This window comes from Pinus tabuliformis, chromosome 7 (genome assembly GCF_031772625.1).
Source record: "Pinus tabuliformis cultivar Carrire ecotype Pingquan chromosome 7, CPIR1, whole genome shotgun sequence".
NCBI classification, from domain to species: Eukaryota; Viridiplantae; Streptophyta; class Pinopsida; order Pinales; family Pinaceae; genus Pinus; species Pinus tabuliformis.
The window spans coordinates 1,995,596,876-1,995,668,964 of record NC_142293.1 but is presented as its reverse complement, the minus strand read 5'-3'; the positions used below and the strand labels follow the sequence as shown (position 1 = coordinate 1,995,668,964).

The following is a 72,089-nucleotide window of genomic DNA, read 5'->3' as shown; positions in this document are numbered from 1 at the left end:
ATGACTTTACTCCTTATGGGTCCAACTTCCAAGAAGCATTGACTAACCTGGGAAAAGTTTTAACCAAGTGTGTTGAAATGAACCTGTCCCTCAGTCCTGAAAAATGTGAGTTCCTGATGACTGAAGGGACCGTGCTAGGTCATACAATTTCTCAGCAAGGCTTACAGGTGGATCCCAACAAGATTGCTATCATCCAAAGGGTTCCACCTCCTCAAAAGGTAAGGGATGTTCGGAGTTTTTTAGGCTTAGCAGGATATTATAGAAGGTTCATTAAAGATTTCAGTAAGCTAGCCTCTCCATTGTTTGGTCTTTTGGGGAAAGATGTTGAGTTTATGTGGACTGACAATTGTCAAGAGGCTCTGGATGTGTTGAAGGATAAGCTGGTAACTGCCCCAATCTTGAGAGGTCCAAACTAGACCCTACCTTTCCACATTCACACAGATGCCTCGAAAAAAGCCATAGGAGCAACCTTAGGACAAGTTGAAGAGAAGCTACCATATGCCATATATTTCGTCAGTAAAAACCTGTCCAAGGCAGAATTAAACTATACTGTAACTGAGAAAGAGCTCCTAGCTATAGTCCATTCCCTAAACAAGTTCAGACACTACATCACTGGTTATCAGACATTCATACACACTGATCATGCTACAATTAGGTATTTGATGAGTAAACCTGATGTAAATGCTCGTATCATTAGATGGTTACTTTTATTGCAGCAAGTTGATTTGACCATTGTTGACAAGCCAGGTAAGGAAAATGTTGTTGCTGATTTTTTGTCTAGACTAGATTTGCCTACAGGAGAAGAAATGGTGGTGGATGATCAACTGCTAGATGAACACCTGTTTGCTATTTCAGTACTCTCGCCATGGTTTGCTGATATAGCAAATTACTTGGTTTCAACATAATTCCCGCCACACCTATCCTCAAAATAGAAGAGTAAGATCATGAGGAAAAGCGCCCCATTCAATTAGATTGGGCGCAACCTGTTCAAACTTGGCCCAGATCAGATTTTGAGGCGTTGTGTCAGGGAGGAGGAAGTTTTTCACATCCTACTGACCTTTCATGATGGACCCTGTGGAGGCCACTTTGCAGCAAAAAGAACCGCTTTCAAAATTCTACAGGCAGGCTACTATTGGCCCACTCTTCATCAAGATGTCAGAAGATACATTAGCTAATGTGACCGATGTCAAAGGATGGGGAAACCGACTCCAAGGGATGAAATGCCCCTCCAACCTCAGGTGAATTTCAAGCGATTTGAGAATCGGGGCATGGAATTTGTGGGTCCTATCAACCCTCCTTCAAGACAAAAGTCTTACATCATTGTGTGCACAGACTACCTGACAAAGTGGGAAGAAACGAAGGCAATCAAGGCAGCAACAGAAGAAAAAGTGTTTGAGTTTTTGAGGGAAAATATCTTCTATAAATTTGGCTACCCAAGAGAATTGGTCACAGATCAAGGAAACGAGTTTACCTCTAACCTGATTGAAGACCTGCTTTCTCATCAAAAGATTAAGCACAGAACTTCCACCCCTTATCATCCGCAAGAAAATGAGCAGGTGAAAGTCACTAACATGGCTTTAGAAGAGATCTTGACTAAAGTGGTGAGCAGCAGTAGAAAGGATTGGGCAGATCACTTGGTTGAGACCGCCTGGGCCTACAACATTACTTGGAAAACTACAACAAGTTTCACACCTTATGAGCTCATCTACGGGAAGAAGGCTTTGCTATCCATAGAATTTGAATATAACACATTGAGGTTGGTAGCTCAGCTAGACCTAGATCTCAGCCATGCACAATAGGAAAGATTGCTTCAGCTGAATGGACTAGATGAACAAAGAATGCAGGCCCTCCTCCAATCAGAGGTGGTCCAACTTCAAAGAAAAAATTGGCATGACCGGCACCTTAAAAATAAGCAATTTCAGCCAGGAGATTTGGCACTGTTATATGATTCAAGATACAAGGATTTCAAAGGGAAGCTGAGGACAAGATGGATGGGACCATATATAGTGGAGAAATGTAATGACAATGGTTCAGTCCTTATCAGGACCATTCATGAAGAATCCATCCCCATGCTCAACAATGGGCATCGTTTGAAGATCTATAGGAAGCCCCTTTCTAAGGAGGAGTTCGTTGAAACTCTGGATAAATCAGTGCTGGTTGTGGAGCAAGTCCCTGTCTCCACCCCATCCACATCCTGAGCACAAAAACAAACAACAAAAAAAAAGAAAAAAGGAGGAAAAAATAGAAAAAGAATAAAAATATCCTTGGGTGAAAACCTCTTAGAGGCACCCGGGGCAAACAGTGAGGGTGAAAACCTCCTTGAGGCACCCCAACTGTCTCTCAAAAGAAGAAGAAGAAGGAGAAGAAGAAGAAGAAGAAGAAGAAACACAGAAAAATAAACCTGAATTCTGTTGAACAATTTGCAGGTTGCAGGAAGGACATTGTAGGTTAGGAGGATTGCACAAAACAAGGACAGAGGTCGGCACCAGGCTACAAGCATATTCCTCCATGACCACTCCCCATTCCTAGGATTTGATCTCATTCGGGCCAAGATTTCACCTTCTACAGGAAGTTCTGTGTCTTCTATAAGAAGACCCTGTAGAACCCACAGAAAAGCAAAATTGATCTTAGAAGAGAATTCGAAGGTTGGGAATCTGCCTATGAGACCTTCCAACACCCCTGTTTCCGTCCATCACCATATGTCACCTTTTTTTCATCTCTTTACACCTCTGTTGCACTCATCATGTTATTTGTTCCTGCACAGTCACAAAAAAAAGCCCTGTTTTCTTCATACTGCCAGCAAGAACTTCTAGTGACAAATCAAGCAGTAGTGTCTTGCTCACCATACCTGTCAATCTCCATCTGGATGCCTCATCAGCCGAACCCCTCCTCAACAGTATAGCCCTGCTCATTCTAGCATTGCATTCCAGGAGGAGAAGCAGCTACAGGACATCCTACAGGAATCCTGTAGCAGCTGATCCCTCTGGAAGACATACTCTGGAGACAGGGACAGCCAAAAACGACAAAGGAGACATGCAAAGGGCTCTCCTTGAATGTGAAAATATCAGCAACAGCCGAAGCTAAGCGGAACCCGTGCATGCAGCATCAACGAATGAAAGAATGGGTTCCAAAACCCGTGCATGAAGTAGCAGCAAATGAAGGAGTGGTTCCAAAACCCAAAGTCTGCATAACGCGGCCGTGACCACACAGGTAAGTGCCTAAACTCATTCGTCAATTGCATAAATTATATTTTAAAAGTTGCATGCCTATGGGAATGGTTCAGATTGAGTGGAATCGGTGGCCAGTCAACTGGCCACCCTCGGCCAGTTACATATCCTCGCAGGATCCAAACGAGCCCCGTTACATTCAAAATTTCCAACGAAATGTGCAGCCAGCACGTGTGGAGTGTCCATTCCAGGAGAAATCGTCGGGACTGGTAGTGGTGGTGGCGGATAACGGCAGAAAGGAGGTGATGGTGGTCAGAAACACGCAGAGAAATTATGGCTGTGACATCGGATCAACGGTCCGGTCCAGCCACCTCATCCCCTCACCACGAATCACACCACAGTTAAAAGATGCCTGGCTGAAACTTACACCACCTTCTGTTCATCTTGCACTTGCAACGTCCTCGATTGGAGTACGCATCCTCCGCTTCCAAAAACTATTAACCAATCGTCCTCCACCGGTTTTCCTGCTTGTTTTTGAAAATCTCCCACGTATCAGGCTCACTCAGCAGCACAGTGACATTCTATAGGAACCGGGGGCCTTCTACAGGAAAACCTGCACAACTTTCCAGAGCAGGAGAACCTGGGATCTTTCGTCAAATTTGGAGCTCCAAATGAGGTAGGCTCGAAAAAATCCTCTATGCATGATGTGTTTTTGCAAGTTGGTGAATTGAGCAACATCAGATTGGAAAATCAGAGAAAAAAATCTGCCTGTGTATTGGAAGTAAAATGTTTGCCTATGTATTGCACTGAGTTTCCTAGTTTTCTGCATCAAAATTCTCCTCCACATTTCCTTTTTGAATTCTCTTGTAGGGAAGATATATGTAGCCATGCGGGCTAGCTTGTGTGTGTAAAAATTTTTGAATTTGCATATCTGTCTATGTGCTGAGAAGAAAACTTGATCCTTGTGCTCTATCTGTAAAAACCAAATTCGTCTTTTCATAAGCAAACAATCGAGTTCTGGATGAAAACAGTCTTAAAACCAAACAATTGTTGCTAGTTGATATTGGACACTCGAGAAATTCCTTCTTGGGTTCAGGGGAAACCATAAAAGGCATTTCCTTTTCTGATTAAAGCATAAAAAGAGCACTCTCACCATGCCAGGAGGATTCATAAGGAAAGAACCATCAGACTCTAGCAAACTGCACGAGCATCCTGAGGTGGTGGACCTTTTCACCCGAGCAAATTGGATATCCTTCTTTGACAAAATTCAGGGTCATGATGAGGAGATAACTGAGGAGTTTTTAATGTCCCTGAGACCACAATCAAAAACACATGCCACAGTTAGTTTTAGGGGTTTGACCCTAGAACTCACCCCTGAGCTCATCAGTGCAGTTACTGGTCTACCATTGGGGCTCCCTTGGAGCAAAGAAGAGAGATCATTGGGCCAAGTTGCCAAGAAGTCATTCTTTCTACCCACGGAGCATCCTGTAGAAGACAAAAATGGGGTTAGAAGAACCAGCTTGCCTCCTCTCTGGAGTGAAGTCAGTTTCCAAATTATGAAGTACATCACATGTGAAGGAAGGTTTAGCATCATCTATGGATATCATTTTAGGTTGCTGTGTGAACTAAGGCATGGGATTGATTTGCCTCCAGCCAACAAACTAAGAATTCCCTATTTTATTCTTCAGTCACTAATTGAATGTGGTACAAAATTAAATGAAGGGATCCCAGATCAGTTGGCCCATCATGGGCTCATCAAACTATTGGTGGAAGATGCTTTGCACACCTACACTGTCCCCATATCTTGGGAGACCTTCCGAAACATGTCCAGGGATGACAATATCAAAATTCTGGCCGAAGACATCACCTCATCCAGTAGTGAGGGGGGAGAACACACTGAGGAAGGTGACAAAACCAATGGTGAAGGAACACAGGACATTCAAGCACAAAAAGAACAGAAAGAAAAAGGGGAAATGGGCCAGATTTCTGAGCCTAAAACAGGGGAAGAAACAACAGCAAAAACACCATGGGAAAAGAGGATGCAGAGTAGAACAGAGAAGGCCGAAAAAGCCCAAATGAAGGCTGCCACAGCCAAAGCAGGCACACAGAAACAAAAGGAAAAGACACACCCTGAAATCTCAGCAACACAAACAGAAACAGTTGACACAAGGATTTCTATAGGAAGCAGGGAAAAAGAACAGCAAGAGGAGAAATCACCTGAGATATTGGCAAGGGAGGCAGCAGCTGTGCTTGCTGCCTTAAGCACACCTCCAAAAAAAAAGGGAAGAGAAAGAGCCAAGCCTCCATGTACTTTAAGGCAAGGAGGAGCACACGGATAAAAGTGGGCAAACCCCAGCCACAGTTAAAAGAGCCAATTGTCATTCAGGACACAATAGCCTAACCAAAAGAAGAGTCTCCTTCAAAGATGTCTATCACCTATGAACGAGGAAGCCCAAAAACCTCCACCTATAGAGAGAGAATTAAGATGATGGACTCAAAGATAGCTCTACAGGAAGCCGAGACATCTCTACAGGAAACTTTGGCTAAGTTAAAAGGACTGAGAAATTGGAGGAAAAGACAGCCAAATCATCGCAGGGAGAGGGAAAGACCAAGGAGATACTGGAACCAAGCCCTCAGCCTAGCTTGGTCTGATACTACAACCTGTTAGAGGGTGGGAAAATCATCCCACAAAAATTTGCTGTGCCACTCTTCCTTACATTAGAACAAGAGAGGATCAGAACACACACATAGATGAAAATTACAAAATCTAAGGGAATTGAGGACATAGGCCACATGGAGGAGAAGTTAAAAGAGTTAAGAGGAGAACTAGCCATGGTCAGGCATGTAGAAAGTTGCAAAAGAGCCCAGCTGCAGGAGGAGAATGAGCTGCTAAGAAAATAGTTGCAGCTACAGGGAAGTCCTAAGGAAGATAGGCCCTCCATTTTGGGAGAACAGTAGCAGCAAGAAGGGCCTCCGATAGAAAAGGAAGCATATGATGAACATCAGAAAGTGGAAAAGCTACAGGCTGAGGTTGAGGCACTAACAAAATTGCTACAGGAAATGAGTCACAGGAAGCAAAGGAAATACAATCCCTAAAGCAACAGATGCAAGAGAAAGAGGCCCAACTGGCCTGCATGGCCAGCTGGGCAGTAGAAGCCTTACAATGTAGGCAACCTGCTAAGTCATATGCCTTATATCTTAAAGATTAATGGTTGCAATTCCAAATTAACACCTTGGCCCAAAGGGGCACCATTCCATTCAGAATTACCATCAATTCATGGCTTTGTGTGACAACAACTTAGCAAAAGAAAAGCCCAAGTTATCATAATTCTATTTACACAACTTGGCCCTTCCAAACATGAATTTGTGGGACCCCAATGCTGCATTGGGAGATGTGCAACTCATGGAAATGGCCTCTTGGTTAAACCATGAGGAAAAGAGGGCAGCAAAAATTTGGAATGTTATGGACAGGGAGCTATAGGAGCCACTCATGATTAGAGTAGAACCAGACGATCCCTTAGCTTTAGTGTATGCCCATCAACAACTTGCCAACAACCCCCAGGTTCACCTAGATTACATTGAAAGACAAGCTCAGGCCATTGCTCACTTTGAGGACATGGAAAGACTATTGGGGGATAATTGCATTCATGCTTGCACAAGAAAATGGAACACACTGTCCCACAGTCTGAAAATCAGAGAATACCACTCCCCAACAAGGATGAGGGAGGCCTTGGCAAGAGTACCACTCTATAAATAGTCAATGAAAAATCTGTAGGCCAACTGGATCGGCCTAAAGTTTAGTCCTCCATTGCTTTTAGGACTGTTGGAAGGGGTCAAAGAAGAAAAAGAGTACAGGAAATGGGAGGAAGTAGGGAGAAAAGCAGGGTTTCATGACCAAAAAGAGGACATCACCTCAGAGGCCTGGGATGTTAGAGAGGTAGTCAAAGCAATCAAAGATGATGAGTTGGATTAGTTGCTCAGAGGATGAGCAACACATTTAGCAGGGGGGTGATGATGAGCCCCAAAAATTGGTAACTTGTTGGGCTCATTTTGCCTATTATTCTCCATTAATCCACCATTCTTCATAGTTTATGCATGCTTTTGTGTATAATTATGTTAATTGAATGAATGAGAATAGTCACTTGACCATGAAGTCTAATACATGCTTATTGCATATTTTTGGACATCTTTTGGACCAAGGTCAAGAGTTTATGAGCCAGTTGATAGCCAAATACGAGGGAACAAGGCCGAGGATTTGTAGGAAGGATGTCTCCACTAAATGGACCCTTCCTCGAGTTCTCCACCATCAGCTTAGAGTTCAGCAACCCACCGAAGATGATTCCAAAGGGCAGCTAAGCAACTTTTGTGAAGTGGCTGATTACTTGTAGTTTTGAGCAGCCAAGCCCCTTGAGTTAAGGAGGGATGTTGGAGGTCCTCGTGGTGATAAGTAGGAAGGCTTCCATCCTTCGTGGTTTAGCTCTTTAATAGTTGTATTTTTGCACTTTAGTGCTGCTCTGCCTTTCAGCTCATTTTCGAGCTTTTGTTGTAAATGGTTTTGTGACATGGTTATTTTTTGAGTAATGGAGATCAGTTTCACTTTGCATCAGCTCTGAGCTTCTTTTAGGAGGCTGTATCTCTTAGGGTTGGGCCCAACCCAAGTGCCAATACCTCCTTTTGCGTACTTTTATATGTTTTTGCTACATTCCTAGAATAATTTCTGCTACTTAGATTAACATATTGTTTTGTTATTTAGGTTGCTTTTTGATGATTGAAATAGCTTTTCATGCTTTAGGTTGTTTTGATAGTTTGGTGAAGGAAAAGACCTGCAAAAAGGCCACCAAGCAATCCTTGATCTCATCTCTCCCTCCTTGGGACCATGAGTTGAGACCAAGGCATACTTGCTGCCACAAAAAACTGTTTTGCCTTTCCATGCAATCGGAAGTGTTAGATTTTTAGTTAGGGAAGTTGATACCAGTTTTGATGAAATGCCTAGATATGTTCTTGCTTGGTTTTCATAGTTGTCTTACATGATTTTCTGCCAATAAACTTCTGTCCACCATGATTTCTGGTTTTTAGGTCAGAATAGGTCAAAGTAGATCGATCTCTGATGTTTTTAGTCTTTCTTTGATTAGTTTGGAGAAATAGTGTGCAGAGCACCTGTAATCCATCCCTTCCTATCCTTCCTTCCTCACACCACTTGCTCGAACCCCAGATTCCGGATTCCTTCCGTTCATCACCACACTATGCCAGTTTGACCTAAGTTCTTCATTTTTTGTACAACATTGCTCCCTCCATCCTTGAACAAATAAAACCATATTCATCGCTCCCTAGCCTCATTTACCAGGTCCTAGACCTCTTCACAGCCTCATCCAACCTCCATTTCCACTTTCCCACCGGTTTTCCTCCATCAACCCTCAAAAATCCTCTCTTGGCTCTTCCTGTAGAACATCCTGTAGAACCCCTGCAGACTTCCTGTAGAAGATCACATGGGCAGTTTATCGAGATCTGATCACTGTGAAACTCTCTGGAAGGGTGCTAGGGACCCCTTAGGCCCTTTTCTCACCTTCCCAACTTCCTGCAAGTGACCGCTCCATTTCCTTTCGCCAATCAACCTCTGCATAGTAAAAAATAGTTAAAGCACATGCATAATAATTCTGCAAAATTACTCAAAAATACAAAAAGATGTTTTTTCCAAATTTTACTTCAAAAGTAGCTTAGAAACATGCATTTTACCTTTCCAAGAGTCAATGGCATCCATTTCAACAGCTTTCATCTCTTTTCTTGCACCAGTAGGGTTAGTCGGTAAAACTAGGGTTTGCTAGGGTTTGCATTTCCTTTCAGCTTTTAGTTTCTTTCTGCAAATAGATTAGCCTCCTTAGAGTTAGCTTTCATCCATCACAGTTAAAAGCTTCTTCTGAGAGCTCATAGAAGTTGGCTTAAGCTCCTAGCGGACTTGTGCCAGCTGATCAAGTGACAGCCTGCGGCAAGAGCTAGTACTTGTGCATATAGCACCATCGCTTCCAAGTTTGTTATGAACTACCAGGTTGATAAAAGTAAAGAAGGGAGTCCCAGGAGTTGCAGCATTATTGCTGCAATACTAGAACCCACTAGTTATCCTGCAAGAATTTGATTTAGAATTCATAGAATCTAAGTCTAAGAAATCATTGGTGTTTGTTGAATTGTTATGTGACTTTCCCAATACTGAGATGGAAACCATGGTAGAGGAATCTCTTCTAGATGAATATGTATTTCTTATTAGTACTTTAGACCCATGGTATGGAGATATTATTGTGTATCTTCAAACCCATAATTTTCAGCCATAATTGACTCGAATCGACCATTGTCGTATTTGGTACCAATCCCAACAATACACTATTGTTGGCGATACACTTTATCGTCGTGGTGATGTTTCCATATTTAGATGATGTTTGAATCATGAGGAAGCCAAAAAAGAATTGAATGAATGTCATTCTAGAGCCTGTGGTGGTCATATGTCAGGGTTTGCCACTGCCCAAAATATTTTGTGCACTGGGTATTTATGGCCTTCGATGTTCAAATATTGTATAAATGTGGTCCAAAAATGCCACAATTGCCAAATCTACGATCGTAAAATATGTGCACCTCCATCTCCTCTTCACCCAATCATTGTTTTCAGTCCTTTTGCAAAATGGGGCATCGATTTCCTTACATGTAACCCTCACTCAGCTGGGGGGCATGGGTACATTATCCTAACAGTGTATTATTTTATGAAATGGGCCTAGGCAATGCCTACATATAATGATGATAGCAAAATTGTAGTTATTTTCATATCCAAACATGTGATTGCTAGGTTTGGTGTTCCACAAGCCATCGCCACAGACCATGGTAGCCATTTTCAAAATTTTATGATGTATGAACTTACTATGAAGCTAGGCTTGCGTCATGACAATTCTACTCCATATTACCCATAGAAAAATGGCCAACTAGAAGTTGTAAATAAGGTTTTGACTACCATGATTAAACAGATTGTCGGAATTCATGAATGAAATTGGCATATGATGCTTTTTCTATCCTTGCAGGTATATCATATGTTGAACCTCAGAATTACCCTCTCCTTGACAACTTTTCTCACTTCTTTCCCTTGTTTTCCATAAAAAGATAGATCCCCATCACTGATAAATGATAGATTTTGTCTCAAGGAGGACATTAAATGATTAACATGTTATACTTTTATGTTTCTTCTATTTGAATAATTTTTTGCAAATTAGCTACTGAACATAGCATATTCTGCAGCTAATTGTGTGTTCCGTATCTACTTCGATGGTTTAGCAGGTTACAGGTGTCAAATGAAGAAACCAGCCACATGGGCATCTTTGGAATCATCTCAACATGGATCCTATCTTAGTCACCCAGCCCAGATCAATAAAAAAACCAACTCAAGACCACAGTCAAAGGTGGAGCCAAATATATGAAAACCTGGAAGCAATAAGACTCTTTGTCCACCCTTTCGTAGTTAATTTATAAATCCAACAATTTTGTTGAAGCATTAACTCGGATCAGCCACCTGTGTCAATGGTTCTGTGCAACCACCTTGTTCGAATTCAAGTCACCTGTAGCTGATCAAACATTTACGCAGACCGGTTGTGATACGTGTAGACCACCTGTAGCTAATTTTCCTCAAAAGACAGTTATGAATATTTTCTTTTAAATACCAGTTGTACAGAACTGGAAAGGGTTTGAAGTTTTTGATGTATTAAGTTTAGACTTATCAGCTCTATAATTTTGGACTTTTGTTCCTGTTTTATAATACAAAGCCGTGTGTTGACTGATGATCATTTGAAGGAGAATTTTGAATTAAGTTAGAAGCTCAACCCAGTCAGTTGCAGAGGGCCCCTGCGCTGAAGGAGGTTTTCTTTTCATTTGTTTTGTTTGTTCAGTTTTAATTTCATCATTTTCTTTTAGCAGTGTTTGTAACTTAGGTTAATTTCTTGTAGTTTAATTTCTTTTAGTTCTGATCAGTAGCATAATGTTAGAATTCAATTGTGTAGTCTTGTTTCTCCGATCCATTTCATAAAGGAAACAACTTTGTTTCTAAATAGAGTAAGATTGAAAGTAATGAGGATGCATTGTTGATTAGTTTACTCACTTTTTTTGTTATTTATTTCCTAGTTTAGATTGTCAATGCACTGTATTAGTGAATGTTTTTGATCACCATTTCAAGTTGATATCCATCCTAAACTAAACGGTCAAAAATTCACTTTACATAAGGGTTGAAACCAATTAGTTACTTTCTGCATGTTTTTATTTAGTTTTTCTAGATCATGAAGTACAGAAGTTGCTTGAATTCCATCTCAAGGAGGTTAATTTTCAAAATTGAAGGTTAGAGTAACTAGAAGTACTTTAGTTAATTTCATTCCTTGTATTTATTTCAACATGACTTACAACTTTACCTTTTGGTTTTAAGAATTAGATTCATGAATTAGGATTAGATGACAAGATAGGACAGATGCTCTGTTTTTTTCTTCTTTTAACGTAGATTTTGACTAGTTTTAAGCTCTTGGGTTCACCTTTAGGAAGTTTAGATTCATTTTTTCATAGTTTAAATTGTACATCATTAGGAATCAAAGAACAAAAACCCTCAAAACAATATAAAATACAAAACAATGAAGTAAGAATGGGTAAATAAGCACATACAATACACTACACTTCATCAGCTTACGAACCTCAGTTGATAATTTATGCAAAGCAATTTAGGACACTAAATTGATTAAACATCATACCTCAGCAAAAACATCGACTAGTTTTACTCCCTTGTTGCTGGTTTACAGTGTGGAAGCAATCTTGCCTATTGAATGTGAAACACTGTCATTAAAACTAGAAAACAAATTATTACTAGCCTTTTATGGAGAAGGAACATTTTTTGTTCTTAGCACAAATAAATGAGACTTGTCATGATGTTGCATTAGCTAATGAGACTCATAAGAAACAAGTTAAGGTACATTTTGATCAAAATGTAAATCCTCACTCATATTCAGAAGGTGACCTAGTCTTTGTTTATGATTAAGAGCACGATAAATTAGGTGCTGGTAAATTCAAGTCCATGTGGCATGGTCCTTATATTGTAAAACGTGTACTAGAAAAAGGGGCTTATGAGATAGTTTATTATGATGAAATTTATTTAAGAAAGCCTAGAAATGGTCTTTACCTGAAGAAATAATATGCTTAATTCACTCCATGAAGAATTTGTACATTGTTGTATCATATTTTGTGTGTGGAAATGTTAGCATAATTTTATGATTTTCTGCTACTTCTCTTGCTTATCTTGTATTACACTTGATTTTCACATGTCGACACTCCCCCAAACTTAAATTGGCTTTGCCGATGGCGCTAATCATAGTGTTATACTCCTATACCAATAGGTGTCATATTTCATGATTGACTTGATGAGCTCTGTAATATGTTCATTCCTTTCCATGTTGCAAAGGTTTTCCATATTATCAAAAATTTCAAAAAATGTAAAAAATGTAAAGAGGGTATACCCTAAAAGAAAAATCAAAGGGTAAAAAGAATAAAATGGTCAAAAAGGTGAAAGAAATGAACCCCAAACAAAAATAGACCAGGAAAGTGTGCAAGTCCAAAATGCCACTACTTTTTCATTTTCTGTAATAAGCATTGTGTGTAGCTTATTAATTTATGCCACAATTGATGAATGGCCAAACAACTTAATCTTGGCTAGTTCATATTTAAATTTCCTGTTTTAGAGAATAAAATCTCACCAAACTGTTTAATCTTGGCAGATAAGTAGATAGGTAGAGAAGCAAAGGAGCTCATCAGTTTAATCTGAGCCCTTGAATGTAATAAGTGCAGACTTAGGTAGGCTTGCTATGAAAAGAAAAAGAAGATTGATAAGGGTTTTCCAGTCTAAGTGCACCCAAATAAAGAAGAAAAAATGCTAGGCCAAAGTAGGCAGGGTAGGTAGATGGTGTTGCAAAATGATACTTGTGATAGATTATGTCTCTAAATGTATTAATATTTATCTCTATCACAAGTGCCCGATAAACATTATACCTGATGCAGCTCAAGCAAGACGAGGTTAAATAACTAACTCCCCTTCATACTTTTCCCTAATCATTCACTAATTTCCCCTAAGTATTCAACTCTATGAAAAGACTAAGTGCTTAATATCACTCATAAACCCACTCATTCCATTTCATAAAGATTACCTATGTGAATTCTTATTTTACTTAGGAAAATGGAAAATGTTCTCATATAAACCCTTTTCCCCCTTCAAAGCCTAAGTTTAAATGTAAGTTTAGCTTAGCGCTTTCGTTTTGAAGTCATATAAATTTTAACTCTTATTATATAAATCCCGCCTTACTACCCATCCCGTATTATATAGATATATTAAAAAACCTGATATAATACATTTCCTGCCCCTGGTCATAATCATACATTTAAACAGGGATTAATAAACTAATCCGTAGTTTATTAATAACCTCCCCGCTGCATGACAAAGGAATTAATTAACCATCTGGGTTAATTAATAACCAAGCCCCGACTAATAAAATCGGCCCCAAAATGATTAAAACATTATTTATTTGTTTCGGGCACGCAAATTAACTCCCCGCCATCTCCGACACCTGTCAGTCGTCCGATCTCCACCTTCAAATCCAACAACCAAAAACAATATTGCGACCCCCCTTTTTATCGGACGATAACTCACGATCGCCCTGCGGTTTTCTACCGTACCTCTGCCACGCGTCGCCCATTCAACATGCTCACTCACCCTCCGCCCAAAACCATCCATCCCCAAAAGCGGTGCGATCAAACCGCTTACCGCCTTCTGCTAACATTAGGTCTGGTCCATTGACGTCATCCGCTGATGTCATCCACATCTGTTGATGTCATCCGCCTCCGATGACATCATCCGTCCTCCACTGACGTCATCCGCCCGATAAACACCAAAAACTCCCGCCAACCGTTGTTTTGCTGAATAAAATAAATAAAACGCCATTTTTGTTGCTGTTCGCTGCGTCTAGTATTTCCAGGTAGAAACGACGACCGAGGCCAGCAGTCCAGTTTCAAACCAGTGCCCGACTAGAAGAGCTACACTAGGAGCTCCGAGCTTCCATTTCAACCTATCAGTGTACTGTTTCCTTCTTCAACGCGGAAGGCCTGAATTTCGGTTTGAAAATACAAAGAAACTAAAGAAAACCCCTTGTAACCCTGAAAGGTTTCACCCCTCAACATTCCTCACAGAAAATATGTTGGAAATATTGTTAAAATTTCACCCCTTGGTAAAAGTTAAATGTTGAGCTATTTATCAGACAGAGTTGTCTACCAGAAAAATATGAACAGGGTAAACAGTCAAAGTGTATCAGATCAGTGTCGAAGAGTATCAAAGCAGTTAAAGAGTATCAGTAAAGACAGGGCAACTAGCACAGAGTAACTGAAGAAGTCAGCTGCAAGCCGAATCCTAGGGCCTGCCTCCAACACATTCACCAAAAACAAAAATGGTAAAATTGTCCCAATCTTTGCCCCCTGATCAAAAACTTAAGTATGTTGAACTAATCAAAGAATTCCAGGATGTTTTTGCCTGGAGCTATGAAGACTTGAAGTCTTCTGACACCTATGTAATTCAACATACAATACCCCTCAAGGAAAATAAAAAATCGTTCAAACAAAAGTTCAGAAGAATTAATCCTGTACTAATTCCTTCAATTGAAAAAGAAATCAAACGAATGCATGATCCACAGATAATTGCTCCAATTAGATTTTCAGAGTGGGTGTGTAATTTAATGCCTACCAGGAAGAAAACAGGAGAAATCAGATTATGTGTTGATTTAAGAAATGTAAACAAGGTTTCTTTGAAAGACAATTACCCTTTACCTAAGATGGATCATATTTTACAAAGGGTAATAGGTGCTTCTAGGATCTCACTTTTGGATGGGTTTTGAGGTTACAATCAGATCCTGGTTCATCCTGATGACCAGGAAAAGACCGCATTTACAACACCATGGGGTACATTAAAATATGTTAAAATGCCATTCGGACTTAAGAATTCAGGGGCAACCTTTCAAAGAGCAATGGACATAGCTTTTGCAAAAGAAATTCATGATTTTCTGGTTATATATCTAGATGACCTGACTGTATTTTCCAAATCAGATCAGCAACATTTAGATCATCTCAAACAAGTGTTTTTAAAATGCAGAAAGTATGGTATTTCATTAAATCCTAAAAAGTATTTGTTTGGTCTAGAAGAAGGCAAACTGTTAGGCCATATTATCTCCAAAGATGGCATCAGAATTGATCCTGCTAGAATAGAAGCTATTATGCAAAGACCCCACCCTAGAAATGTCAAAGAACTTCAAGCTTTCCTAGGAAAGATTAACTTTTTAAGTCATTCATATCTATTTTGGCTGAATTAAGTAGATTGTTGAACAATATGTTAAAAAAGGATTCAAAGGTTAAATGGACAGTAGAAGCCAAACAAGCATTTGAAGAAATTAAAATGGCTTTTACCAGAACACCAATCCTTACAAGTCCAAAGTTCGATAGAGACTTCATAATTTTCTCATTTGCATCAGAACACACTATAGCAGCTGTTTTACTGCAAAAAGATGATCAAGGATGTGAAAAACCCATAGCCTTTTTCAGTAAAGCACTTAGAGATGCACCTCTAAATTACAAAATCATGGAAAAACAAGCTTTTGCACTTGTGAAAGCTATTAAAGACTTCAGAGTCTATATATTGTACTCCCATGTAATAGATTATGTACCAAATGCTGTTGTCAAAGACATCCTGACTCAGGATGGAATTGAAGGCAAACGAGGTAAATGGATAGCTAATATACTAGAGTATGATATTGAAATAAAACCTACAAAGCTTATAAAAGGACAGGGATTGGATAAACTCATGACTGAAACAAACTTTCAAGCCCTGGATATTAATGAATTGGATAATGAACAGGAGATGGCAACTCCACAAATTAGCCAGGCCTTCTTAGAATCACCTTGGCATGCTGATATAACTCATGTATTATTAAACCTGTAGGCTCCTCCAGGGTTATCCAGAACAAAAAAAAGGTTTTTAAAGATGAAAGCTTCAAAATTCTATATTTTAGATAATGCTCTCTTTTGGAAAAATCATGAAGGTATTCTATTGAATTGTTTAATAAAAGAAGAAGCTAACAAGGTTCTCAAAGAATTTCATGCAGGGGATTGCGGTGGACACCTTTACTGGAAATCAACTGCAGACAAAATCCTAAGGGCTAGATTTTACTGGCCAACCTTGCTCGCTGATGTAAAGAAGTTTGTCACTGTTTGCCACAAATGCCAAATTTTTGAAGGCAAAAGGAAACTGTTACCCTTACCCTTGAGACCAATTTCCACTGAAAATCCATTTCAACAATGGGGCTTGGACTTCATTGGAGAAATCCTTCCTCGCTCTTCTGGCCAACATAAATGGATCCTCACTGCCACAGACTATTTCACTAAATGGATAGTAGCCATTCCTTCTAGACAAGCCAATGATACAGTGATTATAGGATTCTTAGAAACCAACATATTGTCTAGATTTGTCTGTCCTGAAAAGATCATAACCGATAATGCTGCTGCCTTCAAGTCCAAGAAAATGATAAATTTATGTAACAAATACCATATCACTTTAGGCCTTTCCATAGCCTATTACCCTCAAGGTAATGGTCTAGCTGAATCGTCCAATAAAAGATTGATTAATATTATTAAGAAATTGTTGGAAGAGAACAAAAAAAATTGGCACAAGAAACTTACAAATGCACTATGGGTAGACAGACTTACTACAAAGAGATCTATTGGAACTAGCCCTTATGAGTTAGTTTATGGCATGGAGGTTGTATTTCCTTCATCTTTAGGAGTTCCTGTAATGAAATTACTGCAATAATCTCAGGTAGAACCCAATGACATTCAAAGAAGAATAAATCAGACCATCCATTTGCAGCAGACCAGAGAAGAAGTGCACCAAAGATCCCAGGTGTTACAAGAAAAACTCAAGAAAATATTTGATAAAAGGACCAAAGCAGAAGACTTCTACCTTGGAGACAAAGTTATAAGATGGGATTCTAGGAGAGAAGACAAAGGAAAACATGGGAAGTTTGACTTCCTGTGGAAAGGGCCATTTATAGTCTAGGCATTGCAAGGGAAAAATACTTACTTTCTGAAATGCCTGGATGGTACAGAAACAGAAGAAGGACGAATGCTGAAACATTACTTTGATCCATTTTTTTAATGTAGTTTGACTCTAACATGTACATACTATATCCTTAATAATGTCACAGTTTGGATTGGATAGTAACTTGCTGTAGTTGAAGCTCGAAGAGAAGGTCCTAAGCTTCGCAAGTGTGTTGTCATATATACAATAAAGCAACCAGCAAAAGGAGGTTTCAGAGCATAGTCTAAGTTATTCAGAAGGCCATCTGACCTGCTGTTCTTGACTTTCCACCAGGAAAAGCCATCCCCAAGTGGAGCCACTGTTATACTCCTATACCAATAGGTGTCATATTTCATGATTGACTTGATGAGCTCTGTAATATGTTCATTCCTTTCCGTGTTGCAAAGGTTTTCCATATTATCAAAAATTTTAAAAAATGTAAAAAATGTAAAGAGGGTATACCCTAAAAGAAAAATCAAAGGGTAAAAAGAATAAAATGGTCAAAAAAGTGAAAGAAATGAACCCCAAACAAAAATAGACCAGGAAAGTGTGCAAGTCCAAAATGCCACTACTTTTTCATTTTCTGTAATAAGCATTGTGTGCAGCTTGTTAATTTATGCCACAATTGATGAATGGCCAAACAACTTAATCTTGGCTAGTTCATATTTAAATTTCCCGTTTTAGAGATAAAGAATAAAATCTGACCAAAATGTTTAATCTTGGCAGATAAGTAGATAGGTAGAGAAGCAAAGGAGCTCATCAGTTTAATCTGAGCCCTTGAATGTAATAAGTGCAGACTTAGGTAGGCTTGCTATGAAAAGAAAAAGAAGATTGATAAGGGTTTGCCAGTCTAAGTGCACCGAAATAAAGAAGAAAAAATGCTAGGCCAAAGTAGGCAGGGTAGGTAGATGGTGTTGCAAAATGATATTTGTGATAGATTATGTATTTAAACGTGTTAATCTTTATCTCTATCACAAGTGCCCGAAAAACATTATACTTGATGCAGCTCAAGCAAGACGAGGTTAAATAACTAATTCCCCTTCATACTTTTCCCTAATCATTCACTAATTTCCCCTAAGTATTCGGGTCTATGAAAAGACTAAGTGCTTAATATCACTCATAAAACCACTCATTGCATTTCATAAATATTGCCTAAGTGAATTCCTCTTTTACTTAGGAAAATGGCAAATGTTCTCATTTAAACCCTTTTTTCCCTTCAAAACCTATGTTTAAATGTAAGTTTAGCTTAGCTCTTTCGTTTTGAAGTCATATTAATTTTAACTCTTATTATATAAATCCTGCCTTACTACCCATCCTGTATTACATAGATATATTAAAAACCCCGATATAATACATTTCCCTCCCCTGGTCATAATCATACATTTAAACAGGGATTAATAAACTAATCCGCAGTTTATTAATAACCTCTTCGCTGCATGACAAAGGAATTAATTAACCATCCGGGTTAATTAATAACCAAGCCCCGACCAATAAAATCGGCCCCAAAATGATTAAAACATTATTTATTTGTTTCGGGCCCACAAATTAACTCCCCGCCATCTTCGACACCCGTCAGCTGTCCGATCTCCATCTTCACATCCAACGGTTGAAAACGATATCACGACCCCCTTTTTGACTGCGTGATAGCTCGCGATTGCCCGACGGTTTTTTGCCGTACCTCTGCCACGCGTTGCCCATTCAACATGCTCGCTCACCCTCCACCCAAAACCACCCAACCCTAGAAGCGGTGTGATCAAACTTCTTACTGCCTTCCGCTGATGTCATCTGCTGATGTCATGCACCTCCGCTGACATCATCCATCGTCGACTGACGTCATCCACCTCCGTTGATGTCATCTGCCTGATAAATGCCAAAAACTCCCACCAACTGTTGTTTTGCTGAATAAAATGAATAAAATGCCATTTTTGTTGCTGTTTGCTACGTCCAGTATTTCTAGGCAGAAACAACGACTGAGGCCAGCAGTCCAGTTTCAAACCGGCACCCGACTAGAAGAGCTACACCACGAGCTCTGAGTTGCCATTTCAACCTGTCAGTGTACTATTTCCTTCTTCAATGCAGAAGGCCCGAATTCCGGTTTGAAAATACAAAGAAACTAAAGAAAACCCCTTGTAACCCTGAAAGGTTTCACCCCTCAACGTTCCTCATGGAAAATATGTTGGAAATATTGTTAAAATTTCACCCTTGGGTAAAAGTTAAATGTTGAGCTATTTATCAGATAGAGTTATCTACCAGACAGAGATGAACAGGGTAAACAGTCAAAGTGTATCAAATTAGTGTCGAAGAGTATCAGTAAAGACAGGGCAGCCAGCACAAAGTAACTGAAGAAGTCAGCTGCAAGCCGAATCCTAGGGCCTGCCTCCAGCACATTCACCAAAAAGAAGACCAGCACAACATCAGTTCATCTTTTCCCTATTTTCAAGGCTAGCTGTTTCTATTTCTTGTAAGCTATTATTAGTCATCCTAGATATTATCTCACTGAGATATTTGTTGTATAATTTTCTGCATAAATACCCCCTCAATTGGAGTATTGTGGGTGGATTCCTAGACTTTGCTGTAATATTGAATTTTTGGAATAAAGAGCTATTGGAATCAATTGTTGCATGCCTTACTAGATGAAGAATTGAAGCAGAGGACTTCTCACAGACTTCTTGAATCAACGACTGGATCAATAAGTCCTCTATATCTTTGTGTTTTAAAGTTTTCTTAATTTATTATATCATCTGTGTTTCACAATCTGAATGATAAAGAAAAGATTTAATTTTAGAATATGCTAGATTGCACTCTGTTTTCAAGTCATTATTGTTCTCTGTGTTTTCTTCAGAATTAGGATAAACAGTGAAATCTTAATTGCTATTGTTTCCTAATTCTTTCATGTTGATTATTTGCTAAAGAATACTTAACTGCTCCTTATCAGTAATCATCAAATTTCCCTCTTTAAATAGGTTGAAGGATTCTCAATAGCCCTTCACCCCATTTGAGCCCATTCCATCTGTTTCATGTCTTTATTTGTTCCCTGTTTGACTACCCTGCTCTATGGAACCATCCTTTGTTAAGAAACCAAATCTAGAAAGCCATCTTCTTTGACGCCATTAGCCCAATGGACTGAACTACTCTGTTTTACCTCTCTGCTCTATTGAATCTCACCACCCAAACTCAAACAAAACCCTTTAACTTCATAACTAGCCTAATACCTTTAAAAAACAAAGCTAAATCATAAAGAGAGAGCCCTCTTTGGATACAGATTGGCTAGATTCTGTATCTAAAAGATCGGTTTATGGTTACCTCGGCCTCCTTTCCCTTTCTTACAACTTTTGGTAAAACATGAGTGATAACGTCAATGGCAACTCCACTGGGGAACTGAATAATTTGTTTGTTACTACTGTTTTCTATATAAGCTACAGATGGAGCCTGAAGTTAGCCAGGTAGCCTTTGAAATGCTTTTGCTTTGCAATTGTAGAAGTAAATGAATGCTACTTCAGTCTATCTCCAGTCTAGCTTATAGATTGGACAATTGGTTTCAAATACTTGATGAGTTCCTTTTTTCAAATGATTCTTTAAGAAAGTTCAAAACTTCCACATCTAAAACCTCTTAAAGATACTGTTGTATTGTCAAATCTATTTCAAGAAAAAACCAAAAACACACCTAGAAACCTGGCTTCAGAAGGGATTCATTACACCAGATCGAATCCGGATCCAAATCCCCCACCTGTGTTTGAAAATCCTAATCTGATTCCTAGGATTCTTAGAAGACAAGAGAGCTAAGAAAATTCTGCTAGTTCTCGGCCTCTATATAGATCAAGATCCTGTCCTGTGAAGTGGATCTACCTTGAGGACAAGCCTTTTGATGAGTATTTTGAAAACTCTTTATTTGTGACCTTTTCAGAATCTGGGTTAACCCACATAGTTCAAGATCCAATATTCATTGAAAATTTGCAGCTTGAAGTTGTTACTTCACACCTTGACATAAATTTGCAGAACTCCATTCAATCTGAGCTTACCTCTGAAAGAACACCAAACCTTTCTGTGATTACTACAGGTTCTCCAAGTTCACCATCAACACCTCAAACTACCCTTTCCACTCCCCCATCTACAACACACATTCCCATTGTTATCCCTACTCCCCCAGTTGTCACATCTATTTCTACAACCATGGCAAACCGATATACTCCCCTGCACTTACCTGCCAATCCAGGGGTCATTCCCCAAGACTATCAAAGTAAAATCACTTCTTTTGAAGGTATTGGAACTTACAAAGCTCAACAACATACCAAGAAAATGACTGACTATTTTGAAATATATGAGGTTTATGCTGATGATATTAGAATGAAAGTATTTGTGCAAAGTTTAACTGGAGATGTTAGAACCTGGTTTAGAGCCCTCCCTACAAACAGTATCAATGAACCACAAGCTCTTTATCAGACTTTCTTGAATAGATGGGAAAAGAAGAAATATCCTCTCCACATTTTATCAGAATATGAAAACCTAAGAAGAGGCACACAAGAAACTGTCTAAGATTACTGTACCAGATTCAATAATGTCTACAATGCTATTCCTCAAAATCTCAGATCTCCTCCAGATTTGGCCTTGATCAAATTCCCTAATGCATTTGATTCTCATATGGCATACCGACTTAGGGAAAGAGCTCCTCGAAACTTAGAAGAGATGCAGAGTATAGTTGTCAGCGTTGAGGCCAACCTGATTTCTAAACGATCTAGAGCTAGAGCTGAAAGGAGGACACCTTTCAAAGAATAACCTTCTACCTTTGAATAGAAATTAGATGCTATTATTAAAGGAATGGATAGACTTGGAGATAGAGTAGAAACAATCGAGAGAAAATCCCCTTGGGATGGTCAACCAAGCAATACTGGGAGAAATCCAAATTTCAGGAAGAACCAAAACCCTAACACTGGAAAGACAGGGCTTGACCAAAATATTAGGCCCCCATTTCAAGAAAATTATGTTGAAGCCTCAAATTCTGATGAACCAACATAAGACACTCAAATTAATTTGATGGGACTCAACAATGAACGACAAGTTTTCTTGACCCAAGAGGATCAGGAAGCTCACATTCTTAAACAATTCCAAACTCAGTCAGGTGAATCATTTGACTTTAGGGAGGGATATGATACAACCATTTATGAAGTCCAAAAACAATACAATCTGAGGAGCAGAAGAATATATGTCTCTGAAAACAATAAATAGAAAGGTACCAAGCAGCCTAACAAAGGTAAGATTAGTACCCCCCCTGTACATATACTTTCTAGAACATATCCTAACCCTAATAACCCAATTGTTGAAGATGTATCAGATAATCAACCAAAGAACAAACAACCTTCCACTTATATTCCTTCTAAAGGAAAAGTATGAGAGCCTCTAGAACTTGATTTGGAAACAACTTCAACCCATAATCCCACTCCTGAAGATGAGAGAAACGCAGAAAATCTAGCTGTCCGAAATACAAGAACTCAGACTGAAAAACCTTTTAATCTTGAGACAAAAGTAGGTAAACTAAAGATAGTTGTTCCATTATCAAAATTAGCTAAACATGATGTCTACAGAAGTCAAATCAGCAGATCAATCAAAATTTCTGTGAACGAAGATTCAGTGAATGTTTTTGATGACCAGTCTGAATTGATATTTGGCCCTGGAGTAAATGGAAAAACAATAGAGGGAGAAGTTCCTCCTTTCTATGTAAGTTTAAACATACATGATAAAGTACTTCATAATGCCATGTTTAATTCTGGTGCTTCTCATAACTTAATGCCTAAATCGGTAATGGAGAGACTAGACCTTGACATCACCAGGCCATATAAAGACCTTTTCTCATTTGATTCAAGTCAGGTCAAATGTTTAGGTTTAATCAAAGACTTATGTGTATCACTAGTCCAATATCCTGCCAAAACCATCTTAATGGACATAGTAGTAGCTGATATGCCACCAAAGTATGGCGTGTTATTGTCTAGATCTTGGGGTGCAAAGCTTCAAGGATCTCTATAGTTAGACATGTCTTACGCTACTATTTCAATGTTTGGTCAACCCAAGAAACTATACAGATAAACCTTAATGAAGTATGTAGTAAGTAGTCAAGAGAAACCCCAAAATTTCTCTATCTACTCAGTACATTTAGATATGGATTCTTTTATCCTTTACAATGTTGAAATTGATCCCCCACATGAAATAAAAGTTTTAGCAGATGAAACAGAAAAAATTGCAAATGAAAAGTCTAGTGTCCGAATCCAAGAAATTTCTGAAAATCATGAAACATCAGATAAACCATAAGAAACTAAAAATCCAGATCTCCCTATTAAACAGATCCCTGAAACTCTAGATACTAATTATGAACATGAAATACTTTGGTACTTAGAATTTGATGGTTCTGTGAACAAATTAGGAGCAGGAGCAGGAGTCTGGGTGCACAATCTTGAAAACAATCATGCTGAAGGCCGTGCCTACAGATTAAACTTTAGGTGCATTAATAATATGGCTGAATATGAAGCTCTATTTCTAGGTCTTAAACTGGTCAAGAAATTGGGAGCAACTAGAGTGTTAGTCCTATGAGATTTTGATTTCATCATTCAACAGATAAAAGGGAAGTTCGTAACAAATGATCCCAGATTAAGAGAGTATAGAGGAATAGCTATAGAGATCCTCAATACATTTCTGGAAACTCAGCTTGCCAAAATCCCGAGAAAACATAACTTGCAAGCTCATAGCCTGGCAATGTTTGCTAGCACTTGTAAATTACCATTTGAACCAAATCATCAATTCACAGCTGAGATTAGACACAGGCCAACCATACCTGATAATGTAAAGAACTGGCAAGTGTTTGACAGTGATAATCAGATCAACAATTTTTTAACCCTAGAAGAAGAATTTTCTAGCACTAACATAGATGTAGATACAGTTAGTGAGTTTGATCCAACAAATAAGATAGAAATAGACATTTCAGCATAAAATGCAACTGAAATGCTTCATCCAACGAAATTTACCAAAAAGGAAATACAGGATCTTAAAGAAATAGACATTGATGAGATTATTGAAGGAGAATATGAAGTTATCAATTTGAAAGACAATCATTTGCCCAAAGGATTAACTCCTTTGGAAGATCTCTTTAATTTCAATGATATTCCAAAGAAACCCCAGATGGAACCTCTAAAAGCAGACATTGAAGACTATAACATAGGAACGGAAGAAAATCCAAAAATGGTAAAATTATCCCAATCTTTGCCCCCTGATAAAAAACTTAAGTATGTTGAACTAATCAAAGAATTCCAGGATGTTTTTGCCTGGAGCTATGAAGACTTGAAGTCTTATGACACCTCTGTAATTAAACATACAATAGCCCTCAAGGAAAATAAAAAATCGTTCAAACAAAAGCTCAGAAGAATTAACCCTGTACTGCTTCCTTCAATTGAAAAAGAAAACAAACGAATGCATGATGCAGGGATAATTGCTCCAATTAGATTTTCAGAGTGGGTGTCTAATTTAGTGTCTACCAGGAAGAAAACAGGAGAAATCAAATTATGTGTTGATTTAAGAAATGTAAACAAGGTTTCTTTGAAAGACAATTATCCTTTACCTAAGATGGATCATATTTTACAAAGGGTAGTAGGTGCTTCTAGGATCTCACTTTTGGATGGGTTTTGAGGTTACAATCAGATCCTGGTTCATCCTGATGACCAGGAAAAGACTGTGTTTACAACACCATGGGGTACATTCAAATATGTTAAAATGCCATTCGGATTTAAGAATGCAGGGGCAACCTTTCAACGAGCAATGAACATAGCTTTTGCAAAAGAAATTCATGATTTTCTGGTTATATATCTAGATGACCTGACTGTATTTTCCAAATCAGATCAACAACATTTAGATCATCTCAAACAAGTGTTTTTAAAATGCAGAAAGTATGGTATTTCATTAAATCCTAAAAAGTCTTTGTTTGGTCTAGAAGAAGGAAAACTGTTAGGCCATATTATCTCCAAAGATGGCATCAGAATTGATCATGCTAAAATAGAAGCTATTCTGTAAATACCCCACCCCAAAAATGTCAAAGAACTTCAAGCTTTCCTAGGAAAGATTAACTTTTTAAGAATATTCATATCTAATTTGGCTGAATAAAGTAGATTGTTGAACAATATGTTAAAAAAAGATTCAAAGGTTAAATGGACAGTAGAAGCCAAACAAGCATTTGAAGAAATTAAAATGGCTTTGACTAGAACACCAGTCCTTACAAGTCCAAAGTTCGATAGAGACTTCATAATTTTCTCATTTGCATCAGAACATATTATAGCTGCTGTTTTACTACAAAAAGATGATCAAGGATGTGAAAAACCCATAGCCTTTTCAGTAAAGCACTTAGAGATGCACCTCTAAATTACAAAATCATGGAAAAACACACTTTTTCACTTGTGAAAGCTATTAAAGACTTCAGAGTCTATATATTGTTCTGCCATGTAATAGATTATGTACCAAATGCTGTTGTCAAAGACATCCTAACTCAGGATGGAATTGAAGGCAAACGAGGTAAATGGATAGCTAATATATTGGAGTATGATATTGAAATAAAACCTACAAAGCTTATAAAAGGACAGGGATTGGCTAAACTCATGACTGAAAAAAACTTTCAAGCCCTGGATATTAATGAACTGGATAATGAACAGGAGATGGCGACTCCACAAATCAACTAGGCCTTCTTAGAATCACCTTGGTATGCTGATATAACTCTTGTATTATTAAACCTGTAGGCTCTTACAGGGTTATCCAGAACAAAGAAAAGGTTTTTAAAGATGAAAGCTTCAAAATTCTGTATTTTAGATAATGCTCTCTTTTGGAAAAATCATGAAGGTATTCTATTGAATTGTTTAATAAAAGAAGAAGCTGACAAGGCTCTCAAAGAATTTCATGCAGGGGACTACGGTGGACACCTTGTTATAGAAATTTTTGGGCACTGCAACCCCAAGCATGGAATGTCCATAAACCAAGGGCTCCTAAGTCCCTAAAAGTGTTGTTCTAACTCCTAAAGTAACAAGGTCAACTAATTACAACTTCTCCCAGAAGTTCTCCATGAAAAACTGCTCAGAATTGGTCAAAACAGGATCATTTCAGCTGCTCCACAGGCCAAGTGTGTTGCATCTCACCTAAGTACACTGTGTGGGTGCGTTGCATTTCTAAAAGCCCTTCTATGGGGTGTGATGGGCGAGAAATGACAAATGGCAGTGTCATTCCGCGAGGTGGAGAGGTAATGGAAGCTTCCAGAAACTTCTCCTGTGACACTTGCCTCTCTGAATTCGACCAAGGATGAGTAAGAGATCATCAATCTCCAAGTGGAAGCAAGAACTATCAGAGGGAAGACACTACTCAAATCACAAGCTGACTCATCTCCCTTACAGATATCTATATATGGATCCCTCATCCCAGAGATCCAGAGGCTGGAATTTTGCATATTGTAAGGAATTTCTGTTGGTTTCTTGAGACAAACATCAGATTGTTGGGTGATCTAAGCTTTGTATGAGGTGAAGAGGGGCTTCCTTGCTGAAAGGTTGATGCTGGGTCAGAACAACTGGTTGTAACTCCTCTTGGCTTTTTTCTTGTTTATCAATAAAAGCTATTCAAGTTTTCCTCCATACTTTTGTGTCATTCATGTTTGTTGCATTTGTATGGTCAATTTATATCTGATACTAGATTGTTTATGATTATAGATCCATGTCTTTGTATAGTGCTATGCTACTGTGATCTTACAGGTACTCCGTGAAGCTGGGTGTGCAAGAGGACAAGTAGCGAAAGACTATCAAGGAAGAGAGGAATCAAACCAGGAGATTAGCGCAAGACAGAGGTTGGTCTTCTTTGTTCCTCTCTATCTATACTTTATAAAGGAAAAACGAAAGTAGCTTTACTCTATTTGTTTCTAAGGTAGCTATCACACCTTAGTGGGATAAGCAGTTCTGAGTAGACACTTTTCCCTGTAACAAAATGGCGACTCCGTTGGGGACGAATTAGTTTGTTTGCTTATCTTCCTTGTTGTCTATTTCATAAACTTACAGACGGAGTCTGAAGACGTGCCAGGTAGCATTCGAATTGCACTTGCCATAGCAAATGAAAAGTAGATAAATGCCACTTCAGTCCATCTCCGGGATCTGTTTATGATTTAAATAACTGATTCACAAACTCTCTGATTGCCCTTGTGATAGCTCTTATATCGTCTTTAGATCTACCCTTAATTGTTGAATTACTGATTACCTTTTGCTCGGCCAAAACCCATGAACTGAACTACAAACTGTGACCCGGAACCCAAGCAAAGTCTCGTTTCTGGCCCAGCGCAGGTACTGTTCTGAGAATCTGAAATTCAGCGCACTTCCCGAGTGTGGAAGGTGCACTGCATTTCAAATTCCCTGTGTTACAGGTGCACTAATTAGGCTAGGCTTTGTGCAGTTTTGGTTTCTTTGATTCATTCTTTCCAGTTCTATTCATGAATTTTGTTGCCAGTGATCAATATATCTCTGTTTGAAACCCCTTTTCCTTGCTGTTATTCCGCCTCCTTTGTACAAAAGAACTGTAAATGTTTTTGTGTGTTTGTTGAGTCATTTTTAGTTCTCCTTTGCGAAAGTAGCATAATCATACTGTCGTCCTTTGATTTGAAAGTGTCGCAAGTGTCGATTTCAATCATAGGAAGGAGTTTGATTACTGTTGATAGTCTATTACCCTGTTACTATTGTTTTTGGTCTGAATTTGTAATTTTTCTAGTGTCAAAAACAAGTATTCATTTCAAAATCGTAAGGTGTTGTGATTGTCTTCATTTTTGATTTCAAAAAGAAACTTGTTGATATTTGTCGCTTGAAAAGAAATTCAGATTTGTGCATCAACATTCTTCTTATCATTCATATACTAAGAAAGTCGAAAACAAATACATGCATGTGCATTTGCATTTAGACAGTCTGATTGGTTTGATTTAGGAAACTGCATTTAGAGTGTGCTCTTTGCTCTTTGTGAAAGGATTCTGTCTTTCTTTCCTTAGTAGCTAGGATTTTCATTGCACAAAGAAGATAAAAAGATTATTTATCATCTTAGATTGCATTTTAGGAATTACATCTACATCCCGCGGTGAACTTGAAAGGCAAACTTCATAAACAAGATCAACTATAAAATAAATTCAATGAATCTAACAACGCTTTGGAACCTAACGCACAACATTTAGAAGTCTAGGCTAGAGACGTATTCCGGTGTCGTAAAGCCTGGTAACTGTTGTTCTCACTGATGGTTGGGTGATTCCTCCACTTTGAGACGATAAGTGCCAATACGGACTTGTGCTCCCACGTACCATCGAGTATATTTTGGGAGACCACAATAGGCTTAATCCTTTATCCATAGGAAGCCGTGTCTGCCACCCTATTGATCACAATGCACTGAACACAGCATTCGGGAAGATTGACTGCCGTACCGTAAGAAGTATTCTGCAGTTTTGCGATTGGTTTGGTAATCCCTCTACCTAGGTTTCCAGAGCAGTCCCTTTCGTTCCTTTTCAGACTCTTTAATAGAAAAGGTCCATCTGAGCACTTGTCAATTTAGGCTCATTAAAAATCGAAATCCTAGTCCCTTCTCCTCTTGGGAGATGTTGGTGCACCCCATATGGCCACATTGTCGCTTCTAGAACTGACAATCGGCTTGCCTGTATTGCTCTTCTCAACCTCTGTCGTTTAGAACACCGCAATTCCTGAACAATCGAGTCATCAACTAGACGATTCTAGAGTTACCCACCAACCTTCAACTTCCTCTAATTCTTCCTCTCCTCCTTCCTCTTCACTTGATGGGGCTGGTAAAGCCAAAAGTCAAGTACCTGAGAAGAAGAAGGAAAAGAAGAAGAAAGAGAAGAAGAAGAAGGAGCCAAAAGCGAATGGGGGCAAACGAGCGTCGTCTAGCGAAAATCCACACACTGCACCGATCAGGCCTAAATCGCCATGTGTCATTTGCAAAGGAGACCACTATCATAGAGATTGTCCTTGCATCCCTCAGATCTTAAGGGACTGGTCTCCTCGTTTGCACAACCCGGTGTCGTCAACCTCTGATGATCATGTTGAAAACACATCGTCGACTAGTGAAAGTGAAGCCCCAGGACAAAAAGGAAAATATAGATTTCCTTGTAAACTGTGCGAAGGCAATCATGCCGTCCACCATTGTCCCTTCTTAGACGAGGCTAAAAGAGTTTTGGATGATCGTCCGGTTTCACCGTTACGACTTCCTCCTGGATATAAAAAACTCTTGCCGAGTCCGTCACTAGTTGAAAATCTGGCTGGCCCGCTCAGGTGGTCGGCTGAAGCATCTATCATTGAAGACAAACCATCTGAACCCATACTAGACGAAAGTCAAAAGGTCAAGGCAGCAGTTGAGCTGGTCTTGCCTTCAGAGGTTCCATCTTCAGATGATACAGTCACCGAAGAGAACAAGGATGACACCGTCCAAATTCTTTTCATAAGCACAGACTTTAATGAACATGGGAGCAATTTACCTGTTCCTTTACTGCAGGAAGGAAGTTCGTCAAATTCATACCCGACCATCTATTCGGTCCCACCTCCAAGCAACCTAGTTGTCTCCTTTGATTGGAATCAACTAGGCAGACCCCGTTTACCAGCTAGTGTACCATTCCGAATCATTGTTCAAATATATAGAATGGTTATGGCTAGTACCATCATAGATGAAGGGGCTTCTGTGAGTATTCTTTCCTCGACTGCTTGGAAAGCGCTTGGTTCGCCATCGCTTTTTCCTGAGATGAGAAATCTAACAGGCTTTGATAAAGGAACCAGTCGACCGTTAGGGATCCTTCCCAATGTACCTATTATCACTGAAAATTCTGTTACCAAAAATTGCTCAGATTAGCTTAAGGACAAAGTGTTTTCGCAGTGCATGAATCCTTTTAGTAGTTTCGCAGCGCTACCTGTTTAGGTGATTTCGTAGCGTGCTACGAAATTGGGGATTTGTTCAAACAATAAATCAGGTCATCACTCTGGATCATTTGTGAGGTATTTTCCAATTTACTTTCACCTGATGATAAGGTTCTTGCCCGAATGGTGCTTACTACTATTGATACTGTAGTGTTTAGAGCCATACAAGAGCCTTTTGGTCCATCACATTCAGTTGTTCAGTTGCAGCCCATTAAGATTAATCTTCAAGAGGAATCATGTTTAAGAATTACTTCTTTTGTGGCTGATGGCATTGTGGTAAATCTTGGTGAGGCTTTACCTGATACTTCGGTGAACGCCCTCTACTTCAGTCTCAAGGAGATTGACCTTACAATTCCGGTAGATGCAGCAAAGCTAGAACGAGACATTTGCAAAATTGTTGATAACTGTTCACAGGCGCAAGACTTCATGTTGAAAGATTGATTTTTATACAGTCACCATATTTGTCATTTGAACTTCTCAATCTTGGAAAAAGATCCAGCTTGTTTTTTCTTTATGGAGGGGCCAGTCCAGAGTTATACTTGCAAAAACAGCTCTAAGGGATCTTCTTCAAAGTAACTTGTATCTTTTTCCAGTATGTATAGACCAGTGCTACTCATCGGATTCATCAATTGCAGATGGGTACTTTACTGTCCTGGCAGAGGTGTACATGCAGCTGGAACTTTCAAAATGTGAAACACAGAGGTTGTTAAGCCTTATACTTTACAAAGTAGTTGATCCCTCAAGACAAATAAGAGATGATGCATTGCAAATGTTTGAGACCCTGTCTATTAGAGAGTGGGCAGAAGAAGTTGAAAGCGCAGGTCGATATCGGGCAGCAGTTGTTGGCAGTCTTCCAGATTTTTATCAACAGTTCCAATATCAACTCTCTGCAAAGCTAGCAAAGGGGTATAAAAATTGCGAGGGATCTTGGATCTAAAGAAGGATCATGTCATGCTTGCTGGAGCACTTGCTAGTCATATTGAATTTGGAACGCAGATTGAAATCATTAGCGGTGCTAATGCAAGTTCTGCACAGCCTCGTTTTTATTTCTTACTTTGCATCTAGTATTTATCCGATTTCCTAAAAGAAAATAAAGTGTTTCCTAGTGATCAAACTCCAATACAAGAGGGTGGAAAGTCAAGTTTCTGCATTGAGGATTGAACGACAGCAACGTGCACACATGGCACGCATCAGAGCAGGGTAATGAACACATGGCAGCATACATCCTAATACATCTAGCAGATCACACTCTTTTCTATATGAGAAATTAGGCTTTCAATAAAACTTGTTTTGTTGTGATTCTAATTGTCTTCACCGTCCAAATGTCATCGACGAAGACAATCCCAATTGAAATCCAGTAAGAATCATTTTGAATGGATGGAATTTGCATATATCAGATGTTAACATTGCACAGTCCAGTTGTAGTAGGAGCGTTCAAGGCCGCTCAATCCATTTCATGCGTATCACTCCCACTCTACAGTTGATGGAGGTTTTGAGGATATGTCATAAACTATTCTATTTACTCCACGAACACTGTTGCAAATCTACGCAGAAACCTCTGCAAGGAACTTAGGATCAAACTGATACCAATCTGCGGTCATTCCATCCTCGCAATGTTGCGACAATCCAACTGGAATTGAAAATAGACTTCACGGAAGAGATCAAGAAACTAGGGCTCAACCGAGACTCTAGAGCGTTCACGGGCTTGAATCACTGTTTTGTGCATCAGTTGAAATTCTTTCCGGCACTTCGTTTGGAAGTTTTCTTCACTGCATTCGATTTCTTTGTTCGTTGTGATCGCAGCAGAAGAGGAATGGGGGAAGCGGAAACTGGTGATCCATCAAAGTTACATCGAGAAAGCGGAGAAGCGGAAGAAGGGGAAATTGTGGAGTCAGTAGAGGCTATTGAAAGGCCTATAGAACCTGCAAATACACACCCACTTGAGCATTCATGGACCTTCTGGTTTGATAATCCAAATGGGAAGTCTAAACGGGCCACCTGGGGTAGTTCCTTGCGACCTGTTTACACCTTCAATACAGTCGAGGACTTCTGGTGTGTTTTTAACAATATAATTCAGCCGAGTAAGTTGATGGCTGGTTCAGATTTTCATTGCTTCAAAGATGGAATTGAGCCAAAATGGGAAGACCCTAAATGTGCAAATGGAGGGAAGTGGACTGTTACCACCTTGAAAGGAAAGCCTGTTGTCGGTACTTTCTGGCTGCACACTTGGTCAATGTGCGTGCTCGACAAGATAAGATTGCCATGTGGACCAAGAATGCTGCAAATAAAGCTGCACAGATGAACATTGGAAATGCAAGGGTTTTCTCTGAAATACTCTGTTTACTGAAATACAGGGATTGGATATACATTCGAAATTGAAGGCCTTTTACCTCTTCCTGGGCGATTATTCTTACATGCAATGGGCACTAAACCCTGAACTGGAGAAAGACTTAATACCTAGGCTGTTGTGAGCTATATTTATATGGATCTCTTACTCCTAATGAGTTTTTACACACTTAGGTTGGATCTGCAGATAAATATAATATCAGTGATTTGAAGGATGCCATGTTGGTAATCAAAGACCTTTTATCTGTTGCATTATTTTATGCAACTAAATCCAGCTTCACAACTTCTACTGCCTTGTCTATAACATGCTTCAGCAGGTCCTTTCCTGAAGTTTATAGCAAAGATGGTACAAATGTACACATCAAACATCTAAAGACTTTTGATGAAGGACTCTTGAAAATGGACAGAGACACACATGCTATGGATTAGTTTTTCATGGAGCAGGCCTAGAGGTAGATGAGTATGTCCAGAGGTTTTATAAGGTTGCTTATGTGGATGGTATTGAAGTTGGTATTGAAGCATGATTATTTGGCTTTGAGCTTCTCAAAAGTCGAATTGTTGTCTTGTTTGTGGCTGAAATATACAGAGTTTTCTTAATATGTTTTAGAGTACATTATTGGTATCTTGATCATGGCATTAGCTGTACAGTGGTGACTTCAGTGTTGTTAGGAGCAGCTGTTATTCGTCATTTATCTGTTGTAAGTTTATCAACTGCAAGGAGAAGATAGCAAGAATGTAGAGAAGTGATGAAACTGTGTATGATGAAATTACACAGCAGTTTCGTAGCGCGCTACGAAACTGCTGTAGCTGCATGTTTCAGTTGAGCCAATCAATTATGATTGACAAATCAGCGAATCTTCCTGAAAGGTGTTGTCTTCACACGTGGAAAAATGGCCAGCACATCGAAGATGTGGCAGCCTGTTCTGTTTCGTGTAATCAAAGATAAAAGGCATGCTTCGTTGGATTCGAATATGGAGCAGCACATCAAAGACCGACAAACAGGGGCCTATGTTTTAGGGTAACAGAAAGATATGTCATTAAAGACAAACATGGAGCTATAAACATCCATCACAGCCACCGCCAGAAAGAGAGTAGATGTCAAAGAATGAAGTTCATTGTAATTAAAGCCATCCAAGCTACCGCTGTAGTAATCCACTTGGCAGAGGATGAATCTTAATTGTAATAAATGCTATGTCCAGCATGATGTAGAATTAGGATCTTATTTGCTTTAGGATTCCAGCGCTGTCAATTAGTGGTCAGCTGTAATTATTAGTTAGTTAAAAGTTAGTAGGTGTCATCATAGGTAATTATTGAGCTCCCCTCACGCTGGAGGAGGGAGCTCGAATCAGGTAGAGTAAGCATTCTATTTAGAGCTGAAAGATGAAAGAGAGGGGGGTTGGATACTTTGATAGAGAAGAAGTCTATTTTGGTTTATGTAAAGCATGTTTCAGGAATACAAATGACTGTTGTTTTTGCCTCAGGATTCTCAATAGATCTTATTGTTCAAATGTATGGTGGCTTGTTATTTTAGTGTTCTTTTACAGTTCTGTTATTGCATAATCACTCAGAACTCATGCCCACATGCTCTGACTTCCTGTATGTTATGGCAGACTGTGTTTTATGTTAGTTATGTTTGAGCATAGATGTAAAGAGCCCTGACTTCCATGAAAAATAGTATTTTGGTTTGCTGAGATGTGTGAGACTCCATAAGCCCAATGGGAATCAATCTGATATTTGTCCAGCCAGCTTATTTACATGTGTTTGTTAAAGAGTTAGCCATCTTTCCTTGTTAGTGATCAACATTCATAATCTGTGAGAGAGCCCTCTCAGACTAAGGAGGCTAAGCCTTAGTCCAAAGCTTGGTTTGAAACAGTTACACATAATCTAGCTGATTGGCAGCCTTCAGTGTGTGATTTTGTGATAACATTTTGGTGCGTCTGCCGGGAGTCTGAAGATTACTCATTCCCGAAATTATGAATCTGAACTTCTGAAGGTAGCAGGAGTTCAGAAGGTTTTCAAGGCTGCAAATCTACCTTGGTGACTCCATTGTTGAAGAATTCGAAATTCATAGGTTCATGGTGATTCCACTGGAGTTATGAAGGACCCAGAAGCTACCATTCTTAGTTCAAGGTATGCATGCATAGATTTTTCAGGAATTCATGGTTTCCCAAATCATTTTCCCAAGGATGCATATTTTCTAAGGAATGGTCCCAAATTTAATGGAGAAGATTTGAGTTTAGCTCTGAAGCATATCTCAGATTTCTGTCATTTTGCTGAGCTTCTTAGAGTTAAACATGAGGATGTTTGCATTATGTTATTTTATGATTCACTTCAAGGGAAATGCAAACAATGGATTGAAAGTTTTCCTATCAAATCCGTTAAGTCATTTCAAGACTTATGGCTTATGTTTTTGGAGGAGTGGATAGACAGGTCAGAGGTGGTGGCAAACTCTCCTTCAGTTGAGGGTTTCAAACAATGGAATGATGATCATATTAATGAAGAAATAGGTGAAAATTTTTCTTTGTCCTTGTCCTCGTATCTAAAGTCATTTGACTGTAAAGCAGAGGATAAGATGAGATTTTTGGATGAAGTAGCTGAGGACATTGAGAAAGAAATTGAAGGTTTAGAAGGTCAAATTCAGGCATATAATTTTTATAATCATGATCATTATTTTCAAAATCTTTCTATGACAGAACACAAGGAGAGAGTGTTGCTTCCTTTTTCTTTTACAGTTGAGGAAATGTATACTGCTGTTGAAGATCAGTTTGCACAACCTGAAAGTTACAAGAATCATCAAGATGATCATGTATTTTGGGATCCTGTAGTTGATTACATGGAAGAGTTTTACTCTCAAATTTTTCAGTTTTCCTATAAAGATCAGAGACAATTTCAGTGGCAGCGGTCATCATAATATCATATTGGCTCTGGAGTCCGATGCAGTCAAAGAAAACAAATATCAGATAAAACAGAGGATTGGCTACATTGGAAATTTCATATTGATTGAGCAGAAAGAAGTTGAAATTGTTAGGGTAGGTAGGTAGAGGTAAATGCAAAATAAGCTCAAGGTCAACTGAGCATTTTTCAGTAGAAGTAGCTTTCTTTTTCCTACAGTCATGCTGATCAAGCAAATTTCTGTTTGTCAAATAAATTTTATAAGACACTGGAACTGCAGGTTCTTAGTGCACCACAAGGGCACACTATCCCAAGTGGAGCCACTGTTATCACTGAAAATTCTGTTACCAAAAAATGCTCAGATTAGCTTAAGGACAAAGTGTTTTCGCAGCGCATGAATCCTTTTAGCAGTTTCGCAGCGCTACCTGTTTAGGTGATTTCGTAGCGTGCTACGAAATTGGGGATTTGTTCAAACAATAAATCAGGTCATCACTCTGGATCATTTGTGAGGTATTTTCCAATTTACTTTCACCTGATGATAAGGTTCTTGCCCGAATGGTGCTTACTACTATTGATACTGCAGTGTTTAGAGCCATACAAGAGCCTTTTGGTCCATCACATTCAGTTGTTCAGTTGCAGCCCATTAAGATTAATCTTCAAGAGGAATCATGTTTAAGAATTACTTCTTTTGTGGCTGATGGCATTGTGGTAAATCCTGGTGAGGCTTTACCTGATACTTCGGTGAACGCCCTCTACTTCAGTCTCAAGGAGATTGACCTTACAATTCCGGTAGATGCAGCAAAGCTAGAACGAGACATTTGCAAAATTGTTGATAACTGTTCACAGGCGCAAGACTTCATGTTGAAAGATTGATTTTTATACAGTCACCATATTTTTCATTTGAACTTCTCAATCTTGGAAAAAGATCCAGCTTGTTTTTTCTTTATGGAGGGGCCAGTCCAGAGTTATACTTGCAAAAACAGCTCTAATGGATCTTCTTCAAAGTAACTTGTATCTTTTTCCAGTATGTATAGACCAGTGCTACTCATCGGATTCATCAATTGCAGATGGGTACTTTACTGTCCTGACAGAGGTGTACATGCAGCAAGAACTTTCAAAATGTGAAACACAGAGGTTGCTAAGCCTTATACTTTACAAAGTAGTTGATCCCTCAAGACAAATAAGAGATGATGCATTGCAAATGTTTGAGACCCTGTCTATTAGAGAGTGGGCAGAAGAAGTTGAAAGCGCAGGTCGATATCGGGCAGCAGTTGTTGGCAGTCTTCTAGATTCTTATCAACAGTTCCAATATCAACTCTCTGCAAAGCTAGCAAAGGGGTATAAAAGTTGCGAGGGATCTTGGATCTAAAGAAGGATCATGTCATGATTGCTGGAGCACTTGCTAGTCATATTGACTTTGGAACGCAGATTGAAATCATTAGCGGTGCTAATGCAAGTTCTGCACAGCCTCGTTTTTATTTCTTACTTTGCATCTAGTATTTATCCGATTTCATAAAAGAAAATAAAGGGTTTCCTAGTGATCAAACTCCAATACAAGAGGGTGGAAAGTCAAGTTTCTCCATTGAGGATTGAACGACAGCAACGTGCACACATGGCACGCATCAGAGCAGGGTAATGAACACATGGCAGCATACATCCTAATACATCTAGCAGATCACACTCTTTTCTATATGAGAAATTAGGCTTTCAATAAAACTTGTTTTGTTGTGATTCTAATTGTCTTCACCGTCCAAATGTCATCGACGAAGACAATCCCAATTGAAATCCAGTAAGAATCATTTTGAATGGATGGAATTTGCATATATGAGATGTTAACATTGCACAGTCCTGTTGTAGTAGGAGCGTTCAAGGCCGCTCAATCCATTTCATGCGTATCACTCCCACTCTACAGTTGATGGAGGTTTTGAGGTTATGTCATAAACTATTCTATTTACTCCACGAACACTGTTGCAAATCTACGCAGAAACCTCTGCAAGGAACTTAGGATCAAACTGATACCAATCTGCGGTCATTCCATCCTCGCAATGTTGCGACAATCCAACTGGAATTGAAAATAGACTTCACGGAAGAGATCAAGAAACTAGGGCTCAACCGAGACTCTAGAGCGTTCACGGGCTTGAATCACTGTTTTGTGCATCAGTTGAAATTCTTTCTGGCACTTCGTTTGGAAGTTTTCTTCACTGCATTCGATTTCTTTGTTCGTTGTGATCGCAGCAGAAGAGGAATGGGGGAAGTGGAAACTGGTGATTCATCAAAGTTACATCGAGAAAGCGAAGAAGCGAAAGAAGGGGAAATTGTGGAGTCAGTAGAGGCTATTGAAAGGCCTATAGAACCTGCAAATACACACCCACTCGAGCATTCATGGACCTTCTGGTTTGATAATCCAAATGGGAAGTCTAAACGGGCCACCTGGGGTAGTTCCTTGCGACCTGTTTACACCTTCAATACAGTCGAGGACTTCTGGTGTGTTTTTAACAATATAATTCAGCCGAGTAAGTTGATGGCTGGTTCAGATTTTCATTGCTTCAAAGCTGGAATTGAGCCAAAATGGGAAGACCCTAAATGTGCAAATGGAGGGAAGTGGACTGTTACCACCTTGAAAGGAAAGCCTGTTGTCGGTACTTTCTGGCTGCACACTTGGTCAATGTGCGTGCTCGACAAGATAAGATTGCCATGTGGACCAAGAATGCTGCAAATAAAGCTGCACAGATGAACATTGGAAATGCAAGGGTTTTCTCTGAAATACTCTGTTTACTGAAATACAGGGATTGGATATACATTCGAAATTGAAGGCCTTTTACCTCTTCCTGGGCGATTATTCTTACATGCAATGGGCACTAAACCCTGAACTGGAGAAAGACTTAATACCTAGGCTGTTGTGAGCTATATTTATATGGATCTCTTACTCCTAATGAGTTTTTACACACTTAGGTTGGCTCTGCAGATAAATATAATATCAGTGATTTGAAGGATGCCATGTTGGTAATCAAAGACCTTTTATCTGTTGCATTATTTTATGCAACTAAATCCAGCTTCACAGCTTCTACTACCTTGTCTATAACATGCTTCAGCAGGTCCTTTCCTGAAGTTTATAGCAAAGATGGTACAAATGTACACATCAAACATCTAAAGACTTTTGATGAAGAACTCTTGAAAATGGACAGAGACACACATGCTATGGATTAGTTTTTCATGGAGCAGGCCTAGAGGTAGATGAGTATGTCCGGAGGTTTTATAAGGTTGCTTATGTGGATGGTATTGAAGTTGGTATTGAAGCATGATTATTTGGCTTTGAGCTTCTCAAAAGTCGAATTGCTGTCTTGTTTGTGGCTGAAATATACAGAGTTTTCTTAATATGCTTTAGAGTACATTATTGGTATCTTGATCATGGCATTAGCTGTACAGTGGTGACTTCAGTGTTGTTAGGAGCAGCTGTTATTCGTCATTTATCTGTTGTAAGTTCATCAACTGCAAGGAGAAGATAGCAAGAATGCAGAGAAGTGATGAAACTGTGTATGATGAAATTACACAGCAGTTTCGTAGCGTGCTACGAAACTGCTGTAGCTGCATGTTTCAGTTGAGCCAATCAATTATGATTGACAAATCAACGAATCTTCCTGAAAGGTGTTGTCTTCACACGTGGAAAAATGGCCAGCACATCGAAGACGTGGCAGCCTGTTCTGTTTTGTGTAATCAAAGATAAAAGGCATGCTTCGTTGGATTCGAATATGGAGCAGCACATCAAAGACCGAAAAACAGGGGCCTATGTTTTAGGGTAACAGAAAGATATGTCATTAAAGACAAACATGGAGCTATAAACATCCATCACAGCCACCGCCAGAAAGGGAGTAGATGTCAAAGAATGAAGTTCATTGTAATTAAAGCCATCCAAGCTACCGCTGTAGTAATCCACTTGGCAGAGGATGAATCTTAATTATAATAAATGTTATGTCCAGCATGATGTAGAATTAGGATCTTATTTGCTTTAGGATTCCAGCGCTGTCAATTAGTGGTCAGCTGTAATTATTAGTTAGTTAAAAGTTAGTAGGTGTCATCATAGGTAATTATTGAGCTCCCCTCACGCTGGAGGAGGGAGCTCGAATCAGGTAGAATAAGCATTCTATATAGAGCTGAAAGATGAAAGAGAGGGGGGTTGGATACTTTGATAGAGAAGAAGTCTATTTTGGTTTATGTAAAGCATGTTTCAGGAATACAAATGACTGTTGTTTTTGCCTCAGGATTCTCAATAGATCTTATTGTTCAAATGTATGGTGGCTTGTTATTTTAGTGTTCTTTTACAGTTCTGTTATTGCATAATCACTCAGAACTCATGCCCACATGCTCTGACTTCCTGTATGTTATGGCAGACTGTGTTTTATGTTAGTTATGTTTGAGCATAGATGTAAAGAGCCCTGACTTCCATGAAAAATAGTATTTTGGTTTGCTGAGATGTGTGAGACTCCATAAGCCCAATGGGAATCAATCTGATATTTGTCCAGCCAGCTTATTTACATGTGTTTGTTAAAGAGTTAGCCATCTTTCCTTGTTAGTGATCAACATTCATAATCTGTGAGAGAGCCCTCTCAGACTAAGGAGGCTAAGCCTTAGTCCAAAGCTTGGTTTGAAACAGTTACACATAATCTAGCTGATTGGCAGCCTTCAGTGTGTGATTTTGTAATAACAGTACCCATAACATTGAGATGAAAAACCGTTCAAATGAACGTAATGGTAGTTCAAGGACCCCTGGATTATAATCTACTCCTTGGACGAGACTATATTTATTGCATGGGAGGATTGTCTCCTCACTCTTTAGAGTAATGTGTTTTCCGCACGAAGGAAGAGTGGTCAAGCTCGTAGACCAGCTTTCATTTCCCGGATCACACAGAGAAAATAGTCATATACCATCCCTGAATGGTCTTTTCACGAAAGAAATGTATCAACCTCCAGTCCATCCACCTGATGAGCGCAAGTGATTCGGGGTACATGACCGAAACCCAGGGGGCATGCACCCTGGCCTGCTTCGGCAGGAAAACTTCGGGTATAGGGTAGGTTTCCGCGAGAAAATATGACTAGTCTGTACTCCCGTCCGTGATTGGAAGAGGGGGTTATTCTGGAATAAGGTTCTCTTGTCAAATTTATGTGGGTTGGCAAGCATTGCCACTCACCTTTGTTTATTTCGATAAACATCGCCGAAGAAGTGTTTTGTTTACGTCGTAAATAGAACAATCTTTGGTAACCTGTAAGAGGTAGACCTCTCCCAGTAAAACAAATGTTTTAACGAAAGGAAGAAGGGGTAACCTTGAAACTCTGTTTTATACCTGGGGGCATGCAAACCTTTTGGCATGCAAGCGAAGAGCAACTATTTATTTTTCAAATTTGTAGGTCCTCTAACCCTTTAAACTCGTAGGATTGGTCGTTTCCTAACTTACATAAAGAAAGGATGTGGGGAAAAATTCTAAAAGTTGTCGGTTTTATATATGAGACATTCTTATCACACGACTAGATTAATCGAGCAGTTTTAGCGCGGGCATTCAACCTTGCCCGATGCGGACAAGCGACTACGTGACTCTCCCCTTGGTCGAGCGACTACGTGGCTCTCCCCTTGGTCGAGCAGAACCTACTCGCTTCTCAATTGCTGCTTTCCCGTTTAGATATTACTTACGCTAACAAGAAAGAAGACCTAGGGATGGGAAAACCGATAGGACACAGGAGAACCTACCTGCTCTTTCTCAATTGCTGCTTTCCATGCTCGTTAAAAAATAAACATAAGCAATGAGCACATGTTCCCCCAGAGTTTAATCTCATTAAAAAATGAACCAATTTCCGGTAAATAACCATCGTGAATGTAATACTTCAGCCTTTAAAGCGTTGGTCGTGTTTGCACCGTCACCTCCACTTTTACATTGGCCGATCATTCACCTCCATTTGATTGTTTACCCATTTTGAGGAACAGCTGGGAAGAGTGATCTCACTAGCCATCCTTGTAACACTGCCGTGATTGGAAAATTCCAAACCTTACCTGGAATCAGTTGCTACCCATTTTATCACTCGTTCCTCAAAAGACGAGTTTCCTTTAAGCTCTTTTCAATTGACTCGTAAAATATGAAAAGATTGCCGAGCCATTGGCCTCTCCAGCTCGTTAAAGGGATCAGAAGTGCTATCCCTCCTCTAAATTTTAATCTTTTCAGACCTGAGGGATTATTACACAAAAAGATCGAGCGCTTGTTTTGTTCGGCTCGTTAAAAGTATCGAAAATTCGTCCCTTCTGTATTGTTTTATAATTTTTGGGACTTAAGGGATTAGATGACGAAAAAGGAATTTTGGAGTTTCCTTTAAGTTCCTTTTCAGACTCTCTAAAATTGAAAAGGACCGAGTTGTCTTTGTCGTTAAACTCGTTAAAATTTTAATAGCGACAAACTTGTCTATAGACGAGAACGAGTTTCACTATCGCTAGACTCGTTAAAACATAGCGATGGGTTTGCCCGAAGGGAAAATTATAGAACAAGCATATGTTATCCTCCTCAAGCTTGATAAAAATAAAGAGGTACTGGTCAGCAATGACTGGGGAAAAATTGGGAAGAAAACTTGAAGAAACTTTGTTGGTAGCAAGTCGCTCTTGAACATGACACTTTCACTCCGCATCCAAGTCGGGTTGGGTTGTTTCATTCACCCGTCACATCACCATGGTCCCATCATACCATCCACATTCGGGGTTAATGTTACCAATCCATCACGTCAGTGTCGCTGATATGTTCAAGAGAAATCATTCAGAGAATTCACCTGTGTCTCACCCACTACAATGCATTTATACTCCATTCTTTCATGACCGCCACCCTGAACCTTATATCACTAGATCATTTTCACCTCCATTAAAATCATTTGCTCCGTTTCGTATCATTGATGTGGGATTCATTAAGGCCCTCCTGTGACAGATCACTTCTTGTCGACATCAGCTCATTATCCAAGAAGTTGATCTAGGAACACCCCATTCAGTACTTTGAAGCTTGCATGCCTCAATGGCAAGTTTCTCACTTCCGGCGACAGGTTTACATCAATGACCTTCGACCGAAAGATTTTGCGTGGTGTTCGACGCCAAGTCCTATTTCACACCACGTGAATTGTATTGCAGTACCTTGAGGGTCATTATCATTATCGGTGATTCCTCTCGCGCTTGTTAACAACTTATATCATTGGCTGGTAATCAAGCGATGTCTTTCCATGTTCAACTCCAGAACATCTCTCACATGGATAGACTTGTACTTCGAGTGAAGATCGAACGAGATTGAAGACCCCGGATCTAGTTTCATCCATCTGGGCTGCGATATATATTCAGGGAAATAAAGACATCAAATGTACATCATTGCTGCACAGATAATCATCCAATCAAAGGGATGATGGCTCTATCAGAATCATCAGTCTACACTCAGACGATTGTCTGTCTTATGTACATGAAAATGAATTTATAAAGCTGAGCATGGGAATGCTCGCCTCAGCTAGATCATGAAAATATTATGAAGAGAATGTATTGTATTGTATCTTATTACAGGTCTCCTCCCAGCTTGAAAGAACTTTAGATCCTCATAATAAAGCATTTCACCCGACATCAGAAGATTAACAACCTCATGCTTTATGGGGCAACTGTTATAGACATTTTTGGGCACTGCAACCCCAAGCATGGAATGTCCATAAACCAAGGGCTCCTAAGTCCCTAAAAGTGTTGTTCTAACTCCTAAAGGAACAAGGTCAACTGATTACAACTTCTCCCAGAAGTTCTCCATGAAAAACTGCTTAGAATTGGTCAAAACAGGATCATTTCAGCTGCTCCACAGGCCAAGTGCATTGCATCTCACCTAAGTACACTATGTGGGTGCGTTGCATTTGAAAAATCCCTTCTATGGGGTGCGATGGGCGAGAAATGACAAATGGCAGTGTCATTCCGCGAGGTGGAGAGGCAATGGAAGCTTCCAGAAACTTCTCCTGTGACACTTGCCTCTCTGAATTCGACCAAGGATGAGTAAGAGATCATCAATCTCCAAGTGGAAGCAAGAACTATCAGAGGGAAGACACTAATCAAATCACAAGCTGACTCATCTCCCTTACAGATATCTATATATGGATCCCTCATCCCAGAGATCTAGAGCCTGGAATTTTGCATATTGTAAGGAATTGCTGTTGGTTTCTTGAGACAAACATCAGATTGTTGGGTGATCTAAGCTTTGTATGAGGTGAAGAGGGGCTTCCTTGCTGAGAGGTTGATGCTAGGTCAGAACAACTGGTTGTAACTCCTCTTGGCTTTTTTCTTGTTTATCAATAAAAGCTATTCAAGTTTTCCTCAATACTTTTGTGTCATTCATGTTTGCTGCATTTGTATGGTCAATTTACATCTGATCCTAGATTGTTTATGATTATAGATCCATGTCTTTATATAGTGCTATGCTACTGTGATCTTACAGGTACTCTGTGAAGCTGGGTGTGCAAGAGGACAACTAGCGAAAGACTATTAAGGAAGAGAGGAATCAAACCAGGAGATTAGCGCAAGACAGAGGTTGGTCTTCTTTGTTCCTCTCAATCTATACTTTATAAAGGAAAAACGAAAGTAGCTTTACTCTGTTTGTTTCTGAGGTAGCTATCACACCTTAGTGGGATAAGCAGTTCTGAGTAGATCCAGATTTCTAATGTAGTTTGACTAGTGAATGGTCGAATTCTAAAACATTACTTCGATCCAGATTTTTAATGTAGTTTGACTCTAACATGTACATATTATATCCTTAATAATGTCACAGTTTGGATTGGATAGTAACTTGCTGCAGTTGAAGCCCGAAGAGAAGGCCCTTCGCAAGTGTGCTGTCATATATACAATAAAGCAACCAGCAAAAAGAGATTTCAGAGCATAGTCTAAGTTATTAAGAAGGCCATCTGACCTGCTGTTCTTGACTTTCCACCAGGAAAAGCCATCCCCAAGTGGAGCCACTGTTATACTCCTATAACAATAGGTGGCATATTTCATGATTGACTTGATGAGCTTTGTAATATGTTCATTCCTTTTCGTGTTGCAAAGGTTTTCCATATTATCCAAAATTTCAAAAAATGTAAAAAATGTAAAGAGGGCATACCCTAAAAGAAAAATCAAAGGGTAAAGAGAATAAAATGGCTAAAAAAGTGAAAGAAATGAACCCCAAACAAAAATAGACCAGGAAAGTGTGCAAGTACAAAATGCCACTACTTTTTCATTTTCTGTAATAAGCATTGTGTGCAGCTTGTTAATTTATGCCACAATTGATGAATGGCCAAATAGCTTAATCTTTGCTAATTCATATTTAAATTTCTTGTTTTAGAGATAGAGAATAAAATCTGACCAAACTGTTTAATCTTGGCAGATAAGTAGATAGGTAGAGAAGAAAAAGAGTTCATCAGTTTAATCTGAGCCCTTGAATGTAATAAGTGCAGACTTAGGTAGGCTTTCTATGAAAAGAAAAAGAAGATTGATAAGGGTTTGCCAGTCTAAGTGCACCGAAATAAAGAAGAAAAAATGCTAGGCCAAAGTAGGCAGGGTAGGTAGATGGTGTTGCAAAATGATACTTGTGATAGATTATGTCTCTAAATGTGTTAATCTTTATCTCTATCACAAGTGCCCGGAAAACATTATACTTGATGCAGCTCAAGCAAGACGAGGTTAAATAACTAACTCCCCTTCATACTTTTCCCTAATCATTCACTAATTTCCCCTAAGTATTCAGGTCTGTGAAAAGACTAAGTGATTAATATCACTCATAAAACCACTCATTCCATTTCATAAAGATTGCCTAAGTGAATTCCTATTTTACTTAGGAAAATGGCAAATGTTCTCATTTAAATCCTTTTTCCTCTTCAAAGCCTAAGTTTAAATGTAAGTTTAGCTTAGCTCTTTCGTTTTGAAGTCATATTAATTTTAACTCTTATTATATAAATCCCGCCTTACTACCCATCCTGTATTATATAGATATATTAAAAACCCCAATATAATACATTTCCCGCCTCCGGTCGATTACGAGCATAATCATACATTTAAACAGGGATTAATAAACTAATCTGCAGTTTATTAATAACCTCCCCGCTGCATGACAAAGGAATTAATTAACCATTCGGGTTAATTAATAACCAAGCCCCGACCAATAAAATCGGCCCCGAATTGATTAAAACATTATTTATTTGTTTCGGGCCCACAAATTAACTCCCCGCCATCTCCGACACCCATCAGTCATCCGATCTCCACCTTCACATCCAACGGCCAAAAACGATATCGAGACCCCCCTTTTGACCACGTGATAACTTGCGATCGCCCGATAGTTTTCCGCCATACCTCTGCCATGCGTCACCCATTCAGCATGCTCGCTCACCCTCTACCCAAAACCACCCAGCCCCAGAAGCGATGCGATCAAACCGCTTACTGCCTTGCGCTGACGTCAGGTCTGGTCCGCTGACGTCATCTGCTGACATCATGCGCCTCCGCTGATGTCATGCGCCTCCGCTGACATCATTCGTCCTCCGCTGACATCATCCGCCTGATAAACGCCAAAAACTCTCGCCAATCGTTGTTTTGCTGAATAAAATGAATAAAACGCCATTTTTGTTGCTATTCGCTGTGTCTAGTATTTCCAGGCAGAAATAACGACCGAGGCCAGCAGTCCAGTTTCAAACCGGCGCCCGACTAGAAGAGCTACACCACGAGCTCCGAGTTGCCATTTCAACCTATCAGTGTACTGTTTCCTTCTTCAACGCAGAAGGCCTGAATTTCGGTTTGAAAATACAAAGAAACTAAAGAAAACCCCTTGTAACCCTGAAAGGTTGCACCCCTCAACGTTCCTCACGGAAAATATGTTGGAAATATTGTTAAAATTTCACCCCTGGGTAAAATTTAAATGTTGAGTTATTTATCAGACAGAGTTATCTACCAGACAGAGATGAACAGGGTAAATAGTCAAAGTGTATTAGATCAGTTTCAAAGAGTATCAGAGTGGTTAAAGAGTATCAGTAAAGATAGGGCAACCAGCACAGAGTAACTGAAGAAGTGAGCTACAAGCCGAATCCTAGGGCCTGCCTCCAGCACATTCACCAAAAACAAGACCAGCACAAAATCAGTTCATCTTTTCCCTATTTTCAAGGCTAGCTATTTCTATTTCTTGTAAGCTATTATTAGTCATCCTAGATATTATCTCACTGAGATATTTGTTGTATAATTTTCTGCATAAATACCCCCTCAATTGGAGTATTGTGGGTGGATTCCTAGACTTTGCTGTAATATTGAATTTTTGGAATAAAGAGCTATTGGAATCAACTGTTGCATGGCTTACTGGATGAAGAATTGAAGCAGAGGACTTGTCACAGACTTCTTGAATCAACCACTGGATCAATAAGTCCTCTATATATTTGTGTTTTAAAGTTTTCTTAGTTTATTATATCATCTGTGTTTCACAATCTGAATGATAAAGAAAAGATTTAATTTTAGAATATGCTGGATTGCACTCTATTTCAAGTCATTATTGTTCTCTGTGTTTTCTTCAGAATTAGGATAAACAGTGAAATCTTAATTGCTCCTATTTCCTAATTCTTTCATGTTGATTATTTGCTAAAGAATATTTAACTGCCCTTTTCAGTAATCATCCAAATTCCCTCTTTAAATAGGTTGAAGGATTCTCAACTGCCCTTCACCCCATTTGAGCCCATTCCATCTGTTTCAAGTTTTTATTTGTTCCCTGTTTGACTACCTTGCTCTGTGAAACCATCCTCTGTTAAGAAACCAAATCCAAAAAGCCATCTTCTTTGACTCCATTAGCCTAATGGACTGAACTACTCTATTTTACCTCTCTGCTCTATTGAATCTCACCACCCAAACTCAAACAAAACCCTTGAACTTCATAACTAGTCTAATACCTTTAAAAAACAAAGCTGAATCATAAAGAGAGAGCCCTCTCTGGATACAGATTGGCTAGATTCTGTATCTAAAAGATTGGTCTGTAGTTACCTCGGCCTCCTTTCCCTTTCTTACAACTTTTGGGAAAACCTGAGTGATAACACATAGTACTCGGAATTTTTCCTCCGCAACTTGGGATATTTCTTCATCCACTTATGAGTTAGTATCTATTCATGGAATATGCCTTGGTCGAACAAGGAATAACATCGCAAAATATAATGTAGTTATTGAGTTATTATCTAACACGATTTTGTTTGGTATTCGTTAGTTGACCATTAGGTTAGATTCTCAACTCATAGTATTACATTTAAATGGTGTTTATTCAGTAATAAGTTTTGCAATGTTAAGAATGTTTTTGCGGGTTCGTCTCTTGGAGAGAGAGTTTGATTACATCAAATATAAACACATTCCAAGACATTTAAATAGATTAATTGTTGCAATGGCTAATTATGTGTTAAATCGAAATTTGTAACATTTGTAAGAAAGCAAAAACAATATTCATCCACATATTGTACAAAATAAACTGAGATAATAAGTAGTAGTTTTCATTAGTTAAAATGTATGTAAAAAGTGTGCCTTTACAAAATGTCATCCAAGACATGAGGCCCCGTGGCCTTTATTATCCGAACATGCTGATACATCAAAAAAACAAAATCTAGCCTGTTACTGGGAAATCTAGTGTCTATTCAGAGCTGCTAGTCCCACTAAGACAAGTAGCTATCTTAGAAACAAACATATTAAAGTCACTTGTTTTTTCCTTTATGAGAGAGAGATGAGAAAAAAGCAGAGAGTACCAACCTCAGTCTTCCGCTTGGCTCCTTGCTTGTTTCCTTTCTCCTTTGACAAAATCTCGCCACTGCTTCCTTACTTGTCCAGCTTCAAAGAGCACCTGTAGATTCACAGCAGCATAATACCATCAAAGCATAGAGATCTTTCACTGTAAACAATATAGGATCAGATATATATTGACCATACAAATGCATATAACAAACAAAGTATCCAGAGATACACAAGAATATGGCGGAAAACTCAAATAGCTTTATTAGTAAAAGTCATAGAAGAGAGGATTACAACCACTTGGTCTGACCCAGTGCCATCCTCCTAGCTTGAAAGCCCTCTTCACCTCACACAAATCATGATCACCCAACAATGTCTTCAAAGAGAAACCAACAACACCTCTTTGCAAATTACCAAATTCCAACCCCTGGATCTCTTGGATGAGGGATCCATTTATAAATATTTGCAGGGGGGTGGGATTTTGATTAGTGTCATCTCATTGATAGTTCTTAGTTCCACATGGAGATTTTAGATCTCTTACTCATCCCTAGGTGAACTCAGAGAGGCAAGTGTGAAATGAGCAGCTTCTAGAAGATCCTCTGGGTTTCCACCTAGCAAACTGCTTGTGCCATTTGTCTGCTCTCGCTCATCTCACCCTATAGAAGGGCTTTCCAATATGCATCACACTTTTTGCATGTGGTAGGTGAGATGCATCGCACCTTTAGCACTGGGTAGTCTGTATGGTTTTGCTTTGACCAGTTCTGAGAAATTTTTCATGGAAAACTTCTAGGAGATGATGTAATCAGCTAACCTTGCTCCTTTAGGGTATGAAGCAACACTTTTAGGGACTTAGAAGCCCTTGGTTTATGGACATATGTGATTGGGGTTGCAGTGCCCAAATATTTCTATAACAGTTGCCCCCTAAAGCATGAGGTCGTAAATCTTTTGATGTCAGGAGAAATGATTTATAATGAGGATCCGATGTTTTTCGCACTGGAAGGTGACCTGTAATGAGATACAATACAATACATTATCTTCATATATTTTCATGATCTAGCTGAGGTGGGCATTCCCATACTCAGCTTGGTAAATTTATTTTCATGTACATAGGACAGACAACTGTCTGTGTGCAGACTGATGATTCTGGTAGAGCCATCATCCCTTAGTTTGGATGATTATCTGTGCAGCAATGATGTACATTTGATGTCTTTATTTTTTTTGATTATATCGCAGCCTGGATGGATAAAACTAGATCCAGGGTCTTCAAAACTCGTTCAATCTTCGCCCGAAGTACAAGTCGATCCATGTGAAAAGATGTTCTGATGTCGAACATGGAAAGACATCTCTTGATTACCAGTCAATGATGTAAACTGTTAACAGGCGCGAGAGGAATCACCGATGACGATGATGACCCTCAAGGTACTGTAGTACAATTCACGTGGTGTGAATACATGAGTTGATGTTGAACACCACGCAAAGTATTTCGGTCGAAGGCCATTAGTGTAAACCTGTCGCCGGAAGTGAGAAACTTGCCGTTGAGGCATGCAAGCTTCAAAGTACTGGAAGAGTTGTCCCTAGGTAGGCTTCTTAGATAATGAGCTGATGTCGACAAGAAGTGACCCGTCGTAGGAGGGAATTAATGGATCCCACATCTACGACACGGAACGGAGCAAATGATTTTGTAGAGGTGAAAACGATCTGATGATACAAGGTTTAGGGTGGCGGTCCTGAAAGTATGAAGCGTGAAGGTATTGTAGCGGATGAGATGCAAGCTGGTTAGGTGAATTCTCTGAGTGACTTCTCTTGAACATATCGGCGACACTGAAATGGATTGATAGTGTTAACCCCAAAAGTGGATGGTACGGTGGACCAATGGTGATATGACCGGTGAATGGAATAACCCAACCCGACTCAATCATGGTGATGGAGTGAAAGTGTCATGTTCAAGAGCGACCTGCTACCAATAAAGTTCTTTAAGTTTTCTTCCAAATTTTCCCCAGTCATTTCTAACCAGTACCTCTTTATTTTTGTCAAGCTTGAGGAGGATAACATATGCTTGTTCTATAATTTTCCCTTCGGGCAAACCCATTGCTATGTTTTAACAAGCCTAGCAACAATGAAACTCGCTATTGTCTGAATGGACAAGTTTGTCGCTATTGTTTTAAATTTAACGACAAGGATAACTCGGTCCTTTTCAATTTTAGAGAGTCTGAAAGAGACTGAAAGAAGACTCCAATATTCATTTTTCATAATTTAATCCCTTAAGTCTGAAAAAGTATAAAACAATGCGAAAGGGATGACCTTTCAGTAGTTTTAACGAGCCGAACAAGACAAACGCTCGATCTTTTTATGTAATAATCCCTCAGGTCCAAAAAGATTAAAATATATAGGAGGGATAGAACTTCCAATCACTTTAACGAGCTGGAGAGGCCAATCGCTTGGCATTCTTTTCATATTTTACGAGTCAGATGAAAAGAGCTTAAAGGAGACTTGTTTTTTGAGGACGAGTGATGTTTGCAGATAGCAGTTGGTTCCAGGTAAGGTTTGGAACTTTCCAATCATGGTAGTGTAAAAAGGTGGCTAATAGGATCACTCGTTGCAGTTGTTCCTCAAAAGGGGTAAAAAATCAAATGGAGGTGAATGATCGACAAAACTAGAGTGGAGGTGATGGTAAGAACATGACCAAGGCTCAAAAGCTGATGAAAATGCATTCACAATGGTTATTTACCGGAGGTGGGTTCATTTTTTAATGAGCTTAAACTCTGGTGGAACATATGCCCATTGCTAGGTTTAATTTTTAACGAGCTTGGACTTCGCGTAAAACTGCTCGTGCCAATCGTATAATAAGGATGTCTCATCGATAATTTCATTTTTTAGGGAGCTTGCACCATTCGAAATTATGCTCTGACTCCTTTTATTATGCAAGCTAGGAATGACCAATCCTACGAGTTTAAAGGGTTAAGAACCTACAAACTAAGAAAATAAATGGCTGTTTTTCACTTTCACGCAAAAAGTTTGCATGCCCTCAGGTATAGTGAAGTAGAGTTTCCCAAGTTACCCCTCGATTTGCAAAGTAAACACTTGTTCCATCGGGAGAGGTCTACCTTTCCAGGTTACCCTTCAATTTGCAGATAAAACATTTGTTCTATCAGGAAAGGCCTACCTTCTCAGATTATCTTTCAATTTGTAGACAAAACATTTGTTTTATCAGGAAAGGCCTACCTTTTAACAGAGGTATTTTATTTCGGTCTAGTCCCATTTACCTAAATGGACAGGTGTGTCAGACCAGTCATATATCCTCTGCAGAAACCTACCCTATACCTGAAGCTTTCCTGTCGAAGCAGGCCAGGGTGCATGCCCCCTGGGTTTCAGTTTTTACCACCGAATCACTCGCGCTCATCAGGTGGATAGACTGGATATTGATGAGACATTCCTTGTGCAAAAAGACCTGTTAGGGATGGCATTTGATTATTAGCTACGTGTGAACAGGGGAATGAAAGCTGATCTACGAGCTGGACCTCCCTGCCTTCATGCGGAAAACATATTACTCAAAAGAGTGAGGAGACGACGACTCCCATGCTATAAATGTAGTCACGCCCAAGGAGTAGATTATAATCTAAAGGTCCTTGAAATACTATTACGTTGAGATAAACGGTTTTCCTTCTCAAAGTTATAGGCAAATTTGGAAGGTTCCCTAACGGCCGACTGGTTCCTTTATTGAAGCTTGTCAGATATCGCATCTCACGCAAAAGCAATGGCGAACCAAGCGCTTTCCAAGCAGTGGAGGAAAGGATACTCACAAAAGCCCCTTCATCTATGATGGTACCAACCATGACCATTTTGTAAGTTTGCACTATGATTCAAAATGGTACATTAGATGGTAAACGAGGTCTGCCTAGTAGATTCCAATCGAAGGAAATGACTAGGTTGCTTGGAGGTGGGACCGAATAAACAGCCGGATACAACTCTGACGAATTTCCTTCCTACGGTAAAGGAATGGGCAGATTGCCCCCATGCTCATCGGAATCTGTGTTTATGAAAAGAATTTGAATGGTGTCCTTCTCATTCTCTTCAGTGACTGTATCATCTGAAGGTAAACCTTCTGAAGTCAAGATGGGATCGAATGCCATCTCGACCTGTTGACTTTGGTCCGATGTGGACTCAAAGGGTTCATATTCAATGATAGGTGCTTCGACCGACTCCAATGGTGGGTCAGTCAGATTTTCAACTAGTAATGGATTCGGCAAGAGTTTCTTGTACCCAGGAGGGAGTCGCTGCGGTGATATAGGACGATTATCCAAGACTCTTTTAGCTTCGTCCAGGAAGGGACAATGGTGGAGGGCATGATCCCCTTCACACAGTTTGCAGGGAAATTTAGATTTGCCTTTTTATCTAGTGACTTCGCTTTCACTAGTTGACGGTGCACTTTCAACATGATCGACAGAGGTTAATGGCACCGGATTGTGCTAGCGGGGAGACCAGTCCCTTAGGATCCGTGGGATACAAGGACAATCTCGGTGATAGTGGTCTCCTTTGCAGATGACTCATGGAGATTTAGGTTTGGACGGTGTAGTGTGTGGATTTTCGTTAGACGATGTTCGGTTGCCCCTTTTCGCCGTTGGCTCCTTCTTCTTCTTCTCCTTCCCTTTCTTCTTCTTATCAGTTACTTGGTTTTGAGTTTTACTATCTTTACCAAGAGAAGAGGAAGAAGGAGAGGGAGAGACAAACAAAGTAGAATGTTGGGGGGAAACTTTGGTATCATCTAATTGCTGATTCGATTGTTCACGAATTACGGTGTTTTGAACGACAGAGGTCGAGAAAAGCCATACCGGCAGGTCAATTGTCAGTCCTCGAAGGGACAATGTGGCCATATGAGGTGCACCAACATCTCCCCAAGAGGAGAAAGGACTAGGACATCCCTCAAGGGGAAATCCTTGGTTGGTAGACTCGATTTTCTCAATCTAAGACCAACGAGGGAACAATGATGTTATTCCAATTAAAATAAATTTTAGACGCTTTGACACAACTTGCTTTTTCACTTTTTAAGAGTCGAGAAAAAGCTAAAGATGACTCTCGTCGCCTTCGATTTTTAATGAGCCTTAAGTGACAAGTGCTCAGATGGACCTTTTCCTTTAAGGAGTTTGAAAAGGAACAAAAGGGACTGCTCTGGAAATCTAGACAGAGGGATTACCAAACCAATCACAAAACTGCATAATACTTTTTACGGTACGACAGTCAATCTTCCCGAATGCTGTGTTCAGTGCATTGCGATCGATAGGGCGGCAGACACGGCTTCCTAAGGATAAAGGATATAGCCTATTGTGGTCTCCCAATATATACTCGATGGTATGTGGGAGCACAAGTCCATACTGGCACTTGTCATCTCAAAGAGGAGGAATCACCCAACCTACGATGAAAACAATAGTTACCAAGCTTTACGACGCTGGGATATGTCTCTAGCTTAGACTTCTAGATGTTGTGCGTTAGGTTCAAAAGCGTTTTTATGTTCATTAAATTTATTTTACAGTTGATCTTTCTTAAGAAGTTTTCCTTTAAGGTTCACCGTGTGATGTAGATATACAATTCCTAAAATGCAATCTAAGATGATAAACAGTCGTTTAATCTTCTTTTTGCAATGAAAATCCTAGCTACTAAGGAAAGAGAAATGAAATCCTTTCAACATAGAGCAGAGAGCACACACTAGATGCACTGTCCTAAATCAAAATCAACAAGTAGTCTAAATGCAAATGCACGTGCATGTATTTGTTTTCCGCTTTCTTAATGTGTGAATGACAAAAAGAATGCTAAGTACAAATCTGAATTATTTCTCATTTCAAAGTGACAATACTAACGATTTTCTTTTCAAAAAACAATAGGAAGACAAGATGACACTTTGCGATTTTGAATTGAAAACTGCTTTCGACACTTGAAATACTTATAAATTCAGATCAAATACAAGAGTAACAGTGTAATCGACTATCAAACAAAGAATTATTCTTTTCTTTGACTGAAAACAACACTTGCGACACTTCCAAATCAAAAGATGACAATTCGATTAAGCTACTTCTTTGTAAAAGAGAACCATAAATGGAACACAATACATAAAAACATTCACAATTCTTTGTACAATAGAGGTTGGATGATGCAAAGAAGGGGGTTTCAATAGTGGTCTACTGATCATAGACAACAAAACTCCTGAATAAAACTGAAGAGGGTGAAGAAAAAACCAAAATCTGGAGGTAGATTTATACTTGTCTGATCATCGCATTTGTAGCATAGGTAAATAGGGATGCATCCCACCTACTGCACATAGGAGGTGCGACGCATCCAGATTGCCAAGAAGACAGTGTGCGATGGTCAAGGAATGAGACTTTAGCTTGGTTTTTGGTCACAGTTCACAGTTTAGTTCAGGGATTTAGGCCGAGCAAATGATGGTCAGTAACTACAAAGTATAGGGCTGATCTAATGAGGTTACTCAAGCTACCTCTAGGGCACTTAGGATGTTTGCAAGTCAATTGTTTAGCTCATAAACAAACCCGAAGATTGACTGTAGCAACGTTGATCTACTTTGCACTTGCTTAGCAAATGCAAGTCGAAGGCTAGCTAGCTTGACTTTAGGCTTTGTCTGTGGTTTATGAATCAAACAAATAGAGACAAGCAATCAAACTAATCGATCCCTAGTATGATCGCCAATTTGTTACCGGGAAATCTAGTGTCTATTTAGAGCTGCTATTCCCACTAAAACGGGTAGCTATCTTAGAAACAAACAGATTAAAGTCACTTGATTTTTCCTTTACGAGAGAGAGATGAGAAAGAAGCAGAGAGTACCAACTTCAGTCTTCCGCTTGGCTCCTTGCTTGTTTCCTTTCCCCTTTGACAGAATCTCGCCACTGCTTCCTTACTTGTCCAGCTTCAAAGAGCACCTATAGATTCACAGCAGCATAATACCATCAAAGCATAGAGATCTTTCACTGTAAACAATATAGGATAAGATATATATTGACCATACAAATGCATATAACAAACACAGTATTCAAAGATACACAAGAATATGGCGGAAAACTCAAATAGCTTTATTAGTAAAAGTGATAGAAGAGAGGATTAAAACCACTTGGTCTGACCCAGTGCCATCCTCCCAGCTTGAAAGCCCTCTTCACCTCACACAAAGCAAGATCACCCAACAATGTCTTCAAAGAGAAACCAGTAGCACCTCTTTGCAAATTACCAAATTCCAACCTCTGGATCTCTTGGATGAGGGATCCATTTATAGATATTTGCAGGGGGGTGAGTCAGCTTCTGGGATTTTGATTAGTGTCATCTCTCTGATAGTTCTTAGTTCCACATGGAGATTTTAGATCTCTTACTCATCCCTGGGCGAACTCAGAGAGGCAAGTGTCAAATGAGCAGCTTCTAGAAGATTCTCTGGGTTTCCACCTAGCAAACTACTTGTGCCATTTGTCTTCTCTTACTCATCGCACCCTATAGAAGGGATTTCCAATATGCATCACACTTTTTTCATGTGGCAGGTGAGATGCATTGCACCTTTAGCACTGGGTAGTCTGTATGGTCCTGCGTTGACCAGTTCTGAGTAATTTTTCAAGGAAAACTTCTGGGAGATGATGTAATCAGCTGACCTTGCTCCTTTAGGGTATGAAACAACACTTTGCGGTCTTAGAAGCCCTTGGTTTATGGACATATGTGATTGGGTTTGCAGTTCCCAAATATCTCTATAACATATCCCTATGACTAGAAGCTACACATGATGATCATGGTAGTAGATGATAGAAGGAACTACTCGTCATAGTAGGTGACTAATTAGTCTAGGAACCCCCATAGTATGCCTCTGGTAATGACGAGGCAAATAATCAATCCAAACATCTAGGATATCTAGAGTCAACCTCTCTTGGTTGTGCGCCATGTTAGACAAAGCCTCTGCTGCATCAGGGTTCTGTACTATGAGAGTTGTTGGCTGCTCACCACATCTCTCAAATTGGCGTAGTCCTATTGGTCTCACCGGGCCCACATCTGCATGATTATTTCTAATAGTTAGTTTTGGATGCCAAAAAACAAAATAAAAGAATTTGAAAAATACAAAACAAACAAAATGTGAAATTTTTACCTAGGTCACCCCACTACATTCTAGCCAGTAGTGGGATATTTGGATCACCCATGTATTCCATTCCTAAATATGGAAATCCCTCAATAATAATGATCTAACATTCCATCCATCCAAACAAATCAAGATTATATCAAACAATTGGGCCATCACCACCTCTGTGGTGTGTCATCAATGTAACCCACATCAAAATACAAGGATCTCGGCGTCCTCATGCTTCTATGGCTACATGTGGGGAAAGAAGGGGGATTATCTCTAGAGTGAACGAGATCACAATGGTACCATATAAAAAAAATTAGTTTTCCAGGTTCACTCTAGTTAGTTTCCCTTTGAGGTTGGAAACTACCCCTTCACACCAGTTGAATATCGTAGGTTGCGAGCACTCTACAGAAATATGCATCTGAGCCTTGGTGAGTAAATGAAGTGTTGCACTCCCACATAATCATGCAACAATAAAGGAAATAGTCCTCAAAGGAGCCTCTCAATGGTTTTGATATTAATTTGTTCGTCTTTGAGTTCGAACCCTGGAGAACAATGTTGCACTAGGTAAGTGGCAGTTGTTTCACCACCTCGTCTATGCCCATACAAAGAAATGTCAACTCCATGGCATGAGAGCCTAGTCAAGAAATAGATGTCATCAACATCTATCGTGAGTCTATGATCCCCAATCAGGAAGCACTCTTCCTACACATTCCATTTTCTCACCATCCATTCTAGCAAATCTAGCTAGGCCTTCATGCTTGTGATCACAAAAAAATTGTATAGGCCACAATATCTCAAAGCCTATAATGTTTCTAGATGATTCAAAGCTTCTACATCCCGTTCTTCATGTTATCTTTCTCTCCACTCCATTTTGTAGATCAAAACCCTGCAAATAAACATGGAAGATCATTAGAAAACATTGTGATGATTTTTGCAAAGAAATTTGGGCATTTTATTTAATTTTTTCAAATCCCTCGGTGTTGTGCGCAACCGCCTTTTAAGAGTAGTGTATATTTACGCGGTTCTAGCTTAAGAAACCACACAAATCCTGATTTTACATGTAAAAAATCAGGTCGGTGTGTGCGGACCCAATGAAGATATACTACACACACCAAGGGCTATTTTTGAATTAATAAAACCCCTCAAAGAAACTAAATACATGGTGAAAAGAAAAATGAAAGCAATCAAAATGAATATATTAGAGAGATCTTTTACCTAGAGAATTCGGCTCGTGATTTGGTCCATCAGTTTAGCCATAATCCACCTCTGAAGTTTTTAGTAAAAAAATGCACTCTATCACTCTCAAATGGTAAAAAACACAAATGGTAATTTTTTTTTTTTACTTTTTGGACTTTTATAAGTTTTTTAGGCCCATTAAAATATTATTTTTTGCCTATTAACCTCTGAAATCCAAAATTTTTAATGTTTTTACTATGTTTTTTAGCAGTGATGATAATTTTTTAGTTTAAATGTGCATAACATAGGTTATTTATGAAAATGAATCATTTTGGTGATGAGTACATTTTTATCACTTTTTTGAACTCATTAAAAACTTATGAAAAGCGAAACCCAGGAGTTCTCTTTAAGCCCTTTTCAAACTCCCTAAACATGAAAATATCGTTGAGTACTTGACTATTCAAACTCGTAAAAGTAAATGAACAGTCGTCTATTCAATATAAGTTTACCCCTTTTACAGACTAAACTAGACTATTTACGAAAAAGGTATACATTGACTAATCATGGTCAATAGAGTTCTCTCCTGCATTATTTTACCCTTTTCCGGGATTAAGAGACTAAATTTATGAAAAAGGACACTGTGGATTTTACTTATGTTTTTCTCCTGACTCCCAAAAAATGAAAAACATAGAGCTTTAATTTCTCCAAGCTCGTTAAAATTTTACGTTGAAAGAATTGAACGAGTTTTTTTTTCGTGTCTTTTCAAACTCTTTAAACATGAAAACGACATCAAGTTACCCCTGTTAGAGTCGGTCTGGTCAGTCCTCCATCAGAGATCAAAACTCTTTATGCATTTCATTTTTAGGTGTCCCGCTCCATTCACTCAGCTGCATTCCGCTAGGGGCATGCCATGATCTGACGGAGAAAGTCATGCTAGTCATCTCCCCTCATGTCTAGCTCCTGCTGGCTTAGGTCTTGTGTCAATAATCACCAAAGTCCATGACAGTCAAGGTTTGGTCCTTCAATGGACAAAGGTCATTTTTGGTCATTTGGTCTAGGAATTAAACAATTTGGTCTTTAATATGTCCAGTAAAGCCATGCAGGCTAGAGTGATGCTCTTGCAAAGTAATGATCCGCAGAGTTTCATCATCATATTGATAGACTTCGACTGTTCTTCAAAACTCCGTTTTGAAGAAAAGTCAAACAGCGTCATTTGTGACAAAATTTTCAAAAAGGGTCGACAGTTGATTTCTTTAGGTGCAATCATGGTTTCCGTGACCAGATGCTCTGTCATGCAATCCCTGCAAAAAAAGTCGAAAATTTCATCGTTTGAGCCAAAATTTCAGAGGAAAAGTGAAAATCAGGGTTGTTTTAAAGTCAGTGAAAAAAGTGCCAAACATGACATTAGAAAGGTGGGTTTTTGAAAAAGTAAATTTAATCATGACATCCAAGTCTTATACACAAGTTTCCATCACAAATCAAACTCATTGTGCAATCAAGGCATAGGAAAAGTGTTGCAAGGTCGAGGAGCGAGCAATTGCGTGGTTTGGAGCAGGTTGGAGGTGATTACAGGGGCGTGGCGCACACAGGTAGGGGCGCGGTGCACACACAGGGCATGGCACACACAGAACCCACCCATAGTTCAAACTTATAACCACCGCGTTGCACACCCAGAGTGCGGCGCACTAGGCTTTGCACGTGGCGCACAGAGACAAAGCGCCCAAAACGTGCCAAAACTCCCTCAAATCTTTGGTGAAGCCCCTCTAATTGCAAGGTAGGCTCTCAAACTCACTTGTTCATCAAATTGGATAAATATATGGTGGTTTTTATGCCTGTGGTTGAAATGAAACAAAACTCTTAAAGCAACCATAAAAAGACACCAAGAAACCATCTTGCTAGGGTTGTGTAATAGTGTTATTGCTGCCGGCTTATTTTTCCTACCCTACCCCTGTTCCTTATTCCCCTATGCAATTTTTCCTACTATCACTACCCTAACACTACCAAACTCATATTCCGTTACCCCTCCTCCTATTACTCAATACAAACCCTAAAACCCTACCTTACCAAAAAACCCAAACCCTGCCCTATAAAAATACCCAAAGCCCCCTACATATCCCTAAACAAAATTCTCATATAACCCCTATTCCCATTTCATTACTCCCCTCCTAATACTCCCTTGTTTCATTGTCCCCCTTGGTGGCAGATTATCAAAACAACACCCAGCTTCACCATCATCAAAGGGGCAGCCTAAATACAGTTTATAAACAACAGCCATGGCATCTGAGGTTTCATCAGAGTATGAGGTGGAGACCCACAGTGATACAGCTTTAGGAGAATAGGCCCCCAGGAGACATCACCAGAGTGCAAACATGTTAGAGATGAGCCAAACACCCTCACTAAGTTGCAGGCATGTCCTCTTGCTATGTCATGTTTCCAACACCTAGCATGTTTTGAATTTTGTCAAAGGGTGGCAAATGTCAGAGTTCATCATGAGTTGGCCCGTCTTTTTGTGCTTCACCTACATGGAGGTCAGTCTATCTTGGCTGGGGTCACTTTCACATTGACACCCGAAGCCATATCAGTGGCAACAGGCATACCAAATGTTGGAGAACAGTGGCATAAGAAGAAGAAGGTGGAGAGGCATCATTATGAGCCTTACATTAAGGCCAGTTGTTTGAGTCAGCTCACGAGAGTTTTCCCATTCAGATTTTTGAGAGATGAGTATGCTCCGCTCATGAAATTGATCATGAAGTACTTCAGTTGTGAGGGGAGGTTTTCTCGCCTTTATGCCTATCACATTAGGTTGCTCATGCACTTTACTAGGGTGCGGATGATGAACCTCCCATTTTTCATTTGCGGGAACATAGAGAGGATGAAAAATTTCATGCAGCATAAGACCCCTCGGCAGCAGCTCAACAATGTTTATCACTTTGCTCTTATCCAGATTTTGGTGGATCATCAGTTGGGATTGCAGGGCATTGCTTGGGAGGACTTCATCTCCCGTGACTTCTTCAACACTCCACAGGTAGTATCAGAGGCAGAGCATGAGATAGGTGGTCCTTCACAACAGTATGAGTGCCATGAGACTGCTACTACGCCACTATTCATCACCTATCAGAGAGGCAGTAGACATTTGTTTGCAGCGGAAAAGCGAGTTTTATCTCCACCCGGGGTGGAAGGGGCCTCACTTCCGAAATTAGCATCACAGGAGCAGGGCAAGGGTAAGGAGCCAGTGCAGGAGGAAGGGCCATCAGGTGAATGAGAGACCGAATTTGTTCTCCTCCATGATGATGAGACAGATACAGAACCAACAAATGCAGAGCTTACAGAGATCATCCAGGAGCAGCAATCAGTGATTGAGGCCTTATACCTTGACTTGGAGAGGGCCAAGTGGAACATGAAGTTCCTGGAGTAGAGAAACAAATAGCTAGAGGATCGGTAGGCGATTATGGAGCTGCAAAACATTCGTGAGCATCGCCAAGCTGCTCAAAGGAGAAGAGTTGAGCTCACATCATTGGAGCAAGAAATAAATGAGGATCGGGAGGCCAACCTCGAGAGGGTCAAAATGCACTTGGAGAGGCTGGTAGACAAGGCTGATCAGGACCTTGCTCTACTGAGACACATGGCTTTTCAGTACAGGGCACGAAACATGAGCGCCAAGGCCCGAATAAAGAGTTTGTAGGCAAAATTGAGGAAAGCAACAAGAAAGGAAAAAGAGGCAAAAGAGCAAGATCGGCTTTGAATCTTGGCTGATGCTTCCTTGGCCCATCATAAAACCCCATAAAGAACCTCCAGCTCAAATTTTAAGAAATTTGGGGAATTTTTGGTCACATGACAAATTTTTGGGCAAAACACGGGGTTTTTCTCCCTGTGGCACGACGCTAAAAATCGGGACCTCCAAATGAGGAATGGTTTGCATTTTTGGATTTAGAATGGAAAACCACGATTACTGGTGCTCGGACAAGAAATTTGGGCAAGATATGAGTCTCCAAAAGGTCAAAAAACACCCAAAAAATGGCCTCTCTGCCCCTTTTTTGACACATAGGAAGCAGTCTTGGGAGAATGGAGATTTGGAGGGGAAAATGAGCACCAAATTCAAAAATTCCAGTGGGGTTAGAAATTAGACAGGACAGGCTTTCCAACAAGCCCACTTGGGAACATTTTAGACACCTACAAGTTCCCCAAAACAGGCTCCAAAGTAGCGCAGCGCACAAAGGAAAAATTGCCAAATTTGCTTCCGTTTCGCGAAATTTTGATTCGCGACTTCTCCAAGTGGGCCCGCTCGTCTACACTTCGGTTTTTTGGCACCTAAAGTGGCATTTAAAGTATTTTTTTCCCTAGATTGGCTTCTATCCAAGTGGCGAAGGAATGGCAAATGGTCACCCAAGCCATTTGTCATGTTTTTAACGCTGCACCTATAGCTGATGGTTGGCTCTTCATCTCCATTTTGTAATGATTCAAGTAACTCCACAACCCTTGGGCATTCTATCTCTTCATGGCACATTCTATATATTGTATGCAAGCTATTTGCAAAGGGTTGGATAGTTTGTAACTTCTGGGAGACTGTGGGAAAGAAACTCTGTTTCTTCACTGTGTATTTTTGACAGAGAATTAATGAAAGGGAGTGGTTCTGTTTCATGAGATTCTTGTGGTTGTGAGTGTAGCAAATGTGTCTCTTATGTTTTCATATGTATTTCGTTATGTTTCATAATTCAATTCATGTTCATTTCCAGTGAAATTTTCTGAGTGAGATTAGGTAGAATTCAATTTTATTGCTTTGCCTATGGGAAAATTTCATGTTCAGTGTTCTTCTTCTATTGAAAAGGATTCATGTTCCTATGCCCTTTTCACACTCCTCAGCAATCTCTCCGTTCCGCGTTATTCCAAACTAAATTACTACACTTTCCGCCTGCCTTGCCTCATGAAGTAATCTATGCCTTTGTATTAAATTCTCTGTTCTTTGCTGACCGTTGGTCCCATACCATCCCAGAAGCTCGGTCATTCATAGAAATTGTTTCTTGTATCCATATTCACTTACTAGCCTAAGATCAATATTTCATTGTAAGTCATCTCAGACCATTTTTTGCTTATCTGTTCACTGAGCGTGACTCAGAGAGAGCCCTCTCCTGTTCTGGTAGGGCTAGCTACCAGACTGAGCATGGTTTGTGTTAGGATATTCCGACACATAGGATATAGTTAAGTTCAACTTGGTCTAGTATAGAGTTAGGTTAGAGTTAGGTAAAGTGTGTTTCTTTACCGTTGTACATTTTGTAACTTACAATCCGACGGTCACGATATGTAGTGATCCGATGGTTCACTCTCACCTCGGTATTACCGACACTTGATCCGTGGCTTGACACCCGATTGGTCCATGAGTTCTATTTAAAGCGCATGGAGGGTCATTGTTCGGGTAATCCGTGCATGAGAGAAGCTTATGTAAATTTTCATTCTTTGATTAATAAATTGCCTGTAGTACCCACGTTGGGACAGGCCGTGGACTGTTTCCCTCCTTGCACTTTGAGGGTTTTAACCATGTCAAAAATACTGGTGTATTGATTTGAGATCTGGTTGTGAGCAGTGTCCTTTTGGTATTATTTCTGAGGAACTTACCCTGTAAATTCCTACATGGTATCGGAGCTATTTGAGGGCCGCGTCCGTTGGTGATCCAAATCTGAAGCCGGTAGAACTGCATGCGGCTGTCGTTTCCTAGATCTGCTGTTTCTGACTGCTTTCGGGCCGAGACGACTGCTCTGTTGCGTTCGGAGCATCTGTTCCAGTGAGGAACCCCTTTCGTTTCACGCGAAAAGGTTTCCGGTAGCCCTAGCTGCGTCATTTTTCAAATCGGGAGGTATACAGTGTTTTTTGCAGTTTACTGTTATTTTCTCTCTGCTTATTTCGGTCTCAGTTTATTTAGCCTTTTTTTTTAACCGGATCTATACCTTTCATTTCTGCGTATGCTCTTTGCCCTGTGACTCTGTTGCGTTCGGAGCATCTATTCCAGTGAGGAACCCCTTTCGTTTCACGCGAAAAGGTTTCCGGTAGCCTTAGCTGCGTCATTTTTCAGATCGGGAGGTATACAGTGTTTTTTGCAGTTTACTGTTATTTTCTCTCTGCTTATTTCGGTCTCAGTTTATTTAGCCTTTTTTTTTAACCGGATCTATACCTTTCATTTCTGCGTATGCTCTTTGCCCTGCGACTCTGTGCGATTAGTGTGATCTCGGAAAATCAGAAACATTGAGAAAAATATTTAGTATTTCGGCTAAAGCTAACTTTGAGATTTTTTTTAAATTTCTGGTTTTTTGGCTAAAGCTAACTTCGAGCCGCAAGGTTCGTTTTTCTTTGCATATTCGTGTTGGGTTTTGTGTTTTGTGTTTTGTAGGGAAAAAGAGCTTTCTCAAGGCAAGCACGCAAACCAAGCCCTCCCCCCCCTCTCTCTCTCTCTCTCAAATTTTTTGTATAGATCAATTGGTTCAAAGCTATTTTAAGAGAGTAGAGGTCTTGGGTTCAAGTCTCCATTTTTTGGGGGCGGATTTTTTTCATTCCCGCACATTCGCGCACTTTGCCGGCAACGTCAACAATTTTTTTCAAAAAGCCATAACTTCTTCATCCGGAAGCCTTTTTCAGAGCCGTTTTTTTTTAAACCGCCTATTTTTTCGAGATCTATCCATTGGAACACTTACTTTCAGCATCTTCAGCTTCAGTTTTTTTAAAAATGGAAAGTCCATGCCAAGTCATTCTTGACAGCACTAACTACTTCCAATGGGTAGCCTACATCGAAGATTTACTTAGAAGTAAAGGTCTCTTCAGAATAGCCACAGACCAAGAGAAGAAACCAAAAGATGAAGACAAGGCGGCAAAATGGGAAAATAGACAAGATCAAGCACGTGGTTTGATAGGGATGTCTATTTCTCCTGATCTTAGATTCCACATTGCAGAACTTGAGACTCCTCATGAAGCATTAGAAAAACTTGCTAAAGTTTTTGGGATTAAAAATGAAATTAGAGCCCATCAACTTGAAAATGAGTTGCTTACTTTGGATCCTAATAATTTTTCTTGCATTGAAGATTTCTTGTCCAAATTCAAGACCCTTAGATATCTCTTGGAAGGTGTTAAAGTTAAGAAAGAAGATGGTAACCTTATTTATTCCATCCTTACTAAGTTGGGACCAGCCTACTCTGTATTTGTTTCCACTTTCCATTCTACAAGGGAAGCTTTCATTTGTCAAGGACAAGACTACAAGGCCCCTTCCTTTGACTCCTTTTGTGATTCCTTAATAAGAGAACAAGAAAAACTCTTACACCTTGGTCTTCTTAATCTTGGAAACTCTTCCACGAAAGCGTTAGCCGCCCAGCAGCAACCAAATTCAAAGAATCCTAAGAAGTCATATCCTCAAAAGAATGGTCCTAAACCATCTCAGCCTCAAAATGAAAGATCATTTCAGCAAAATGATAAGACCAATAAAAACAAATGGAAGAAGACTGATAGACATTGTAACTTTTGTAATCGAGATGGCCACTTAGAATCTAAATGCTTTAAGAAGATGGAAGCCTTGGAAGCCGCAATGAAGAAACATAACATCCATGTGGAGCCTACTTCAACTTCAACTTCCGGAATGGCACTTTCTGCATGTCATTGTCAATCATCTCAGTCTGGTTATGCATTAAATGTATCTTCTTCTTCTTCTCATTCTCATGAGTGGCTCATTGATTCTGGAGCCTCTTGTCACATGGCCAAAAACCAAGCCATGTTTTCTTCTTTAAATGATTGTAACACCAAAAATATATATATTGGTGATGATAGATCTCTTAATGTTGTAGGGACTGGAACTGTTCATCTAGACAATGGTCAGTTTAATGATGTATTATGTGTTCCAACCTTATCCTGCAACCTTCTATCTGTCTATCAGATAACTCATTCAGGTGAAGGTAAAATTGTTGAATTTTCACCTCAAGATTCTAGCTACTGGTCTTGCTGATGATTCCAAAAGGTTGTATAAGTTTCACAACTTTGGGTCATCAAATCTGCCCTCAGTATTTGTTGCTCATAATGATGAAGTGAGCAAACTTTGGCATGAGCGATTTGGTCACTTAAACTATCGCTCCCTTCAGCATCTATGTAAAGAAAATATGGTGACAGGTCTTCCTATGGTATCTTGCAGAGATGGTGTTTGTTCCGGATGTGTACTCGGAAAACATCATCGGGACAGTTTTGACAAACGTGCCTCTTGGCACGCCTCAGCCCCTTTACAGCTTGTGCACAGTGATTTATGTGGTCCTCTTCCTGTTGCTTCATTCTCTGGCTGCAAGTACTTCTTAACTTTCATTGATGATTTCTCCAGACGCACTTGGGTATACTTCTTAAAACTCAAGAGCGAAGTATTTAACACTTTTTTGGCCTTCAAAGCCTTTGTTGAAAAACAATCTGGACATCAAATTCTTAAGCTAAGAACTGATAATGGTGGAGAATATGTTAAAAACACATTCATCAACTTTTGCACCGAAAATGGAATTCAAATGCAACATACTGTTCCATACACTCCACAACAAAATGGTGTAGCTGAAAGGAAAAATCGCACCTTAAAGGAAATGGCTAATTGTATGCTGCAATCTAAAGGACTCAGTCTTAGTTTTTGGGCCGAAGCAATTAATTGTGCAAATTATATAATCAATCGCACTCCTACTAAGGTTCTAGAGAATATCACTCCAGAAGAAGCTTGGAGTTCCATTAAACCAGATGTAAGTCACTTTCGTGTGTTTGGAAGTGAAGCATGGGCCCATATTCCAGATGAAAAGCATAAAGCTTTAGAACCTAAGAGTGAGAAATGTACTTTTGTTGGATATTCTGAAGATGTAAAAGGTTATAGACTTATTCCATTTAAGTCCAAAAATGTTATCATTAGAAGAGATGTAAAATTTGATGAAAATAAATCGGCCTGCGAGCCTAGTCCGGCGGATGTGCCACCTCTTCCTATCTCTTCTACTTTTGAAAACATTTCTTCTTCAGATGATGAAAGCGAGGATGATAATCCTCCCCCACCTTCTCAGGATCCTCAACTTCCAAGATGGGTCCGTGCTACTCGGGATGCAGCAGGTGATCTTGCCGGTGATCCTACAGATCAGCGACGTACACGTTCTCAGTTTGAAAGAGCCTCTTCTTTACTGGCTCAAGCTCCAGTAAATCATGATCCTGACACTTTTGCAGAAGCTTCAGGCCATCCACATTGGGAAGCAGCTATGAATGAAGAATATCATTCATTGATGACAAATGATACATGGGATCTTGTTCCTCTACCAAAGGGACGCAAACTTGTTAGATGTAAATGGGTTTACAGAACCAAGTATGGACCAGATGGGAAAGTTGATAAACATAAAGCTCGTCTCGTTGCTAAGGGCTTTTCACAGGTTGAAGGCATTGACTACACTGAAACCTTCTCCCCTGTTGCCAAAATGAACTCTATCCGCCTTGTTCTTTCCCTTGCTGCCTCTTTAAAATGGGAAGTCCATCAGATGGATGTTAAATCTGCCTTCTTGCATGGGGACTTGCAGGAAGAAATCTATATGGAACAACCCATTGGCTTCATACAAACAGACTCCAGCCTTGTTTGTCGACTTAAGAAATCCCTTTATGGCCTCAAGCAAGCTCCTCGGGCTTGGTATGCCAAAATGGATAGCTTTCTTTTAGAATCTGGCTTTTCTAGGTGTCATTCTGACAATACTGTCTACACCAAGAAAGTGGGCAACTCTCTTATCATCCTTGTTCTTTATGTTGATGATCTTATTCTTACTGGTAGTGATCCCAACCTTATAAACCATGTGAAGTCCAGCCTTAAAAAGAAATTTGAAATGACAGACTTAGGACACTTACACTATTTTCTCGGTCTTCAAGTCTTGCAATCCCAAGAGGGTATTTTCCTTTCCCAGTCCAAGTATGCTTGTGATATTCTTCGTCATTTTCACATGGAAGACTGTAAGCCAGCCCCTTCTCCCTTTCAGTCTGGAGTCAAACTTTCAGTCTCTTGTACTTCTCCTGAAGTTGATGCTACCTTATACCGTCAACTTGTCGGAAAACTCTTGTATTTAACCCATACTCGTCCTGATCTTTCCTTTGCTGTTGGCCTTGTTGCTCGTTTTATGCAAAACCCCCGTGAAAGTCATTGGAAAGCAGCTAAAAGAATACTTCGTTATGTTCGAGGTACAGTACAGTTTGGGATTCATTACAGTGCCAAAGCAGCTCCTCTGTTAGTTGGTTTCACTGATTCTGATTGGGCTGGTGACCCTGATGATCGGAAGTCTACTGCCGGTTATGTCTTCACTCTTGGTTCAGGACCTATTACATGGGCTTGTAAGAAACAGGCTGCCATTTCTCTTTCGTCAGCAGAAGCAGAGTATCGTGGTGCCGTGGAAGCTAGTAAGGAAGCCTTGTGGCTTCGTCAGATCCTATCAGAGTTTGGCTTTGAGCAGCAGCATCCAACCACACTTTGGTGTGATAATCAAAGTGCCATTCAGCTATGCAAAGATCCAGTCCAACATCAGCGCAGCAAACACATTGAACTACACATGCACTTCATCAGAAAGCTCATTCATGACCATGTTCTTGAAGTGCAATATTGTCCAACAGATGATCAGGTTGCAGACATCTTCACAAAGGCTCTCACAGAGGCGAAGTTCACTAAACTTCGATATATGCTTGGAGTTCAGGAAGTTGTCACTAAGGGGGGATAGGCTCTAGTGCCTCCTTCCTTCTCCTATTGTGTCATATTTGTAAATCCTTCAATCCTATCCCAAGTTGTTCTTAAGGGGGGATGTTAGGATATTCCGACACATAGGATATAGTTAAGTTCAACTTGGTCTAGTATAGAGTTAGGTAAAGTGTGTTTCTTTACCGTTGTACATTTTGTAACTTACAATCCGACGGTCACGATATGTAGTGATCCGACGGTTCACTCTCACCTCGGTATTACCGACACTTGATCCGTGGCTTGACACCCGATTGGTCCATGAGTTCTATTTAAAGCGCATGGAGGGTCATTGTTCGGGTAATCCGTGCATGAGAGAAGCTTATGTAAATTTTCATTCTTTGATTAATAAATTGCCTGTAGTACCCACGTTGGGACAGGCCATGGACTGTTTCCCTCCTTGCACTTTGAGGGTTTTAACCACGTCAAAAATACTGGTGTATTGATTTGAGATCTGGTTGTGAGCGGTGTCCTTTTGGTATTCTTTCTAAGGAACTTACCCTGTAAATTCCTACAGTTTGTGGTTACCCTGAATTTTGCCTTCCTTCAGCCTAGGGCAGATTTAGGTGCTAACATAGTGGCGACTCCACTGGGGAAAAAACTGAAATCAAATCCCCTTGTTTCATAATAATTCTAAGCTTCCAGATGATGAGCTTAGGATTGGATAGGCTGAGTAAGTTGGTTGTGTCCTGTGATTTTTCTCAATAGCACGCTGGCTTTGAGACGATATACCAGAGCCAATCCAGACCCGGATCCTCCTCATATCTACGAAAATCCCAATTTGATTCCAAGACTCCTTCGTCAAGAAAGCACCATAACTCCCATGTTCAAGTCTCATTCATGTCCTGATATTTTTGAGTATCTTGAAGAGCTTGAGTTTGACGAACGGTTTGAAATATCATTGTTTGAGTCTAAGTCCGAAAGGGCTGTTGATTATACTGTCCCCAATCCTCAATTTCTTGTAGATCTAGAAACAGAAAGAGCTAACCGATTAATTGATAATTATATTGCGGCACAGCCTCAAACTCCAATTGCTAGCCCCTTACAAACGGTGCAAACTCCTCCAACACCTCCAAGGCCAAATCCACCGAGAGTGATGGCTGCCTGTTTCACACCCCTTGTTCTGCCCCAAGTTCTAGATGATATGCCCACAGATTATCAAAGTAAAATTCTATTTTTTGATGGCACTCCTAATAACATTACTGCTCAGCAACATGTGGAGAAAATGGCAGACTTCTATGAACTCCATGAGATCGATGCGGAGAATGTGGCAATGAGACTCTTTGTACAGAAATTTGCAGGTGAAGTGAGGAAGTGGTTCAGAGGTTTACAGAATGCATGTATCACTACCTTGGCCGAACTAAAAAGACAATTTTTAAATCGATGGGAAGTGAAAAAGAATCCCCTTCAAATTCTGGCTGAATATGAAAAAATCAAACGAAACGCTGGTGAGTTGGTCCAAGATTATTGTGTTAGATTCAATACAGTTTATAACGAGATTCCAGATCATCTAAAGCCACCTGTGGGATTGGCTATGATGAAATTTCCGGATGGTTTTGACGCTGATATGGCCTACCAATTAAGAGAGAGAGAACCGGCCACAATGGAAGACATGCAGAAAATTGCAGTCAGCGTTGAAGCAAATCTGTTGTCCAAGAGAGCTAGAGCGAAAGCAGAAAAGAAAGTCACGGTTAAGGAAGAGTCTTCTTCAATGGATCAATTACTCAAAAAGGTAGAGCAGATGCTTGAAAGGGTGAAGCTCGACAAGCCTAAGCCACTAGTTAGGAATCCTAACTTCCGTGGCCAGTAACAGCCACGATATAGAATAAGATAGAGAGATTAGCGAACCCAAGAGCAGGCAGCACAATAGCCAATACAAACACCTTTGCAACAGAATTTTGTGCATGGACGAGAGTTAGATGAGGATGGGAATGTAATAGGTGAAGAAAACCACCTCTTTACTCCAGATGAGCTGCCTACTTACATTACCGAAGAAGAAGAGTGTGTAGTGAGTTCAGCTGCACACAAAGATGCATATTTCATTCTAGCAAGTGACACTGTTTTACAAGAAGAATCAGACGAGTATCAAAGGGGTTATATGAATGCTCTGTCCACACAGCAGCAGCGATATTCACTTAGAAACAGAGATGTGTCGGCCAAACCAATTCAGAAAAAGAAGGATGTTGAAGCATCAAAGAATGATTCATCAGCTACACAAAGAAAAGGAAAGGAGGCGGTTGGTCCGGAGAGCAGCAAATCAAAATCAACAGAACAATAACAGCAGCAAGCTGCATCAAAAGAAAAAGAAAAGAAAGAGATCCCAGTCAAAGAGGTAGAAAAGACTCCCGCTTTTAGCTTAGAGAATGAGATTTCTAATTTAAAAGTATCCATCCCCTTGACTGAAATAATGAAGAACAACAGCTATAGAGGACAAGTATCTAAGATGTTGAATTTGGACCCAATGTCCGACATGGTAAATGTAGAAGATGATCAGCCTGAAATGATTTTTGGGCCACATCGAATGGTGAGTCTCCTGATAGCGATGTGCCACCCTTTTATATTAGTTTATGATTGCATGATTTTGTGTTACATAATGCCATGTTCGATTCTGGAGCTTCTCACAATCTCATGCCCAAGGCTATCATGGATAAGCTCGGTCTGGACATCACCCGACAATACCACGATCTCTATTCATTTGATTCTAGCAAACTGAGATGTATAGGACTCATCAAAGACTTGGTTGTGAGTCTGGATCAGCTCCCAATGAAAAATGTTTTCATGGATGTGGTGGTAGCAGATATTCCTCCAAGGTTTGGCATGATTCTTTCCAGGTATTGGGTAGCGAAATTGAAAGGGACACTACAGCTAGATTTCTCCTATGCAATGATTCCGGTGTTTGGACAAATGAGGAAATTGTATTAGGAACAAAAAATGAAATATATGATCACAAGCAATGAGAAACCAATAAATCATCCAATTAACTATGTACATACAGATTTAGAGTCTTTTGTTTTGTTTTTAGATAGTTTAAATGATATAGATGGTCAGTTAGTAGAAGCAGATGATATTCCGGAAATAACAGAAAATTTCAGAGAAATTTTAAAGAAAGAAGGACAAGAACAGCAGAACAATGTTGGGCAATTGGCTGAAAGTAATGGACAACAAACATACAAGGCACAACAAACAGATTTCCAGCACTTGTAAGAGGATGAAGAAGGTTTGTGGACCATGGATTTTGATGGAGCAGTGGGAAATGATGGCGCTGGAATTGGAATTTGGGTACGCAGTCCTTTTTCCACCCCAAACAAAGTGCCTAGTAATGTGAGGGTTTGCTCTTACAAGTTGGCTTTTGAGTGTTCAAACAATTAAGCTGAGTATGAAGCTCTGATCGCTGGCTTGAAGATTCTTAGAAACCTGAATGCTAAAAGGATTTCAGTATATGGTGACTCTGAATTGGTAATAAAGCAGGTCAGAGGCGAGTATCAAGCAAAGCATCCTAGGATGCAGGCCTACCGTAATGCAGTTCTAGACATCCTAAAATTATTTTCAGAATACACCTTGACATGTGTTCCTCGTACACAAAATAGTATTGCTGACGCTCTTGCCAAGGCAGCAAGTAGTTTGAAAATCCCAATGAACTCCAACAATAAATTTGAAATCCATGTCAAGCATCGTCCAACCATTCCAGAGAATCAGAGATATTGGCAAGTGTTTCAAGATGATAAGGAAATTAATGATTTTCTGCAAAACAAAGGAAAATTCAAAGAAACCTCAATCGATGTAGAAAATGACGATGGCAAAGGGAAT

General features: G+C 39.7%; 2 pseudogenes; both read left to right on the top strand.

Moving 5' to 3' along the window:
- Positions 1–32,100: 32,100 nt before the first annotated feature.
- On the top strand, positions 32,101–32,666 carry LOC149256468 (eukaryotic translation initiation factor 4E-1 pseudogene; annotated as a pseudogene).
- Positions 32,667–37,770: 5,104 nt separating this feature from the next.
- LOC149256467 (eukaryotic translation initiation factor 4E-1 pseudogene) lies at positions 37,771–38,336 on the top strand (annotated as a pseudogene).
- Positions 38,337–72,089: the final 33,753 nt, after the last annotated feature.